This window comes from Aptenodytes patagonicus, chromosome 2 (assembly GCF_965638725.1).
Source record: "Aptenodytes patagonicus chromosome 2, bAptPat1.pri.cur, whole genome shotgun sequence".
Lineage (NCBI taxonomy): Eukaryota > Metazoa > Chordata > Aves > Sphenisciformes > Spheniscidae > Aptenodytes > Aptenodytes patagonicus.
Genome location: NC_134950.1, coordinates 165,978,114 through 166,050,202, shown reverse-complemented (window position 1 = coordinate 166,050,202; position 72,089 = coordinate 165,978,114). Strand labels below are relative to the sequence as shown.

The window sequence follows — 72,089 nt, the reverse complement described above, 5'->3', positions numbered from 1 at the left end:
TTTGTACGTTTGATTTAAAGTGGATTTTTTTTTAACAGAACCTTTTTTTTTACATTATGCAATTTAAAAATTGCTTTTCCTCTTTTTTTGTGCATCAAAGAACTTTTTGGGGATAGTTGCTGCTATTAATATATATAATACAGTGTTTCTTCAACCTTTCAGATCAACAATTCATTACTTGAAGGAGAAAAAAATTACAGTGATCCCTTCGTATCACGGAATCGTTGTGGTTGGAAGGGATCTCTGGAGATTGCCTAGGCCAACAAAGATCATATTTACTGAGGGCTGCTAAAAACATGAGTATTATAATAGTGATAATTTTCTGTTTTCTGTGTGTATGTTTATCAAGTCTGAACTAAAGACAATATTACGCAAAAACTATTGTAGGTAAGGTTTTCTTTGTTATGCAGTAAATCTTTCAGCCTTTCATCATGTTTGTGTTGTTTTAGGAAAGTGGTAAGATGATCTAGTTTACAATGTTAGTTGTTTGCTTTTGGTTTTGGAAGAGAAGGAACATGATGTATGTATGAGTCCGGGGATTATTTTTCAACTTCCATGAAAATCTGATCATCTTTGGCTAAACTGTGAATTTCTGAGAACACCAGAGTGAGCAAACAGCTGTTGAGCCAAAAAGGAAGTGGTGGAGAACTGAACAGGTCTCAGGAGTGAAGCCAGGATGTTGAGGTAAGGGGAGAAGTAAGGATGGAAATGCCTGGAATGTAAGTGTTTGATGGGTGAATAATCTTTGTAATAAGTAAGAGTATAAAGATGATATTTCCTTAATAGTAGTAGGTTCGAGAATGCTATAGAATTTCCCAGCTTCTTCTGTCTGCTGCTCCATTCCCTCTTTGTGAGGTTTGACAGTCACAGCATTCAAAGTAAATGTTAAAAGGATTTAGAAATACGCTGTAAGAATGATTTGGAGCCTGAGAAGTACGAATTATGATGTGAGGTTCAGATGGATTTTGTCTACAGAAGAGAAGATGGAAGGAAACGTGATAGCAGTTTTCAAATAATTAAGAAGAAATGTGGAATAAACTCATATTCATGTCCTTGATAAGTGAAACAAGAAGTAACAGGCTGAGAGTGCAGTTCAGGAAATTCAGATGAAGCACAAGAAAAACCTTTTTTGGCAGTGAGAATAGTGAAGCACTAGAATACGTTGCATCTGAAGGTTCTGGAGTCACCATCTGTTGTAATAAGAGACTAAACAAGTATCTCCAGGAATTACATCAGTAGAGTTGATGCTGTTTTGGGCTAAAGTGTGAACTAGTCGGCTTTAGGATATCACTTCCAATGCCATTTTTTAAAATATAATTATAGAACTACAAGTAGAAAATGTTTTTCATAAACAAAGACCTCTTTAATCCTCCAGGAAAAGCTGTAATAGGTTCTGTAGTTGGGATGAGAGCTACGTAAATTCAAGATATGAAGAAGACATGCATTTTAAGACCAGCTAATCACTGAAAAAAATCCCCAAAGGACATGGTAGATTCTACATAGCTTGAAACCAAAAGTGTTGTAGCCTATCTATAATTTATGGTCATGACTCAGATGTAACTGTTTGAAATTACTGTATTTAGTCTGTATTTTACGGGATGTGAAACTTGGTGATCTTAAATCCTATTTAATTTTATTGTGTGACAATTTTCCTGGAATATCATATTCTACGTGTCTGCATAAGCAAGACATTCAAGTAATACAGTCCACTGTTTTAGACTCCTTCATGTCCAAAACCTGCTGTAAAAGCCACAAAAATACATTCACAGAACAATGTACAATGAGCACAGTCTTTGCTGTGATTCTCTGGAAATGGTGTGCCTGTAGCTGCCTCGTGCTGCTGGATTAAGCCCTGAAAAGTTGCAGAATATCATCCGGAATAAAGCTGTGATTTTAGACGACAGTCAGGCGGATGCCCAGATCTGCTGGGTTGGCTTTTTTTTTTTTTTTGCACTGTTTACAATGAGGGAATATTTGTAGACATCTAATGAAAAATACTGCAAATGAGTTTACAGCCACTCTGGTTTTGACTGCTGGATGAGGCGTTAGTTTCTCCACTGGCGCAGAGGAGTGAGAGAGAGTTCCTTGAGTCACTAAGGCAGTTGGCATGTCTGAGCGTCTGTCACAACCGGGCCATGTATGAGCAAAGGGCTCTGCAGATAACGGTAGCAAAACAGTGACTACACATACATTCTTAATGACTGCCATTTCGTCTAAGTAGGAGATACAGAACCAGCGTGATGGCAACTGGAAGCAAAGAAAGAAACTAAATTTTCAAGCCATTTTGATAAATCGGATACCCCAGCTAGCTAGAGAGGAGGGACAGGCAGAGCTGAAATCCAGGAGGCTTTGGAGAAAGGAGATAAATCATTATTTCATCATTAACTTTGTTTTAAATTTGCTTCCTTGCATTAATCTAACTATTAAATACTGTATTCTAGTTCACTAGCATGTATGGTTGGTTGGTTTGGTTTTAGTTTGTAAAGCTGTTTGGTATTACATAATTTTTACGAGTTGCATTCTTGACATGTTGAAGTTTAGACTTTAATCTTACAGGGAGCTACAGTAAGAAATAGGTTTGAAACCAAATGGCTCAGTCTTTGCTAGTGCTCTTGCGTTTGTCATTTCATGGTTGTGTTTGGAGCCATGCAACAAAAGGTGAGACTTCAAGAATAAACTGTGTTAGCATGATTGCATCAGAAATGCTGGAAATCTTTCAGAGATTGTAGTAGCAATATTTTGCATGCTCTTAGCATCTTACTTTTGAGAAATATAAAATGCTTCAAAGATACTGTTTTTCAGAATACTAAGAAGAAACAGATGGAATAACTTGAACTTCAGGCACTGAGCTAATTTTCAGACTTACTCAGTGTACATTAGGTCATTAGGCAGAAAGCTGCTTTGTGTACCAATGCGTTTAATGTGTACTTCCCATAAAAGCTATTTCCTGTTATTCTGTAAAGCCAATTAGCTATTTACCAAATAGCAAATTTCACGTCTGTGTGATTTCTTACTTCATCGTGCAGCATGAAAAAAGGGAAATGGAAATCATATAAATTATTATCTCGATAAATACATCATGTACTTTATACTATTAGATTCTCTTCTAAGAGGGATTGGGCCACACCTTTAGCTTATCTCAGAGATACTTATTAGCCAGAACCCCTTGTTTTTTCTGTGACAGAGTCATGCCTTTAGATATTTTGTATAATATAGTAGTTTGTGTGTGTGTGTGTGTTGGTTTTGGTTTTATTATATATGTAATACTTAGTTATTCTGCATTCCAAGTAAAGCAAAGAAGATGTATTTCCCCACTACTTTTCTTTTTGCCTGCTGTCCCATATTACTCTTGTTCCGGGGATATAATATTTTGTAAGAGACATTCCTGGAATCTCATCTAGGTCTTGAAATTAAGGAGAGTCCCGAAGCTTCTGGCTAGCAGCTGAATTAATTCAGCCCGTGATGGATGCATTTGAGTTTGCATTGCAATAAATGTGTGTGCATTATTTAGAGATAGCTCTTAATGTGATATGTCAGAGGTTATAGTATTTCTCAAATTGTGGGCATGCCTCTTTCCCTGTCTGCCAGTTTAGGTTACAGGCAGGAGGGAGGATCGCAAATTCTCTGAAGTCGCAGCTGTAGTAAACAGAAATCTCTGCAAATAATTTTCATTGCAAGTGTATCCGATGAAATGCTTGAATTACCAAGGAGTATGAAATTTTATTGCTGAGCAATGAACTGCCTCCATTACATAAACTTGTAAGAAATATCATTTATGAGCTGTAAGCATCAGGGTTAATAACTGTTACACTGCTCCAAATATGTGTTATAAAGTAATATTGTCCTATGAAAATCTGCTATCAATTCTCAAACTGTGTACGTATGTATATAGAGCTAGGTGGGGATTAGAAAACGAAGGGCTGATGTAATCAAACACTAATGATTTTGAGTATTTGAGAAGGCCATAAGTGTTCACAAGTTGTTTTGGTACTTAATCGTCCCTCCTGTTAAATACGTGTGCCCCTTTTTTGGTCCACATTTGACTTTTGTTTGTTGGATTGAAGAGCCATCCACTATTAAAGCTCTCATTCGTCTGTAAGTCCTTATGATGTGATCAAGTCAGGTCTCCGCTTCTTATTTGGATGACCGAGTACTATGGGAACTATCGCTGAATTCGCTGACTGCTTTATTCTGTACCACATTTTTCAAAGATACTTACCTGAAGGACATAACCAAGATGGTTTTGATTAGCTTGTTTTCCTTTTAAACACACAAGCTTGTTTCCCCAAAAGACTCTAAAGATCTATACACGGAATGGGAAGTGTACTTAGTTTTTTGCTCTATTTGGCATCAGTGCCTTGTCATCAGTGCAGTCATCGGGGGGACCATATTCGTGCAGTTATATCTGTGTGTTCCGTGTTGCTGTCATGTGGCTGTCCTGCAAAAGGTCAGCTGAAGGGCCATTGCACCAAAAGCAGAACGACTTTCCCAGGCACTGATCAGTGATAATTCTGCTGCGAGCAGAGGCAAGGAAACCATGTAGTTCACGCTCTGAAAATTTGTGTATAGTGCTGTTGCAGATTTGAGGGCTTAAGAGAAAACCAGATTCTTAATGTAGAAAAACTAGGATTTTCTACTGAGAAATTCTGTCTGTCATGATATCACTCATGCAGGTTTACCAAATTTCAGAACGTTGCATTTATGAGGAGGAACTGTTTATTTTTAACTCTAAAGTTACTTGGAAAACTTTTTTCATTGCATGTGGTAGGGAGGCAAAAATAACAGCTGATTTCTGTTAATATCTGCTTTTTGCTATGATTGTGATTTGTGTTTATTTTTATTATGCCCAAGAGAGATGTACTCTATTCCTGTGGTGTTGCTGTCTTTAAAGAAACTAAAAATACACCATGCCTGTGCTCCATCTGACATGATTTCTATTCCTTGCTCTCCAGAGATGGAGATTTTGCCTTCAGGAGAGTATTTTGATGTCTGTGTTCATACCTATTTGCTGTTACGTGCACAGTTGAATTTTCTGTGTTTTGTGGGGGTTTCTGTGTGAAACAGTGGTTTGCATTTGCTGATGCTAATGGAGGATCATCGGCATCACTGTGTTTGTCTCAGAATCACTTGTGGTCAGTGTCAGCTAATGGGCACCAGAAGGTGCTAATAAGCTCCGCAATTAGCAGTTGTGATTTGTCTCTGTAAGAATCTTAACCTAAATTAAAACAATTAAAAGATACTTTATATCAAATTCAATAGCATTCTTCATCAGTGGTTGCCACGATCTAGTTACATATTGTATGACTTTGTTTTGCAGGATCCATTTCTTGAAAATATGGAATGTCTTTCTCAGGCTCGAGTAGTTTTCCTTCCAGCTATTATGGTTGAAGTTACTAGATGTTTTTAGCGTGTAAGTAAAGTAATGTTGATTTTTCCATTGAATTTTTGATAAATGTGTTTGTTTTCTCTCTGTAAAACACTTTTTTACTCCAACTTTCTGTCCATGAGTGTTGTATGACTAATAGCGAGGCTATTGAATAGGTCAGTGTACAAATTCCAGAGTTAGATTTACAGATACATCAGTTGACGATAGTGACTTACTTGAAAATTAAGTTCCATTCCCTCTTGTATCTGTCTGGTATCTTGTGTCCATCTTGTAATTCTAGCCATTTATAGACATAGTATCTTAAAGATACAGATGTATCTTAAAGGGAGATGTATTAGAAGGATTAGGTTTTCAATGATCTGAATTTCAGACTTCTCACGTATAGTAGGGGGTCCTTGGTCAGTGAGCTATTGAGGGAAGGTCCCAATCAGATAGGAAAAGGAGGGAAATCGTGCTGAATTTGTTAGGAACTTAAATAGCAGTCTCCTTCCTATAAATGGGAAAAACAGGAAGAGAAACCTTGTATGAACCCTTTTCCCTCTAAGACAGAGGCACATGTTGTGTGTCTATTATCCTGCTGAATATAGGAGGCACAGATTTCTAGGATTATACCACAGAGTATTTCTCAGTAGATAGAAGCTAGCAGACGAGGCAGCTGGATAGAATTTGAGGATAAGAGGGTCATGCAGTGTGCATGAACTGTCAGATGCCTTGATATCTTTAATGACCGTATTTATCTGATCGGTAATTTAAAGCAGCATCTAGTGTTTAGAGTTATGGCACAGTCACAAGGTACATTTAATTATGCAAAAATCTGTTTTTTCAGCTCTTGACATCTGCACACTCTTAGTCATTAGACTAATGGTGGTGTGCTAATGCTACCAAGAAAAAAATACTTTTCTTGTGCTCTGGCAATAAAAAGGAAAAAGAAGAGTGCTATACTTTGCAGTTAATGAAAGAGACAGGTCCATGTCAAGAACATAGTAACTAAATTAAGCAGAGTTAGTCATTTTTATAATGAACATTATCTTTTTGTTGTTAAACTTCAGCTTTTTTTTTCTTTTTTTCATTATACTGAGGAATAATGAATGAAACTGCGAAGAAAACAATGTTCTTACTATGAAGCTAGTTTTCTGCCTCCTCCCCCTCCCTTTAAGAAACTGCCTTCCTAATAGGAGAAAGTAAATTTCACATAGTAACACAAGCAAAGTTGCTTGTCTGAAAGTTTTGCTCTTAGCTGCAAGTCCTAAGGCTATGTTTTAACAGCTACAGATAAAAATCTTGTTGTTTTCCATGCCTTCCTCTTTTCTGATTGTCAATATTACAGCGTGCAAAAAGGGCAGAAGGAGTGCAACTCTTTTCGTTCCTTTGAGTTCCGTCTTTACTCCCTGTGCCCCATTTTTCACAGGGACAGATTGATGAAGAAGATACGGCAGAAAAAATACGTCCAGGTAAGGATCTTTTTTGTTTTTAGTGATAGTAGCTGGTACAGCATTATAAACATGGCCTCTTTCTGACTGTAACAGATATACTGCCATTATGGAATGATGCTTTACTGATCTTTAAAATTCTGCTCGCCTAATTGAACTTGTCTTGAGAACATGCTATTGCTTTCTGGAAAAATAACTTACACTGGAACATAAAATGGCTTATTGTTGTTTGCATCACAGAACACTTAGCGTCTTTATTTCTTTAAAACCATCTTTAGTTGTTTCCTTTGCTGATGATACCTATCAAGCAAAGTGTTTGTTTTTCTGTTTGCATGCATTAGGGCTGCCTGGCTTTTAAGGACAGAGTAGTTCCTTCAGTAGAATGCTTCCTGCAAAACCCATAGTAACTCTTATCGTCAGGAAAGATGACAGGAAAGATTTAGAAACAACCCAAGAAAGAGTAAAAAAATTTTTGGACAGTAATGGGTTCTGTTGATGTAACTGTAAGAGAAATAACTGTACTTAGCAATAGGGCTTACCATTAATTTATACCTGTTACTGTCCAATACCTGTTGCTAGGAGGCTTTATACATAACTTTTATTTAAATAAATATAAGTGATTTCAGATACGAGGATAAATGTTGTGGTTTTTATTTTGCTCAAACAAGGTTTGTATGTTTTAACAGAAGTTATGGCATAATGTGATACTGAATGTATTTTGGGCTCTGATCTTGTATGTATGAGATAGTATATTTTACTCTGAGATTTTATCTTTATAAGGCACAATGAACATACATCATAGCCTGGGAATAATAAAAAATAGAGATTAAGGAATGAAAAAACAGTAATATGTAACTCGAATTTCTAACCAAAAACTTTTAACAGAGGGCAAAATTTGTGCCAATATTTAACGTATGCTGGAAAATTCATCTGGTTAAAACCTGTCGTGGTTTAATCTCAGTCAGCAATTAAGCTGACTTAATTAAAGGAAATTAACTCTATCCCTGCCGAAACCAGGACAATACCTCAGAATGAAATGTGAAACAGGACAGCTTTTGCTTTTATAGGTTTTTACATATATATTTGATTGAACAAAAAAACCTCTTTGTTTTTAAAAAATGTAACTGATTTCAGCAGAAAGAAAAGAATTGATTAATATTTAGGTGATTATTCTTCAGAAGTATCACCCTCATACTTTTTCCTTTTTTACAGTGTTTCCAGTGAGATCACAAAATTTCATTTATTGCTGTTAGAAGAGCAACCAAGCTCCTCCCTCCGTTCCTCCCCCAGGCATCCCAATACAAAAGAAAACTTTCTGCATGGGAGCTAGCTAGGTACATAGGATGTTCTTTTGAACAGAATGGTGAAGGTGAGAAAATGCAGACTTTCTGCCTCTTTGAAGATACAAGCTAGCCGAAATTAGCTTAAGAAATCAGTGTGAAGGTTTTTTGTTTTGAAAGGGATGTTGTAAGTATTTTGGTTTTGCTAAATATTTGTATACTGTGAGAAATTTCAATTGCTGATTTTCTTAATTTAGATCTATGTATGTTTGATCAAAATATTCAAGAATATATGTTTACATATGTGTATATATATGTAAAAAATATGTGCACACATGCTTTTAGGTGTGGTTTTATTTTAGGTACAGGTAGCATGTACATAAGAAAATGTGCCTTTAATGTAGAATTACTATATTGCTGTAAACATGCAGCTCTTCCTTTAGTTTACATGTGGCAGTGTAACATTTTACTAAACATTAAAATATTTCTCATATTAATTACTGACTACTTTTTGTCTTGTTGGTTTGTTATATTGGCTTATGCACAGTAGTCCTCAAACTGGCTTCAGTACTACCTAATCTGAGCTGTACTTATCTTGAGATAGTGGAATTTCTTTACCTATGCAAATCTGGAATGTTTTTCTCACAAAACTGCTGGTGAGGGATTTTTTTCAGGATGTTTAAGTAACGCACAGTCTAGCCTATTGCATACATTTCTGATTTTGGAGGCAATGAGTGAATAGATTTTATTATATTATATTGATATTGTGAATAGCTTTTTATATTACATCTGGTTTAAGAAAAAAACACTGGCAGATATTTATCCAAACACAAAGTTTTTGTTGGCGGGGGCGGGAGGGAGTGGGGGACAAAGTGCTAGGTGGAAGAAATGGCCATGTATTTTAGAGACAGGAGTAGTCCGATAAAATGTCCAAGTTTGATTTTAGAAAGGACTAAAATAAATCTGTTAAATCTGTTAATATTGGTAGTTAAATAGAAGAAAATGGTGATCAGAGAGCAGAAGTGTTTTCTCTTTATTGGAACTGAGTAGGTGATAGCTTTTTACAAGGTGTCGTACAACACAGAAAAGAGAGAATTCCTAGCCTATTTCATAAGGTGAAGCTGTGAGCTGCTTTCTCATTTTTTTCTTTTTCCAGATGAACAGTGGTGCACCTGTTTCAAAAATATTTGAGCTACGTATAAAAAATAGTGTGTTTATTCCTTTTTTAATCATCTTTTTTGTGGAATATAAGTTATTTTTAATAATGGGGATTCATTACAGTATACATATCTAGTGCATCCGTGGTGATGATGAACTTGGAGATGCTTATAATATTCAGAGTTTTCAGATCAGTGTTTCCTGTTGTATATAGTGAACTGATTGAATGTAAAGTTTAAAATCTGAAATAGCTAATGCAGACCATTGTTTTTGCTCACATCTGGTTCTGCTCTTGTGGGTCATACAGGAACGTGACTCTAGAGTGTTAGAGGTCTCTGCTTAACAGCAAGGAAAGTTTTGGCAGCTATGGAATGATTCAGTGCAAGATCGATAGCTATATTTAGGTGTCTAAATGCAGCTCCCTGTCTGTGATCTAGATGTTTAAACTCCCATTACAGTCAGTGGAGATTTAGTTAATGTTGTCACTGGAGTTTTAGATGATTTTAAAGTATCTGTCTCCCTTTGGTCATTTGACTGTCTCTACAGCCTTGATTGACTATACATATCACTAGATACCCACTGACTGTAATGGGAGTTAGGATGACTTGTTCACATGCAGGACCTCAACAAAGATGTCTTTATCCACAGACTGCATCCATCCATAACATCTTTGTGTTTCTGTATATCTGGCCTATGTGTTAATACAAATTTGTATATTTTTAAGATACTAAAAAGGCTACTAATTTTGCTGATAGAGCTGAAAAGGCCACTTGGTTCCATGAACCAAAATTGAATGTGATGGATGCACTTAAGTGTAGTTAAGTACTCCTTCATGAACTACTTGGAAATACCTGGTTCTGGATGTCTTGTTATTATCATTGTCTGAACTGTGTATAAGATGTATTAAAATTTGATTTTGCAACTGCCTGCTTAAAATGAGTTTTCACAAATACACAGATAGGTCAAAACAAGCTTTTTGGAAATACTGTGGATAAGCACTGAAAAAGGAACAGGGCTCTGACTAGAGGGACATGGTTTAGTGGGCATGGTGGTGTTGGGTTGACGGTTGGACTTGATGATCTTAGAGGTCTTTTCCAACTTTAATGATTCTGTGATTCTAGAGCATAGATTTTAATAACTCCAGTCCTACGGTGGTGAATCTCATGGTAAGTATTGCTACATGTTTTATTCTTTTTTTTTTTTTACTTATTCATTTTAAGATACTTCTTGACCTATGTTAAGCATATAGTTATTTGATTTTGTGCTTTCAAACAAAATCCTACCGTGGGGACACATTTTTATTCTTTATTCCCATGTGAAAGAGTCTATTAAATACATACTAAAACCAAGCTAAACGGATAGTTTACCCTTTATTTTTTCAGATCCAGGTGCACACAGGAAATATTCAGTGGGTGGCTATTGACAAGGGATCGGATAGAAATAATTTGAGACTCAGAATTGGTTATTATACATGCTAGAACTAGATTGAAACACAAATAAGGACATCTTTCTATATATGTTCCTACTAGTTTTCCTATCTTATATTTGGGAAACTCCTCCTCAAAAAATGCCCCTTCCTGACTTTGATAGTGTTTTGCTGAGCAGTTCTATTAGTTTAAATTCCTCTCTTATGGACTGCTGAATATCTTACGGTCAATAGTTTGATTGTTGTTACCTTGCTGCATATAAAAGGAACTCTACATGCTTACATAGCCTGTATTGGAAATTAACAGATCTGGACTCTAGCCTTGTATTTGCCTTCAGCAGCATGCTTTAGGTAGTGTATTGTCAGAATTTTCCCAGACTAACTTGTATTTACACACCCAAGTTTGTTTTCCCAGGTTCTAGAAGAAATCCCATTCAGGGATTAAGTGCTTTAGCTTACTTCTGGGAACACTTGTTCTGTAGCTTCCCTCCCAGAGTCATTTACTAGGGAGACTTTTCTATCCAATGCGAAGACTGAAATTATTTCTAAGGGTAACACTTTACTTTAGTGTCTTGACTTAAAAAATCAGCTAGTTCAGCAGCATATGATGAGGTGGCTGAGTTTAGCTGAGCTTCAGGAATTTCAAGTAGTTACTGTCTTTTCAAAATTTTTTAGTCATCTGTATCACAAGGATTTTTTTCAGTCACATCTTCTTAGCTTCCTTTTTCCTAACCTAAGTCACAATCTATAAATGCTTGGCAGTTGATGAAAGGCCAAAAAGCCTGTTGTTCCATGTGAGCCCAAGCACACTGCTGGTACAGGTCTTCCGAGGCAATCCTCTCACGTTGTCCATGAATGTTTGTTCAATTATGACTTCTAGTCACTGCTGCTGAAGGGAATATGTAGGGTTTTTTTGCTCTTGACCACTGCTTTTGACAGATTCAGCCTTCATTTTTTTTAAAATTCCGAAATCCTTAATACTAAAACAATGTTTGTATTAACTAAAACCATTTTCTTTGCTTCATTTATTACAGTCAATGTAGTTACCTAAAAGCTCGGTCTCTCTGTTGTCCTTAAAACTGCTTTGAAGATAAAATTAATCTTCTTAGAATTATCAAAAATAGAAAAAAAAGAGCATGTTGATTTTCACTTTATCTTTTGAGCTTTCCATTGGAAGTGGGTCTGTGTGGTTTTGCAAAGTAACAGTTCTTTGATTATATTCTTTCAGTTTGTTACCATGGTAAATTTTGATCTCTGAGTTGTGGTCCCTGATCAGATCTGAACTTGCTTGTAAAGTCCCAGAGGAGGAAAAAAAAAAAAACAACCCAAATCCCCTAAACCAAAACAAAATCGTTGCACAATCATTCTGGCTACAGGCAGTTGCATATTCTTTTTAAAGAAATATATCTATGCATTTAAAGAAGAGAGCTGTAATTAGAAGAGAATATTGATTCTCTGTCATGGGCCACATGTGAGCTCACAAAACTGAAGCGGCACAGCTGGACCTCAGGCAATCAAAAATGCAGAGTGTTTTAAAGACTAGTTGGTGACCAAAAGTGTTTATTAGATGGGAGCAATTGGTTTTGACATGAGTCACAAAGGGCGAGTCATCCTGTAATGGGTCAAAATTTTCTTTATCTTTTGTGGATGAGAACTGCAGTCATGTAAATTGCTGTCATCTACAAGTAATGTGGTAAATTCGGGCCAGAAGTCATTAGTAACTGATTACTTACAGTGATTTGCCTTAAGTCACTTCAGTGCTGCTCACTACCTTTCCACCCTTCCCCTTTGTCAGTGATTTAAGCTCAAGCAGAATAATTGAAAATAAATTCTTGAAGGTACTCTGCTAATCCCCAGAAGAATTGCAATATTTGTGACTATGTCAGAAGGTGAATTTGCTTCCTCGTATTTACCTTTCCCCAGGCTGGTATGGGAGGCAGAATTGACCCATACCTGTCAGCATGAATAAACAAGGCAATGACTCGGATCAAAATCCGAGTAGTTAATAGTAATTAAATTTGTTTCCTCTGATGTGTATGAAAGAGTAGTTATTAAACAAATAGACATAACCAAGATCTCCAGAAACAGCAGGCACTCTAGTGCAGAGCTACAAAGCATTAAGGCACCTGTAAAATTCTAGGAGAGTCTAATCTTCCTATTGACATGCAGTTGTGAGGAGGGCAATACCAGATTTACTTGATTATTTGGTTGGTAGTAGTCCTTGATGGTGTCTTTAGGTTGTTTTAAATGCTGCATAACAGTCAGTGGGTATGGAGCTTCACGAGCGTTGATCAGTGGTCAAATCACCTCCTAGTGAAGTTTGTTTGGAGGAAGTGCAGGTCCCTGGCTTTTCTAAGCACATAGAACAGGGGTGGTCACAAGCAGAATTAAGCATGGCAGCTATCCCAATTCTGTCACTGGTGTTACTGCAATTTTTTGAGAACTGCTTACTAAATGATTCTTAATTACCAAGTCTTGGTGTGAAAGTATGCAGGAGTCATTGTCAGCAAAGTTAGTGAAATAATACCAAGCAGCACACTATGCTTTGTAGTGTGATGCATCATACCTTTTGTACGCTTGTGGTAAGTCATGTCAAGCTAAATTAATTTCAACAGGTATCTTATAAAAACTTCAGGAAATCTGGAGGCATATTTGAAACTCAGATGTTTCCCAGATACTGCATCTTGGTTTTAGCCTAGGTTTATAAAAGTTTGTAATACAGTTTGTTATTTAATGTCAATGCAAATATTCTTTCATCAAACCACATATGGTGAAGCCTTAGTTGTGGCCACATTCTTAGTTTGCTACTCAACAAAATTAGAAAAAAAGCCTCACGAGCAGAGCTTCTCAGCCATAAATAAATGGCATGAGGGAAAGAGTTCAGAGTCTGAAGAACAGGAAGAGCAAAGCACAAACGTGACTAACAAATCAGCAGAATCAGAGGAGAGCAAAGCTCAAGACCAGTAAGGTAAAACCTGCCATTTCTTGTGTTGTGTTTACTATAAGCCATAAATATCCCCTTGGATGTACTCAAAACTCAACTGGACAAAACCTTGAGCCATATTCAGTGTTGGTCTTGCTTTGAGCAGGGGATGGATTTGATGAGCCTCAGGGTCCTTTCCAATTAGACCATTTTGTGATCCCATGTAAGCAGCAGGGGTGGTAGGGATGGAACTGACTTCTGTTTGCAAGAAGTACAGAGGTACAGTAACTAAGGTGCAAAGCTGCTACAGAGATAAACAATTAGGTGATTGTCAGAGTTCTGACAGAGATGTGATTTTGTCACTTCCTAGCTGGAAAGACAAAGGAAAAAATTCTCTCTTCTGCAAACTGAATTATACAGGGTGGATCCAGAATCAGTTGTTGATCTTTGTTGGTTTTGTTTTACAGTACCCTTTCTTCTAAATGAACGTGCTTCTACTTGGTTTGCTTTATATCCTGGGGTGCATCAAACACCATGTAACCAGCCGGTCAAAAGAGGTGATTATCCTGCTGTATTCAGCATTGGTGTGGCCTCACCTGGAGTACTGTGTGCAGCTCTGGGCCCCATAATTTAAGAAGGATGTGAAGGTCCTTGAATGCGTCCAGAGGAGGGCAACAAAGCTGGTGAAAGGGCTGGAAGGCATGTCCTATGAGGAGCAGCTAAGGACTTTGGGCTTGTCTAGTTTGGAGAAGAGGAGGCTGAGGGGAGACCTCGTTGCTCTCCACAGCTTCCTGAGGAGGGGACACGGAGAGGGAGGTGCTGATCTCTTCTCCCTGCTATCCAGTGACAGGACGCGTGCGAATGGTTCAGAGCTGTGCCAGGGGGAGTTTAGACTGGACATTAGGAAGCATTTCTTTACCGAGAGGGTGGTCAAACACTGGAACAGTCTTCCTAGAGAGGTGGTCGATGCCCCAAGCCTGTCAGTGTTTAAGAGGCATTTGGACAGTGCCTTAATAACATGCTTTAACTTTTGGTCAGCCCTGAATTGGTCAGGCAGTTGGACTAGATGATCGTTGTAGGTCCCTTCCAACTGAAATAGTCCTACACTATTCTATGCTACGCTATTCTATTCTATTCTAGTTTCATACGGGGCTTCACAGAAGGAAGAAATAATTTGTCTAATGGGTATTAGTTTTAAGTTGTGTATTATTTCTGTTATTTTCTAATTGTCAATAGCTTTCTCTTTTAAGTTACTTCTAGCACTGGAAACAAACATATAGAAGGAAAAATGGATCCCTTTTGGCCATCAGAAACTAACAGCTTTCGACGTTTCACCCCTGAGTCCTTGGCAGCAATTGAGGAAAGAATTGCTAAGAAAAAAAAGCAGCAAGCCAAAGTTAACCGGGAGAATAAGGACAAAGGAGTTGAAGAACATAAACTTACTCCTCAGCTTGATCTGAAAGTCTGCAAAAAACTGCCGTCTCTGTATGGGGATCTTCCTGTGGAGCTCATTGGGGAACCCCTAGAAGATATTGATCCGTACTACAGTGATCACAAGGTTAAAACTTTCAAAAGCATTTTTTTATTTAATTTTGTCTGCTGAACTCTTAAGAGATAGTAAAAGCTCTATTCAGGAGGTGCTGGGTTTTGATTGTTCTGTAGACAGATCTTCAAACATTACTAGCATTTTTTGGGGCAGGAGTGCTAAGGTATGCTCCACATTATGTAATGAAAAGGTATTTTAAGTTCCAGTCAGCAATCAATTAATTATGAAAACATGATACACTTGATAGATAAACTTTGGTAGGAAATACATTCTGGGATAATTGATGCTTTGTTTTCCAGAGCAGTTTCTATGATGTCTGTGGGGCTGAACTCACTGTTGTATAAACAGTGCCTGTCAAATAGTAGATCATGCTGGATCATGTTGACTTACTGAGGATGTTTTTGCTGAATTACAAATACTATACAAATTAGGGGAGACATATTTGAGAGGTTTCCAGTGCTCTGTGTAGCAAACCCATATATTTTCGTTATAGCAAATTAATCTTCTGTTGTTTTAGGTCTCATCAGCTTTATTGTACCATATTTAAATTGCATATGCTCCATGCTATTGCAAAGTGGTTTGTGTTGTTGCCGATAGGAGTGTGTAAAGTAGATGCTCTAGGAATCCCTTCCAAATGAAATGTTTATTGTATGATTGCTTACTGTTGAGGGGGACTTGACCTGAAGAGCAGAAGGTTCCATCCAGTCCTATGTGGCTGTCTTTTATGTATACCAGCAAGTCACTGGAATATAATAATTTAATCAGAGAACATGCAGAAAGCTTTGTTCCTCTAGAGATTTTTCTTCTCAAAGTAATCAAAGTGATATTCTTGATGAAGAGAAACTAAGGCTGATTCAGTCGAAGAAATTTAGATAAAAGTTAATGAACTGTGGTTTTGATTTAAGAGATTTCATTTTTACTTCATGTGGCAAAAGTACTGAGCTGCACCGACCTAAGGTAGCTTAGAGGGAATTTACAGTGTTACTTGATAATTTAGCGACATTTCAAAATTAAAATTTTTGCTTTGACTGGACTGGATTCTGGCAGTCCTACACAGTATGTGTTTTGTAAATAATCTTTTGTAGCCTATAAAACTATCCAAGAGAAAGGTACTTTTGAGTATGATTAACACCATTGTTGCAGTCCCAGAATAGTATCCTTTAATTACTTTGACCAAGTGAATATGATCACTTGCTCTTCAAATTCATTCTCCTTACTATTTCTTCCTCACAGGCAATAATGAACTTTTATATAGCTGGTGTCTTTCTTTCAAAATGTAGTATCATCAGGTCACAGCTCCAAGTAAGAATACAGGAAAGCTTTACTCATAATTGCAGTTAGATACAGTTCTAGATGCAAAATTGAAAACCTAAATGTTTAATTTTGGGGGAAAATTTTGTTTCATTAAAACAATTCATATACTATGAATCTTTTTTTTTGTAGACTTTTATGGTGATAAATAACAGGAAGACTATTTTCCGGTTTACTGCCATGCCTGCCTTGTTTATAGTTGGTCCTTTTAATCCAGTCAGAAAAGCAGCAATTAAAATTCTGATCCATTCATATCCTTTTATTGGTTTCCCTTATTTCCGTTTTAAAATATACTGTACCATTTTCTGTTGTTCTGTTCCTCTGTTCATATTAATGTAAACGTAAGCTCATGTGGCTGCGATAGAGATTTTTTAAAAAGTTATACTGAATGTTGTTTTACAACAGCTAAGATATTTACATGGTGTTGGTACGAGTAAAAATGTCAGAAAGCTCGTATTTCAAGTCAGATTTGCAGATACTGTTATGAAACAACATTTAGAGGCTACTGTATGATATTTTAGCCCTTTTCCAGAACTACTTCTAACTCTCTATTGTGGTCACAAGCTTAAATTTAAAAAAGAAACCAAAACAGTGACTCTCTAGTTATTGAAACATGAAGGATGTGATTTACAGCAATGCTTTGCTGAAAGAGTCTGATGTTATCCTAAGAAATGTATTTCACACTCAAGTTTAGAAAGTTCTGAAGAGCGACCATTTTTTATATTTTTGCAAAAATATAAACATAGTTTGTAAAAATGTGAAGGATCGCAGGTGCAAAACCATAGGTTGAGTAGTTTCTGCTTTTTCTGCCAAACATCTGTTTTCATTTGGAATTACTAATTTGTAAAAATAGGTCCTGTTATGGGAACTTATGGCTGACTTTGAATGTGTATTCATGCTATTAGAAATTACTAAATTTGCTGTTCAGTTTCAAATAAACCCTAAATTTAAGGCCAATGTTTGTTTTTAAACCCTCCCCCGCTTTTATTAGGTGACAAGTGAACTTTCATGAAAGGATTTTTTTCTTCTGTATGTTTTCATTGCCTGCCACATAAAATGAGAAAGTTTCCTGAACTCGTGGCAGAGCATAGGTGTCTCTTGTAAGAATGTATATATGAACTCCCAGTTTCAAAGAACACTGGTTATTGATAATTAAGCTTTTTCATCTGTTTTCCCTAGGCTTAAAACCCCTAATTATTATGGGATTGTGGCCCATTTCGCTTTATTCCATGCTCCTGCTGGGAAGAAATGCAGGTTTCTAAAGTTTTACATGCATTTTTTAAAGCATTTAAACATAAACATTTACATGTTTATCTCCCACATGCAGATAATTCATTGTTATTTTTAAATCATGAAGTTTAACCAGCTGAGCGGAAGTTTGATCTGACATCAGTTTCTTTGGAAAACAGATGAAAAGTCCTAAGCATATTCAAAACCAAAGTAATTATTTGAATATCTGTATGGTTTTTTTGTGTGTAAATCAGCAACTTTTCTGAACTTCATTGTTTTATAATATAGCACTTTTTCCTTAATTTATTATTCACATTATTTGTTGGCTTTATTACATGTACTGTGGCACTCAATTGTGCTTCCATGGCTTTAACTAAGCCTTCAGAAGCACCCAACTGGACTGAGTAAGTATCTCAGTTGCCATTTGTTCACTCTTTTTCTAAGGATACTGATACTAATTCTGGGGCTTGAAAATTCTTAGTCAGACCTCTGAGGAAGATTTAGGATTATTATTATTATATCACACAGTCTTCTGTGGAGCTTCAGTGCCTTTTCTTAGGGGCTTACACCATATGCCCTTTTCTCTACATTGGTTAATTTTGCCATCTGGTGTAACATAGAAGGTTGCCCCATTTTTCCTTTTAAGGATTAAGCCTTTTAGAGAGACTGTGCAGCAGGATTCTAACTTAATAGCTGTCATTCTAAGGCAATAACCTGAATGTCTGTTATGGCCGTCTCATGCAAAAAGTATAAAGGGATAAATATTCATTCCATTCTTTCTTGCTGTTTCCTGGGGACAGCCCTAGTTCCGTTGTTCACATTAGGAAGCCATCTATTTATAATGTCTTGTTACCTTTTGTAATTGTGGACTGTATCCAGTGTAACTTGAGTTAATGTTCTGGAATTAAATCTTGAAAATGTGCCTGGGGCCTCAGAGGTTCTACAATTTTAATTCCTCTTATTTTGGGGTAAGCATGGTGATAATGATAGCTTAATTTTATGTAGGATTTCTTTCAATTATAGAGTATTTGTCAGAATAAATGTATAAAATGTGCAAACTTCACAGGCTAAAATAAGTCTTTGCTGTTATTGTTCTGCCAAAATGTTCAGGCTTTGAAATTTTCCAGCCTGCTTTAGAACATAAACACATTCTTAAAAATTTTTTGTAAGGAAATGTGAACTATCCTTCATCCAGAAATAGTATGGTACGCTTATGTGAACATTTGTGATTATAGATCTACGTAGAAATCTTACTAAAATTCAGGAAGGCATCTTCTTATACCCATGACTAAATGTAAAAGTCATAAAGTTACATTAGTCTGAAACTAATGTAACCGGTCTTATTTTACTTCACATTTTCTACCTTAATCTCCATCCAGTGACTAAATCATAAAAAGGTAGAAATGTGCCTGAATGTATCTCAATCTCATTAATATTTTTACTTCTATAACTTTAATATACACTTTCCTTCTCAGATATCTTTTTACTGTCATATATACTGGTGAAATACTGATAAAAATATTAGCAAGAGGATTTGTTTGGGATGAATTTACCTTTCTTCGAGATCCGTGGAACTGTTTGGATCTTGTTGTTATTATTGTAATGTAAGTAAAACTCAGTTGTTCTTTTACACTCAAGGGACAAACACAGAGATAAAATGCTATTTGATATGGCTGAAGTTCTTTAGAGTGGTTGGCATCCAACCTGCTTGAGTTAACTGTGGTTGAATCACCCTTTGCATATCTGCAAAAAGAAAAATAGTTATAGACCTTAAAGCAAGACCTAAATGCAAAGCTCATCTTAGAAGTGTTTGATTGTTCTCAATTTAGTACGTATTTAAATTTTGTTAAGAGGCGATTGCATACACAGCCAAAACCAAGCATGCCTCTTTATATTGTCTTAGTTGTACTCTGGATCAGATGAAACTCATTTGAGAAGGGTCCAAAGTGGATCACAAGGTGTTGAATGACATGGTGATAAGTAGCAGATGAAATCCCAAGAATGTAAAGTGATGCTCAAGGAAAAACAGACCTAGCTTTACATACACAGTTATGGGCTCTGAAATAGCTTTCACTTGTTGGGAAGACGATGTTGGAGTTAAAATAGACAGTCTTGTGAAAACACCACTCCAGTGTGCAATCATGGTCAGAGAAGGAAATAGAAAACGAGGACATTACGGGTAAGAAATAAAGAAAGAAGCAGAACACATAGTTATTTCACTGTGCGGCCTGTATTTTTCTTCAGGACTATATGTAGTTTTGCTCCTGACATCTCAAAAGATGACAGAATTAAAAAAAGATACAGAGAAGATGTATATCTTGTATTCCACATAATAAGAAACTACATAGAGTAGAACTCTCATGAAAAAAATACAGAGCAGGAACATGGTTGAAGTCTGTGGCACAGAGCCAAAAAGAGAATACATAATTTATTTTTTTTCTCCTACGATGAGAGCTAAAGGCACCAAATGAAGTTGTCAGATGGCAGAATAAAAAAAGAAGGGAGTAGTTTTTCACGCTGCCTGTAGGCATATTCCCATAGGAGGTTGTGGATGCAAAAAACTTAGTTGCATTCAGAAGACTTCTGGACAAAATCCTGGATGAAAACACATTAAGGGTTATTTTTAGCACAAAGATACTATGTCTTGTTCAGGAAGTCCCTGAGCTATAAATTTGCTGGAAGAATTAAATCTGGGAAGCATCACTGCCTTGATTCTAAACTGCCCTGTAAGCATCTGTTGTGGGTCATTCAAGGGTAATAGGCAAGATGGATCACTGCTGTGGTCAATTTTAAATTCATATCAAAACCAACTAGCTAGGTGGACAAGAAATGAGGAAGAAACCAAGTCAGAATTTGCATCTCAGATACAGAATGTTTACCTCAAAAGCAGAATAGTCTTTCTTGCAGCAGTGAACAGATTCGCTCATGCCCAGTCTCAGAGCTTTCAAAGCAAATTTCTGTCATTTAGCATTTCTGAATAGCTTTCAGTTGTCTTGTTCTAATTTATTAGAGATGTAGAGTAATTTAGATTGGAAGGGACCTCTGGAGATCATGTGGTCCAGCTCCATGCTAAAAGCAGGACTAATTTAGATTAGGTTGCTTAGGACCTCGTCCAGTCAAGTTCTGAGTTTCTCTAGGCATGGAGATTCAACAACCTCTCTGAGCAACCCCTTCCAACCACATTGCGGGCTTTTTTCTCCCAAAGTTCTAATTGAAATGTCTTGTGTAGCAACTTACATCTGCTGCCTCTCATCCTTTCATGGTGAGCTTCCAAGACCAGCCTGGCTCCATCTTCTCTAAGCCTCACGCTGGGCAGCTGAAGACAGCAATAAGATTCCTGCTCCGTCACCCCATTAGCCTGTTCTTCAGACTCAACAAATCCAATCCAGCCTAACAATTTAACTAATTGTCTTACTGCCCCCCTTAGAGCCCTGGTTGGACCTGCTCCAGTATGTAAAATGTCTTTCTTGCTCTGGAGAGCCCAAAGCTGGACACAGTACTCCAGATTCAGTCTCAGAAATCACTTCCTTCAATGTATGAGCTAGACTCCTCAACATATGAGCTAGACTCATGCTAATCTAGCCCAATATGTGATAGGCGTTCCGTATCACAAGGGTGCTTTACTCATTCATGTTCAATCTGTCTGCCCTGACCCCAGGTCCTTTTCTGCAAAGCTGCTCATTATCCAGTCTGCCCTCAGCTCTTGCTTGTGGTCACGCTGACTCAGGTGCAAGGCTTTGCCTTTGCTTTTGCTGAACTTCATGAGGTGTATACAGCCCATAACTCCAGTCTGTCAAGTTCATTCTGCAGAGCAGCCTTGTCACCCAGTGCGTTGACTGCTCTCCCCCCAGTTTAGTATTTGTGAACTTGCTGAAGGCAAGCTCTATTCCATTCTTCAGGATGTTAATGAAATTGTTAAACAATATTGGCCCCGGGACTGACCCATGAGGGCTGCCACTAGTAACCAGCTGCCAGCTGAACTTTGTCCCTTTGATCACAGCACATAGATATTTCACTTCCACAGATTTTGACACTAGACTCAGGGACCTGGGAGGCCTGAGAGCAGACCTCGCTGGTAAAGACCAAATCAAGGCAGTATGGAGTAGTTTCAGCTTTTGCATGTCCTTTGTCATTAGGTTCCCTGCCTCCTTGAACAACAGGCTCACAGTTTCCTTAGTCATCTTTTCACTGCTGATGTACTTAGAGCAGCCCTTCTTGTTGCCCTTCACATCCCTTGTTAACTTCAACTTCAGCTGAACTTTGTCTTTCCTTGCTTCATCCCTGCATGCTTGGCAATGTCCTAGTGTCCCTCCCCAGAGATCTCTCTGCTTCAACCTTCTGCACACTTCCTTTTTGAATATGAGATTAGTCAGGAGCTCCTTGTTCAGACGAGCTGGTTTTCTGCCACATCCGCTTGGCTTTCTACAGGGTAGAGTGCATCGTTCCTGTGCTTTGAAGAAAATACCCTTGAAGATCAACCAGCTGTTCTGGGGGTCACTTTTCCCTTTGGGGCAGTTTCAGATCCCTGAACATGCTGAAATCTGCTGTCCTAAAGTCCGAGATTTTTATTCTGCTGTTCATCTTGCTTGCTTCTCTCAGGGTCTTAAACTCCACCATCTCATGGGCTCCGTAGCAAAGGCTGCCATCAACTCTCATATCCCTGACTGGTTTTTCCTTATTTGTAAATAATAGGTTATGTACTCAGATGTCATCACACACATATATATATATATGTACGTGAACAAAGTATTCTGATGGGTAATCTGTAAACCACTAAGGAGCTTACACATTGTTAATCATCAGTAACTATCAGGTAGTCCAACAGCTGTATGAACAATTTCATTTTATGGTCCTACTTCCCTACCCATACTCCTAATTCATTTGCGTTCAAGCAGATATATAGTATCTCCTGTTTTTTTGGGTCTTATCATGCAACAAATAAAAGTATTTGGAAATTAACTCAACAGTTAACTCAAGTGCAGTTATTACTTAAGGTACTTGAGAATTATTTAATCTTACAGGCTAGGCAAAGCCATAGTGTTCTGATCTATTGCTGACAAAAGTCGTGCTTTGAGTGGGAGGTTGCCTAGATCACCTCCAGAGGTCCTTTCCAACCGATGTTTCTCAGATTCTGTTATTGAGACTTTTTATTTTAAGGAATTCTGTTACCAGTTATGACCTTGTCATAAGATGAGTCACAATTCATGTCCATTCTGACATGAAAGAAGTCTTATAAAATATGGGGTAACCTGATAAAGTGCTGTATAGAATATGCAACTCTTAAAATCCTCATTTTCTGAAATTTTTAATTTGTTGAAATGATTAAATTTAAACTAGTTTCAATGCTCAGGTTTTTAGCTGACTGTTAAATAAAAGTCAGAAGGACAGCCATGTGGTACAGAATTAACATATTGTAAACCTAGTTTTGCTCAGCTCCCTTCTCCTAAAGTATATGTTGTGTAGTTTTGAGACAGCTGCAACATACACTTTCAGTGAGCTAAATCAGATTAGCCTCAGTATGAGAGGGTTTTGTATTTATTTGACATTTTGATGAATAAACACTTCAAAAGTTAAGCATCCAAATCCACACTAAGTAGAAACTTGCTGTGTTTCTTTTCAGAGGCACTATTCAAAAGTCTCGTTATTTTATATCAATACCTAGAAATGGATTTAGATTTCTAATTTAGACATCTACCTTAGGACATATTTGACCTATTTATTTTCTATAACTTATTACTGTGTGCTCAATATGCATATGCTCTGAAAAGCTAGGTCTTTGTCATTCAGTTACATGGTGGTTTAATTTTATAGGTATATTAGTATACGGAAAAGTATGGGCAAGGTTTCAGCTCTTCGAACTTTCAGAGTACTGAGGACTTTGAAAGCTATTTCAGTAATACCAGGTAAGGAACAACATAACATGTCTTACTGATTTTCTCTCCGCTTCAGCAGTGTGCTATTTCTAATTCCTCTCCTCTTCTTGTCTTCAGTTTTCTGGTCACTTTTTGTGACGGTTAACGAGATCCCAAGGTGTGACTGTTTTGCAGTCTGCAGTAACTCTCAGCAGCATCCTGACAGAATATTTTTTATCATCTTTCCTCAAAATGATTTTGACGCAGGCAAACTTTTGTATTTTCTGCTTTTTCTATCCCATCACTAATGTTCAATTTTACTTAGCCCAGTGCCTTTGTCTTTTTACTTTTGTCTTTCCTGAGCAGCACACACCTATTCAATAGCCTATGATGGCTATACCACCATATTTCTGGTTTCATGTTATACTTGATTAGCTTGATCTTCTATGGTTTATTTCCCAGAATGCTGACTTCACAATATTTCAGAGTTTTTAATTTGTTTGTTTACTGAACACAGCCACTATCTGGATTGAGCATAATCGTTTCATTAACAGTATTTTGCATATGCTGTCCAGATATTCAATATTTTTGTAAGTTGTGCTACACATTAGGATACCAAAATATGGATTTTGGAATCTAACTGCAAAAACTCATTTGAAAATCTATAAATGACTACATATCCCATTGTCATAATATTTATTAACTTTACCATTTCTATGTAATTACAAATATATTTTTGATTTTGCTATGGAATTTTAACAGGAATTAAACATAGGGTGTGTTTAATTTTTAATGTCAAAACCACCCATCAATACTTTTCCTTTCATATCCACCATGGAGAACAGAGATTAAATGTAATTTTACTTTTTTCTTATGGAAGACTTCTAGAAAAATCCTGGATATCACTCTCTGCCTATGTCATATTTCAAATTCAGTTATTCTGCCAGAATATTGGTCTTCAGTTTATATATAACCCATTTTCAAAGAATCACAAAATCATTGAGGTTGGCTGGGACCTCTGGAGATCATCTGGTCCAGCCCCGCTGCTCAAGCGGAGCTCCTTAGAGCTGGTTGCCCAGGACCATGTCCAGACGGCTTTTGAATATCTCCAAGGATGGAGACTTCACAACCTCCCTGGGCAACCTCTGCCCGTGCTCAGTCGCCCTCACAGGAGAAAAGTGTTTCCTGATGCTCAGAGGGAACCTCCTGTGTTTCAGTTTGTGCCCATGGCCTCTGGTCCTGTCGCTGGGCACCACTGATAAGAGCCTGGCTCCATCCTCTTTGCACCCTCCCTTCAGGTATTTCTATACATTGATGAGATCCCCCCTGAGCCTTCTCCAGGCTGAACGGTCCCAGCTCTCTCAGCCTTTCCTCATGGGCGAGGTTCTCCAGTCCCTTTGTCATCTTTGTGGCCCTTTGCTGGACTCTCTCCAGTATGTCCATGTCTCTCTTGTACTGGGGAGCCCAGACCTGGACACAGTACTCCAGATGTGGCCCCACCAGTGCTGAGTAGCGGGGTATGATCACCTCCCTCGACCTGCTGATAATAGCTTGCCTAATTGCAGCCCAGGATACCATTCACCTTATTTGCGGTGAGGGCACGCTGCTGGCTCATGTTCAACTTGGTGTCCACCAGAACCCCCAGGTCCTTTTCTGCTAAGCTGCTTTCCAGCTGGGTGGTCCCCAACATATATTTGTTCCCTTCCGAGTGTCATAAATGTTCTTTTGCTTTTAAACTGGTGACATCTGTAAGACATTATCTTCTAAGACAGAATTCCCTGAGGTCAGCAGAAGCTACCCTTTATTGTAGTGTGTATATGGCACAATGTGAAGTACTTGGTTAACGTTAATCAAGCACAGAAATCTGTCCATATTCATTAAAGCTCCTAAGAGTTTGCTTAGATGCCATCTTAATTTAGAATTTTCAAGTTAGCAAAATTAGTGTTAGAAGGAAGTAAAAGCCAAAGAAGTTATGATTTGGAAATTTAAGTAAAAATACTTTACTCATTCTATACCTTATTTTACCTCTTTTAATACTCTGAAGTTATAAAACCATTTATACTGATTGTTTTTAACATACTTGCAACTGTTTTATATTGTCATATGGGAACGCTACCGCATTCCTCTTCTCATTTTGCATATTATTAAATCTTATTTTTCTAGGTCTGAAAGTCATCGTAAATTCACTTATTGACTCTGTTAAGAAACTTACTGATGTGTTGATCTTGACTGTTTTTTGCTTGAGTATATTTGCTCTAATAGGCCTCCAGCTTTTTATGGGCAATTTAACATCCAAATGTGTCCTCAGTAATACTACATATAATGACACATTATGTAAGGATGCCAAGATATATGTACCAAATGATGAAGGTAAATTTTATTCTTTTCTCCCTTTACATAATCTGTGTATCTTCCTGTGTATGTCTTGTTTTTTCACAGAGATGTTAAAAAATAGTTGCATGTATTTTTCGCAAGAAGGTATGTCCTTCCATTTGCACAAGTAGTAATGTGAAGTCTCTGGGACAGCTGAATGTGAGATTAGCGAATGTGGGATTTGGAGAAAGATTAGCAAGCTGTGGGACAGAAGGGACTGAGTTTTCTACAAGCGTTTGCTTCTTTACCTGTGCACATTGCACCGGGATCCTAATTTTAGGGATACTGCACAGAGAATGATTTTTTCCATTACTAAAGCTATATCATTCAGGGATTTTGCCTACTTCTCGCAGAGATTCTTATTTTTACCAGAGATCAAACAAAATCTTACATTGTAAGTTATGCAGGTTTTTTTTTTTTTTTTTTTTAAATGGCCATAGGGACAGATCTGCTGAGAAACAGCCCTATCTGCCCTTTGTTGTGAAAGGAGTCTTTCACAGAGATGTGGTCCATCAGGCTGGTTTTTTTAAAGTGCAGCAATGTATGGTTTACTGTCAGAGTGCTGTAGGAACTGACAACTTCTGATTTTATGATTCCTTGATATTTTTTTTTATTAGATATCTGCTACAGAATGAATAAATCTTCTGAAATACTGCTCTGTGGGTTCAGTTCAGATCCTGAGTAAGTGAACAAAACAGTTTTAGTACTTTCTTATTTTTTCCTCCAGATGTGCTGTGGTTTTATTTTTGGCCTAAAGGAATGGTGATGATTTTTCAGGAGGGTGGAATGTGTGTGTGTGGGGTTATTAAATTAAAAATCAGATATTTCACATCAGAAAAAGAATGAAGTAAAGTACTAGGATGCAAGCAATTGTATATGTGCTTTGTTGCTAACCACTGGTAATATAATGGTAATGTAGAATGATATAAAGGAGGAGGGGAACAGATCAGTAAAGAGTTGTGAGATATTAATAAACTCTCCTCATCTTGATGAATTATTTAAAAGTAAATATATTTTCATTTTTTTCCCCTCTCTGTGTATTTGTTTGAATTCATCCTACATCAGTGGAGAGTTTCTGTCTACTCGGAAACTAGACAGAACTAGAGTTTCTGTCTAGTTTCTTTGACTAGACAAAAGGCTTTCTAGGATTGTCTCATATAAATCAGCCCTTCTGGCAGAATTATACTGGGAAATAATGAAATGGACTTAAAGATAAACTGAACAAAATATTTGATGTTGTGTACTGGGTGCTTTCAGGTACAATCTAATACTGCAAGTAAGTATTGTTTAACTTTTCTTTTGTGGCTAGCAAAGAGTGCCCAGAAAACTATAGCTGCGAGAGGATTGGGAAGAATCCTGACTTTGGTTATACAAGTTTTGATCATTTTGGCTGGGCCTTCCTTTCTTTATTTCGTCTGATGACACAGGATTGCTGGGAGCGTCTCTACAGACAAGTAGGTACTTTTATTACCTGCTAGAATGACTTTAGACATGCAGTTTAGAGCTTTATGTCCACTAGAAAAATCTGCACCTGTTTTAACATTACTGATACCAAATTTGTTTTAAAATCAACATAAATATTAAGGAAGTAGCTTCAAGTGACTAAGGTGTAGCACCTTCTGCAAGTGACATTGGATGGGAGCAATCCTGCTGTGAATGCTCATAGTTTTGTTGGAGAACACAACTATGGAGCACTTGGGTCAGTGATTAATAGTTAAATGTTAATATATAACTACCAAAGGATTGGGGATCCGGCTAGTGAGCTCACTGCTGCTGCAGGGGATATGAGGACTTGTTACATACTCTGTTTCTCTTCCTTTTAAGTCCTGACTCCTCACCAAAACTTTTGGTTCAACATATAACATACACTTTCATTTCAGATAATTTTTGACAACTGGTACTAAAAAAAATTGGAGCCTTTATGTTTTGATTCAGAGAGTTGAATGTAACTTTTAAATTCTGGTTTTTGACAAAAATGATACAAAAATTGCATGTAGAGAACTCACTGGATCCCATACATCTATGCCGTGCCTTTGCTAGAAGGGAATTATCCTCTGCCTTGTTCTACAACTTTCATATAGTCCACTTTAACTTTTTTCCAGCAACCTTTATTAACTGAGATTTTTTTTAAATGGATACATCTTCTTGCCATTTGGAGGTCACGTGGTTTTTAGGTTTTAATGTCTCAGAGCTTAATTTTGAGCCATCTCCTCTCCTGCCATTTAAAAAAATGTAAGAATAAGCAATCAGTCTAAATATTGCCTCTGATTCACTAATTATAGCATCTTTCATGATTGTTTAGATAATCCTAGCTTTCATCCTTATTACTGGGGTTTATTAATTTCTTCTGTAGTCACCTGTATATCTCTTTACAGCTGAAGTTGTCTTCTCATAACTTAAACTCTGATGATCATTTGCCCAATTTGCTGGGAGATAATTCATTTAATTTTAAGAATGGATTTTGTTAATTCTTCTCTGCAGTACATGGCATCATTTTGAATGTTTGATGGTCTGTTACATAAAGAGAAAACGTTGTATGATCACAGAGAAGTTTTTAAGAGCTGAAATTTATTTACTTGAAGGCCAGGGGAACTCCTGACTAGATATATTTCTAGATCCTACTGTTGTTTAAAGAAAACAGTGCAGTATGTTGACCTTTTGTATTGTATAGGAAAATAAATTGTTTCAAATTAGTTTGAAATTCTATTGTAAATGTTAGTTTGTTAATAATTTATTACAACCTTTACCTTTTCCTCACAGACTATCCGTACATGTGGAAAGAACTATGTTTTCTTTTTTCTGGGGGTCATCTTTTTATGCTCATTTTATCTCTTCAATCTGATCTTGGCTGTGGTAACTATGGCATATGAAGAGCAAAACAGAGCTACTCGTTCTGAAACAGAGGCAAAGGAAAAATTACTTCAGGAAGCCCAACAAATTCTAGAGAAAGAACAGGTTTGTAAATTATTATATATAATATGTGGTTCCTTTTGTTTTCTTCTGTTTGTGAATTAGGGAAATAAGGTTTTTAAATAAACGTGCTTTTTACAGTACTTTCTCACAATTAATTTCTCTGTCTCTTTATAAATACATGTATGTATATATATTTAAATATATATAAACATTTCTGTGATACAAACAAACAGCATGAGTCCAAGTTAAATCATATTAAGTTTTAGGATTTGCAGACCTGACATTTTATAGGAGTGGCTTGCTGGCAAGTGTGTAGCTTTTATAGTCTTGCATAGGTGCCTGCGCTCTCTGGTTTGCCCCATTCTTGTACACTACCACTACTGCTGTGTACAAAAATTCCTTTCTCTGGATATTCCTTCTTGCTGTTACTGTGTAGTCTGATGAAGGAAGTATGAGTGGATAAATTTGCATCCATAAGAAAAGTTGTCATTTCTACAGTTCCCTGAGATTGGAAGTTCTGATGCTGATAGATTTCAGGATTGATTAAAAATGCAAGCTTCCTGAGAGCCACTGTGCTCAGCTCTTTAAGGGGTGTCATGCCTCTTTTTGAGTGATTGCATGCAGAAGGTCTACCAGTTGACAAGAGCGGGAATAGTCTTTGGCCAGGCTAATGCCATTAGTTCCATATTAATGTAGAAGGACATCCAGAGACTGCATTAGTTTCTTTGCTGTTGGTTTGAAGAGCTAATAGACACACATCAGACTTCTACAGTGTTTCCTCTTGGCAAAGTATTGCCTAGATTCATTCATTCCTTGGCCTGTAGGGGACCAGGGATCACCTTTTTTTTTATTTTATTCCTGAGAAGTGAAGCTCTGAGCTGAGGCAACAAGATAGATTGAAAATTATTGTAAGACATATCTTATTTCCTAACTTTTTATAAAAAAATACCTCTGATTTACTGCTAATAATCAGAAAAGTCAGACTTGTAAGAGGACATGCAAATATCCTCTAGCAACTATACAATTTCATTGTTAAATGAAAGGCATCACTGGTTTACCAAATTCCTCCTCTACAGCTGTCGACAGGCCTGTGAAGTTCCTCCGTCCAAAATTCCAGCTTGCCAAGCTTTACTTCGGCTTTTCTTCCTTCCATTTTTCTTTCAACAGGATTAGTAGTTAAGAAAGGTTTAACATTTTAGGATTTAGTTTGAGCCCTTAGTCGTCTGTTGTCTTTGGGCTCAAGGTCCTTTCCAAAGCAAGAAAAGGAGAGTAAAAGCATACACCTTAATATTCTGTAATTCAGATACAAAATACAATATCTAAAGTGGCAAGGACAAACTTTAATTATAGTAGCTGACAAGTAACCATGCTTTATCTTTCAGTATTGTGAATAGCATTTTGTACTCCTATCTTTTTATAGTAATTTAATATTTGAGAGGTAAGAATTATTAGTGCAAAGCATTCGGATAGCATAATTAAACTGTATATGATCGTAGTCCATTTGCCTTGTATTAATAGACCGACTTTTTGCTGTTTCTTTTACAGGTGTTGGCTGCTGGAGAGAGTAAGGCGGCCTTACATGTCAGATCTGAAATGTCAGTTGCTGACTTGAAAAATTCAAAAGAAAAAGAGATGAAGAAAGAAAAACCTATTTTAAGACAAAGCTTAATTTTAGGTGATCATGGCAAAGAGGAGCATATATTTCATTCACAGCCTGGTCGCTGCCACAAGAAGCTTGTAAGTAGTTGAAATAGAAGATACATTCTTTAGACTTGCATGTGATAGAACAATTTGATGAGCAGAAAAGCTTTCTTTATTTGCAATTTGTTCCCCCCCCTTCTTGCATGCATTGGATTAACTTGTTTTTTAAAGCAATCTGAAAGTTAGATTTTGGGACCAGAAGGAGATGGCACTATATGGACTTGAAAGGAAAGTTCGAAGTGGCCGTCAGTAGCATACTTACGACACATTAAAACCCTCCGCACTTACAACTGTGGTAAAGATCTGTTGGCATCTCTATTGTGCTGCATAAAAAACCCATACAAAACCCTGTAAATTTTAGAATTTCCCTAATGACCTAACCTTCCTTTTTTTGTACACACAGCTAATTCTCTGGCCTAAATATTTAGGGTTGGATTTAGTTCAGTATGAAGACTTCTAACATTAGTGATTCACTTGTCTAACTATAAGCATCTAGTGCCATTTTAGATGTTCTTTAACAGGTTGGATATCCTGGATATCTTTGGCATCTGTGACACATCTTCCAGCACTGTGTGGATATCTCAAATACATTATGGCATCTCAAACGTTACTAAATTCCTAGATTTAGGCAACTGGATTATGCTCCAGGTTTTTGTTTGCAGGTGTCTACATGTGATTTAGGTTCTAAACTCCTGGAGTTGAATGGAAATTTAATTTTTTGAGTCACAAATTGATGCCTAGTGACGTTAGAGGATTTCAAGAGTGTTACTTGGCCTCCACCTACTTTACAGAAGGGTACAGACATGATGTGTCAAGTCTGCTTAGTCTGAGACTGTGGATGTCTCAGATACGAAATGTTTCAATAGACCTTCTCAAATGGCTTCAGACACTTATGTTTAAGTGAATCAAACTTATCGAAAAAATATGCATCAATTATAATGGGATTTTAGATGCATTGTGCACATGGACAAATTAAATGTCTGAATATTAGACTGAATCCCACATGTGCTATTTCACATCCTGATTACAGTAGTGACTTCTGGCTTTGGAAAAGATCCCCCTGCTCATGACTCCTTTCTAAATCCATTAAGAAACTGCTATTAAGACTTGTAATTCTTACTTTGCTTAATCTTGGGTTTTTTGCCAGTACCTTTGACACTGGCAAAATACCAGTCATAGACAGTCCTTACTATCATGTTACCTATGGTCCAGCATCCATGTAGAGTATAGATTTGTTGCCTTTTCAATGCTTAGTCCATGGGTGTATCTTCACTTGGCATGACCACTGCGTGTGTGACTGCACCTGGGGTATTGTGTCGAGTTTTAAGCTCTCCAGTAGAAAGATTACATTGAGCTATCACGCAAAGCCAGAGGAGGCTGCCAAGATGATTAAGGGACTGTAGCACATGATCTGTGGGGAGGGGTGGAGAGGTTGGGTTTGTACAGCCTGAAGGAGAAAAGGGAAAGGGAAGAATCTGATTATTGCTGTCTACTAATATCTAATGGGAGTGTATAAAGAGGAAGGACCCAAGATCATCTTACAGGTGCACAATGGAAAGTCAAGGGGAACAAGTTGCAACAAGGGGAATTCCAATTAGTTATTAAGGGAAAAAAAAAAAATCACTGTGACAGATGATAAACAGGTCATCCAGAGAAATTTTTGGGTCTTCATTTTTGGACATATTCAGAATGTAGCTGGAAAAGGCCCTACAGTTGAAGTTTGCCCTGCTTTGAGCGATGGAGTGGGAGGACTCCAGAGGACCTTCCCAACTTTAGTTTTTCTCTGGGTCTATGTAGACATCTACATTTAGATGCCTATATTTAGGTATTTTAATCTTGAGCTGAATCTTCTGAAATAATTCTCAGGCAATTATCCATATTACTGAGTTATTTTCAACAATATCTAAAAAGAAAGCTTTTAATGCCCATATACTGGTTCAGCAACAGCCATTCTCCAGTACAGGGTTGTGACTAAGACCAAACAGGGTCCACTGGAAAAACAGATGGTACAAAAGTAGATGTTTGTGTCCAAACAACACCTTGACTGAAACCCTGGTTCCCAGCCACACCTTTGATACTGCCGGCTGGAATTTCAAACCAGTCTTCGTTCACCTTCTCAGATGTGTTTCTTCCTTCCATTTCTTTGCTGACCATTTACCATGACTGAGCAGGGTCTCTAGATGTGGAGAGCTGGAAATCATCACCAAAACGTAAACTGTTCATTTGATATTATCCCTCACCCCTCTGTCTCCCAACATATTTTCTGTGATCTGCCCCCCCCCTCCCCCCCGGCTCTGCCCCCATGATAGTCTGTTCCATCTCTTGGCAGATTCTCTCTTGCTTCTGGGAGAACATCAGAATTGTTCCCACCCATCTCATAGAAAATGGAAACTTTCCAGTAGCAGAGCTAAAGGAATAACGGCCCAACTTCTTTCCTTCCGAAAAGTGTCCTTGTAGGGGAGTTTTTATTAGACACGTCATCCTAGCTAAAATGGATTAGGTTTTCATTCTGGCAGTCAGCATGGTCAGAATTTCTTCTAAATTCTGTCATCCTAGCTATATTAAATTCTGTGTCTGAGCTGAAGGACTCAAAATCATCCACTTGGTAGCAGCTGCCATCTGTCATCTCCTTTAGTATAGTATTTGCTTCTTATAGAGTGTCATTAACGTTTCCCCTGCTGTGTTAAGAATATTATGCCATTTTGTGACCTAATTTGGTTCTGCTGTACTTAAAGGGAACACTTTGTCACAGTCCATGCTAGTGTATTATTATACCTACTGAGGAGAAAAAAACCCAAGTCTTTCCATAGCAGGTGTCATATCTTCTATAAGTGTAAAAAACACCTCTTATGGCTGATTATCCCTATTTAATTTTTTTCTTCTAAGCCTGTGACTGTGTTGCAGGAGATGACTGAGCCAGGACATAAATTTGGTTTAGTTCCTAGACTTTACTTCTCCAAGGCTGCAAAATCTGCACAGGTTGGATGCCAAAAGCAATCTGTATTTTTACATTTCAGAAATAACATTTTCAGACCCTTCCCCAGGTCCCTTCCCCTCTCTATGTGCAGAGAATGGCAAAGTTATGAATATCTCTGTATAGGAACTTTTGGAAACAGATAGTAGATTGCATTAGAACCTGGTACGAGAAATGTTAAGTGGAACCCACTTTTCGAGAGTATATTCTGCAGAGTTTAAACTACATTGCTGTGCTTGCTAACGGATGCCTCTACACTATCTACGTGAAGAATTCCAAGACCCAGCTCCAGGTAATTGTGACTGTGTGAGAACCTGGTTGTAGTCTTATGCTGTCTTACACATACTTACAGATGATCATTTGACAGCAGGAGAAGCTATTTGTCAATCACGGTGGTTCTTCAAGATGCATAGTCGACCTGTACATTCCCTTCCTCTCACTCCCCTACATCACAGTTCTCACTTTGTCCAACAAATGTTGTTATTTCATAGTTAAAAAAAAAAAAAAAGGAGGGCCTAGAGCATGATCCAAGCAGTGTGAGCTGCTCCAATGTAGAGTTCTACCTTAGTCAAATAAATATCATCTGCAACAAACATAGCAGTTTGTTTCATGTTATGGCAACTACTGGTAGTACTAGCTCTGCTGCAACTGAGGACTCTTCAAACAATGTACTGTCTACTTTAATCACAAAAAGAGGCTAAAGATGCTAAGTCAAAGAGAAAAAAGCGTGTGAGAGAGACACTTTTTGGTAGGACATAATCAGTTCTATAAAACCTTGAATTGGACTATTTCTCTAGTGTGTATCCCTATTTTAAATCTCAGTTTGTCAGAGGACTTCTCATCACCAGTTATTTACTTCAGCTAAAGATAGATGAGCAGCAGTAACTGGTTCAGTGTTGATGAATACTCTTAACCTTTCTAAAAACACTAACTCTGAATGCTTCTGAACAGACGTGAATTTCAACAAGAAGACTGAGGACTTTAGTCAGGCTGGCACACAAATTTTTCTAGGTTTCTTTCCTCTGAGACACCAAACATAGAAAGGACTGAAAGGGCAAGTTGCACTGGTAACTGGGATGTGATTAGAATAGTCTAATTGAGTCTTTTATATTCTGAAAAAATACAGATAGAAAAATGAACACTTTAGCACTGTATTATAAATTAATTTTGTATGTCTATTCTGTGAAATGTCCTTTGCCTTCAAAGGTAAACACATGATACTGTTGTATGGTTTTGGTTTACATTCTTTCAGCAAGGTAAGGCTTCATTACAATGTGTATTTAAAAAGGCATATTTATCTTAAGCTGGACATAGTTTTTGTATTGCCATTTCTTCATATTCCCTTGTTATATTATCTTCTGTTGTCTTTCTAACCAAAGAGGCAGGTACTGCTGTCCTATGAATTGTCAGTGGACTCTATTAATGATCCTTTTCGAAGACAGAGGTTAATGAGTGCGGCCACTGTTATTACAGATAATTTGCGTAAGTCATTCTTTAGTGTTTTTCCTATGGTGATTGTGTAACTTGACCTAAGAGATCAAAATGTCACAAACAGTCAGCATTATTTTAAAAGTCACTAGGGGAAACTATGCAGCAATCATATGTAAATTTCAGTAAAATAAGTGTTCTCATATCTCACGTAACTGCAACTGTAACTTGCAATAACCAAGGGTAAATCATACCTGACCAGCTTGATTGCCCTGTACAATAAAATGACTGGGGTTTGTGGATTGGGGGGATAGCAATGTTTTAATTTACTTTGACTTTAGCAAGGCTTTCAACACTGTCTCCCACGGTATTTTTTCATCCAAGTTAGGGTGTTGGGTCTGCAAGGGTGGACAACCAGCTGGACAAAAAAAATGGTTGGGTGTTTGGGCTTCAAGTGTCTGGTGAACAGGTCGTAATCTACCTGGAGGCAGGAAACAAGTGGAGTACCACAGGGTGTATCCTAGGACATGTCTTGTCCTAAGTGACCTGGAGGATGCAACAGAGGCCTTGCTCTTAAATTTTGCAGATGACACAGAATTGGGGGGGAGCCACTTGATACACTGGAGGTGAGAGCTGCCAGCTAGAGGGACTTAGGCTGGAGGAATGGGCCAACAGGAACCTCATGAAAATTCAACCAGAACAAATGTAAACTTCTGCATATCTGGAAGAACCTCTTGCAGCAATACAGGCTGGGAACTGGCTGGCTGGCTGGGAAGCAGCTCTGCAGGAAAGGCCCTGTGGGTCCTTGTGGGCAGTGAGCTGAGCGTGAGCCGGCAACAGGCCCCTGCAGCAGCGATGGCTAACAGTATCCTGGACTATATTAAAGGAGCATAGCCAGGAGAAAAGTGGTTAACCCCCTTTGTTAAGCACTTGATAGACCACATACTATGCCCAGTTTGCCCCCCAAGCTCCCCAGTACAAGAAACACATTGAGTTCAGCAGAGGGCCACCAAGTCAGGGGCAGGAGCACTTGCCCACTGCTGGGCTGGTTCAGCCTGGAGAGAAGGTTTTGGGGGGAAGTTAATATCAGCCTTCCAGTGTGTAGGAAGACCTTATCAAGAAGATGGAGCCAGGCCCTTCACAGTGGTGCACTGTGGGAAGATGAGACAACAGACATAAACTGAAAGAAGAGAGCTTCAAACTGTGTGTAAGGAGAAGTTTTTACCATGAGGACAGTCAGACAGAGGAACAGGTTATGCAGTCTCTGACTTCATGGCTGACCCTGCTTTGAGAAGGGGGTTGCACTAGAGATCTCCTGAGGTCCCTTCCAAGTTGACTTATCTCATAACCCTACCCTCAACTATGGACACCGAGATATGGGGCACACCCTTCTTCATTTTATCCTGGACTTTTTTTCAACCCATGCTGCATCTGTGTCTGCGCAGATGCAACTCAGAGAAAACAAGTTGTCAGTTTTTCCAGAGACAGTGAGGTTATTTCTCCTTGATGTAGATCCTTTATCATCCTTCAGTAGTGTAATAAACATATGAAGAGGTGGATGATATCACCTGTTTCTATAATTATGAGATTTGTTGATGGTGACCTTTAAATAGCTTGTGATTAGTTTTTGTAGAATGAGTGAAACAATATTTTTCAATTATGCCATTCTGCTCACGAGATTGATTTTTCTTTTCAGTCCTTTCTATGACTGATAGTCTTTTTCTTCATACTGCGAAATTCCACATAAGATTATTTGTATGTTTCTTTCCCTTTTTGTCATTTAGAACTGCAAGAGTCAAAACTGAAATGCTCTTTAATATTGAAACATTTTGCTCAAAAGTATCTAATTTGGAATTGTTGTCCATTCTGGAGAGGAGTCAAAGAGAAGGTGAAATTGGTAATTTTGGATCCATTTGTTGATCTCTTAATCATGGTTTGCATTATCGTGAATACCTTATTCATGGCTCTGGAGCACCCTGACATGCCATACAATTACCAACAAATGATTTTTATAAGTGACAAGGTAAGTTAGGTCTATGTTAGAGTGAATATGGAGTTATAACCCCATATTTATACCGGGACAGTCCCATAAGGAGACATACTTTTTCAGTGACTTTTTGCTGAAGTTCTTTTTCCTCTTTCCAGATCTTCACCCTGATTTTTACAGCAGAAATGATCTTAAAAATCATCGCTCTAGATCCTTACAACTATTTTCAGCAAAAATGGAATATTTTTGATAGCATAGTTGTTATGATTGGCCTAATAAGCTTTAAAGAAAATCTGTCATCATTCAGGCTGGTAATTATTTTCTTTACTGTTTTTTAAAAGTACATGTGTTGTATAGATTTGTAAAATATTACAGTGAAATACCCTCAAATTATATTACTGATGAATCTGTTAAATCAGTTCTCTTTGTTAGTACATCGTAAGCCAACATGAATGTTTAATTAGAGCAAATATTAAATGAATGTTAAAGAATACATTCAACATGTTTATTATACTGTGTATATTGGATACTACAAATCCTCTGGCACAGTGTGCCCCCTTGGAGATTTGACCTAGCAGAGAGTTCACTGGTTCCCTGTTAGGTCTGTACAGTGGCACTGCTTAACTACGTTTCAGATCTTCAATTAGGAAAAGATATTATCTGAGTGTTTTCATGAGCTTAAGGATAGCAAAGGTTCCTTCACAGCTTTTCCTTTTGAGTTGAGATTTGTAAAATAACATAGCTTTCCTCAAGGCTTAGACTTGGCCTTGAGGTCTCCTCAAGGCCTTCCTCCATCTTAGGGAAAAGGAGGAGTAGCAGCTCTGAGATGTCTATGTATAATGTTACTTTTTTGCTTACATCCTTACTGTGTATTTAGAATGCTAAATTTACTAATTACTTCTAAAATTCTTCGTAGCTTTTCAGAGTCATCGCACCTAGAAATTCAGTTGAATTCTGTTTCATCTTGTGTATCATGACTGAGAGATTTTAACAGCCCTGAATGCTAATTTGACTAAAAATGTCCTTTTTACTCATGAGGGTGTATAGAATAGATCCCATCTGGCTTTTCAGATCTTTTAAGACTGTTGGGCGAGAGGTAGAAAAAATTCTTTTTTCAGTTTTTGTCTGATAACATTTGATTTAGTCCAAAATGCAGTCATTTCATAAGCCTCGTCCAAGTACCTATAAGCCACTTGATTATTACTACTGTTATTGTTATTGCTATTAATACTAATAGACTTACACATGCTCGTATCTAACAGCACAAACAATTTGCAGCTTCCTTTGGCAGTTGTCTGTTCTTAGTAACATTAACCATCTGAGCTTAAGCACAGCGCTTTTGGATTGGAACCATTAAAAACCTTTCTTTGGGGGAAAAATTATGATGGTGTTACTGAAGTAAAGACAGCATGATAAATTCAGGGTCTGTTTTTTATGTGTGCTGTGCTATCTCTGCAGTGTTTGCCACTCACATTCTTCTCTTGTGTTTTACTTACAGCTCAGGATCTTCAAATTGGCAAAGTCCTGGCCAGCCTTAAATACTCTTATGAAAATAATTCTGAACTCAGTTGGTGCTCTGGGTAACCTCACTCTGGTTTTGATTATCACTGTATTTATTTTTGCTGTAGTAGGAAGGCAGGTTTTGGGCAATTATTATGAGAAAAATTACTCTAAAATAAACATCGATGAGAATTTGCGCTGGCATATGAAGGATTTTTGTCATTCATTCCTGATTATATTCCGAATATTATGTGGAGAATGGATTGAAACCATGTGGGAATGTATGGAAGTGGCTGGAAAAGGGCTATGTCTTCCCATTTTCTTGCTAGTCCTGGTGATAGGAAACCTGGTGGTGAGTTTCAAGCTATTTTTCAGTCCCTACTGAATGCATCCAGTTACACTGGCATTTTCTTTTCTGAGGCAAACTTTATAATTTAAAGAGTATTCACATTATTCTCTTTTCTGGATGTTACTTAATATATGTATTTTCTTCTGTCTTTTTTTCCTTTTCCCCTGTCTTTCTCTTTCTCACACAAGAGGTAGCTGCTAAGCAAAATACACAAAATTATTCCTTCTACCCAGAGTATAGAAGTGCAGTGCTTTTGATAATTTGGTGTCTAATTTCTTCATTTTTTGCGTTGCTAGGATCAAATAACTAAACTGTTTAGTGCTTTTAATGCTTACCAACTTATCCTTGTGTTATCAAAAGTTTACAGTGCCCAGATTTTTTTTGTTTGTGTGACTTATACTAGATCTAATATATATATACTGGAAGACAAAATCTTTTTCATCTGCTTAGTTTATTGGTCTATACCAGATCCTTTTTGACGGCGGTGGTATTAAAATTTATCTTTGCCAGCTGTTTTTCAACATCTCTACCTCTTCATACATTATGAACATCAAAGCATGTGAAAATATATGATACACCCAAACTCTCACTTCCTTTCTTTTTCTCCTGCCTTTCTTTCCAGAAGGAGCCATATCATACTATATTAATATTCCAGTTTAATAGTAAATAATTTCATTGCAGTGGTTGATGAAAGCGAGATTGAGATTTTTTTTATCTAAGGAGGGTTTTCTGAAATGTCTTTTCTGTTAGCAGTAGTGTCTCCAACTTACTTTAACTATTTTAAGGTGCTCAACCTATTCATTGCCTTGCTGCTGAGTTCATTCAATACTGACTCCTCAATGGGACAAGAGGAAACTGGACAAATTACTAAATGTCAGATTGCCATTGCACGGATTCACAAGGGCCTGCAGTCTGTGAAAAAACGAATTTTGGATCATTGTGGCAAAATAATGAAACGAAGCCTCAAAACAACAGCCAAAAAGAAGACGTTGTTGACAATTTCTGCCAAAGACATAGAGGAAAATAACTATGCCATGACAGATGTCAGAAAGGATATACACAACAGTTGCTTTGACATTGGGTATTACAATACTGAAGAGAGTTCCTCAATAACAAGGAAATACGAAGAATTTTTAACCAGTCATAGTACCTGTGTTCCCATTGCAGTAGCAGAGACTTACAGCGATGAAGGTGATGATGACCACAGTGTATGCACAGGAATAGAATACAGAAAACAGGTAAGGAATATGAATATTGGAAAAATTATTGTAACTCACATCTGTAAATATAATCTCGAAGACTCAACAGTAAGTGTTATCGCTTCTGTCATTTCTGCCATTTTACTTTCTTTGTTCTTCTAGTAGCTTCAAAATGCAAGAGCTGCCAAATAGTCTTAGATATTCAGTAAGACATTGAATATCCACTTTTTCATCATTCTCCTCATTGATAGCCGTAACTCTGCTTCTGTCTGTTTTGTTTCCATTTATTGCTGTCAGTTACTTAAATGAAGTTTGATCAAGACAGGCATTCTTTCTTTTTGTATCCTTTGCCTTACAGATGGCACCTGGAATTTTTGGAAGGCAGGCCTCTTGTGTTGCTTATATGTTGCTTCTCAGTGCATGGAATCCAAAGGGAATGCAAATAAAAGCTTCACCTAAAAAAAATAATTTCTTAATGTTTTTTTAATCCCCTATTCACCTCTGTGATACTTTGGACTCCCCTTTATATCTCCTGATTTTGTTGTGTTGGGCAGGATTAAGCTCAAGTCTTAGGCACTTAAATACAGATACCTAAATACAGATTTCTGCATGTGAGTGAGGCATTTATGCTGCCATGATAGTCAATAACGGTGCAATTCATTTGCCTGTACATAGGTATTTAGGGATATTTGAGATACTTCAGGTGTCTGTCACGTCCACATGGGACTGACAAATAAGATGGAGGAGCTATAGGAACTCTTTTTGGCACCTGGAAGCCAGGGGTATGTAGAAACACCTCAGATGACATTAGGTATCAGCCACAATTAGATTACTCCATTTAGATATCTGAGTCTCAAGATTCCACATACTACTTACCTCATAGATGTCAAGTGCCATTTGAGGTGCTGGATTATCTCATACGGCTTCTAAATGCACCTCCAAAAAGGCGTCTGTCAGTTCCTGTGGATCCTGTGCTGTATTTAACTATGCCATGTGTATGTCTTAGGTACCCCTGGGTATCTTAAAAGACACTAACCAGTTTAGGGCAAGCAATGGAATTAAACCCTTTGTGTCCTCACTGCATTACGTAGTGTCCCTTGCTGCATGTCTGTATCGCTTGTATGTTGCCCACTTTTGCACTTCATGTTTTCTCCCATTTTGCTTTCTTGATTTTTTTTTTCCTTTTTTTGCTTTCTTTTCTTCTCTCAAATGATGTGTTTATACTTTTAATAAAATGGAATTTTACCCGATTACTTTCCTTTGAGGAGGGTGATGTGTCTTAACGAAATTCTGTTTGTGACAGCATCGTTACTTTTATTATACGTGATGTGATTGCTTAGAAGGATATGAATGCTGGGTTTGAGTATGATGATCTATCTGCATGAATGCATTTTAGTTCAGAATCATTGGGTCATCCTCTGAAATTCTTATTCCTGTATAATTATTTTTGCCTATAGAAGGTAAGGGTGATACCTTTTAGCCCATTGACAGTACCGCAGCTGTGTACGAAACATCCAGTAGTAGTTTCAGCTCAGCTCAGCACACAAGGCCCTCAAGTGAATTTCTTTTAGAAACCTGCCCTATTCACAGGCAGTAGTAATAAGAAGCAGCAGACTCCGATATACCTTCCCTGCAATCTTTTGTCAGAAGGTGAACAAAAAAAATATTAACCCTTCTCAGACCCATAGTAAAGGAAGTACCAATAGAAGCTGGCTCATACAACAGCAGAATGAGCTGTTTTTCAGGTTCTTCGCATAAAGCAAGATAGAAAGCCTCTTACAGAAAGTAGCTTAGGATTTTCATTTAAGTCTTTTTATTAATTTCTGCTTATTTCTCCAGCTACCACATTCAAGTAGGAATGAGCTTTTCTAAGATGTTGCAACTGTGCTTTTTTCTTCATAGGTAAAAGTGATGGTGTAAACGTGTGGTAATATGGGGTTTAGCTCATCTGAAAAACACATCTAAATGTGTGAACAGCAAGCTCAGGTGGAACACCAGGTTTTGCTGACTATACTGTACCTAGATTAGCTTGGTAAAGATTGTATTTTATGAGTGTCAGTTGTGTTGTTATTGTGATATCACCATATTTGAAATCAATCAGAACAGGTATTTGGGCTCAAAGTGCAGTTACTTAGTATTATGCCACAGCAGAAATGTCAAAAGCAGGTGCTATTTTTGGATGGATTATCACATGGTCAGTGTCTAGGTGGACTGGTAGGATCCATTTTCTATGTTTTTGGTCATAAGAGGAGGCATCGTCAGTGGAATATCTTTGGACAAGTTCTCAAAGAAGCAGAAATTGCTGATCACTTTAGAATCATCTGTGGCTATTTGAAATACGTTGTCCATAAGCATTTGATGGCAGAAATTCTTTTCCCTCTGCAGTGGAATCTGGTATTGCTTGGAATTTGTAGTGGCAAAAGGACCGAGAGCTGGTTGGGATCACTTAGCTCTTCTGCCTGGAACTAGAAACATGAGACTGTTGGGGTCCAGCTGCAAAGGTTGCTGCTGAGCCAGTTCATTAGAACTTAGTGAATTGGATGCAGGAATCCATCAGTGGGCTAAATGTAGATCTTGAGGAATGATACATTTCCACAGTATAGCCACTGGACCACAGTATTTGAAATTGAAGAAGAAACCATTCTTTTACATGCCTTTTAGGGATATCATTTAATTATCTGTAAAAAGACAAACATGCTAAATTTTGTGGATGCTTTAGATTCTGTTAAAGAATTTTTACTTTTAAGAATGACTGTCAGGAAGAAACATGTGGAAAATCAACTGTTTTGCATTATTTCATGCAGGGAGACAGATTAAGACATAGAGAGCGGCGCCAGAGTTCAAGCAGCTTCAGTCAGATTTCTGGGACTTCTGAAACTATAAGTGGTTTTTCAGAAACACACCAAAAAAAAGAGCAAAAAGAGGTAATTATAACTTCTGTCATCTTGTGGAATATGCTAGACATAAAAATTTTCACAGCGGTTCTCTCATTCAGCAATGACAGGACAAGCTGCAGTTTTCCAAAGAGTAGCAAGTATAATCCCTGTGAAGATGGTATATCTCTCTAGAGGTAATAATAGTTTAAAGCATGGAGGTTTGTCTCTCATAAACAGCCATGGCTAACAGTGTAACAATATATTATTTTGTACAAAATAAGTAAACAGAAATTAATCAAGAAACACACTTACTTTAAACATATCTGATACATACTATTCATTTTTACAGATAATTCTGTTTGCTGTCATCCTTGGATGCAAAAATGTATTCTCTAGAAACGGTTCCCAAAACAACTGTACTTTTTCTGGTCTAGAAACTTAGCTTATTCTAATACAGTACAGTTCCACATCAAAAAAGGTAAAGAATCATGGCTTGCCTCCAATGACCCAGAAAATTAAATGGAAGTTCAGCAACTTTCTGGATTACTCCCTCCAAAAGTCAAACCACTTTAGCATTTTCTGGTTTTAGATAAAGTTGCCAGAAGTTTTGTCTGTTATACATTATTTAATTATATTTATATAAAAAAATAATATTAAAACTATTACATTTCCCATGAATTTAAATAATTGCATTTTTGTCTATGTTGAAGATTCCCTAGGACCTTCAGTTGGTGTAGAGCAGCATGGCTGTCAACGGACACAGTTTTCCCTTCTGGCTTCTCATTCTTATCCCTATCCTCGTGTCTTCCCTTTCCATGTCATACAGGGCACTTACACTTTATGGCTGATAGATTGCTTTATGCCTTTTTCTTTATACTTGTTTTCCTTATTGTCTTTAGTTTTGTAGGTGTGTAGGTTACCTACCAGTAACTACAATTCTTTGAGATGCGTAGACCATATGTACATTTCTTTCCTGCTAGGCCTTCCTGTTTTCAAGCCTTTTGAGACATGGTTTGTATCTCTGAAAATGAGAAAAGAATTGGATAGGCACGAAGAAATCAGAGTTTTCTCTAAAGTAAAGTTGTAGCATAATTTAATCTCTTCTAAACATTTTCCTTCCTGCAAGTCCAATGTAGATGACTAGAAGAAACCAAGAAACTTATTAAATTAAAGCCATGGAAGCAAAGAGTAGGGATTAGTCTTTTCTGTCCTATTATTTGTAATTTTATTTTGGTAGCTCAGCAACATTAAGATAATTTATACGCTGCAGATTTTTTTTTGGGGGGGGGGGGGGGTTGATAAGTTTAATTTATTTTAAATCTGGTAACCTTATTAATGAAAAGCAAATAAATTCTCTTTCCCCTTCTCCCGTGCAGAAATGTGATGCTGGTAGCTATTCTGAAGCCAGCACTGTGGACCCAGTTATTCTTCTGGAGATGTTTTCCCAGCCTAAAACGTCGCACCTACCTAAGGACTGTTTTGCAGAAAGTAAGAATCTTTTATGTATTGCGGTGATACCAAATGAACTGGTATTCAAAGATATCAGTTTGGAACATTTCCAAATTGGCAGAAACTGTTTGCCCGAGACACTTGTTTATAAACATAAAAACTCAAATAAATACACCTGAAGGCAGCACAGAACTGGAGTAGGGTTGGGATGCCTGAACACAGGCATTTAGTACCGTATGAGATGCCTGAGAGTGTGCAAGACAACTGCATGAAGCTGACAGAACTGTCACAGAAGCTGTAGAATATCCAGAGAGGCCTGAAATGGTTCTAAACACCTGTGTTTAGGTAGCAAAATGCCATCTTTGGGGTGTGATTCATTCTTATATTGAGGCACCAGACTGTAGGTATCTGTATATAAGCAAAGGCACTCAAAGCACTTCTGAAGGGACAGCTGGAGGTCAGTTAGGATAGGTATGTTGGTACCTGGTATCTTAAATGGCACTTCAGCTGAATTTGTCTGAGCTCCCAATACAGTGAATGAATATCCGGTCAATACAGCTAATGGAATTCAGAGGACTGTACAGCTCATCCCAATGTGGACACCTATGTGATTGCCTGAACGGCTCCTTGACTCTCATGGTTCAGTCCTACTGCCTTTACAGATTAATGACAAAGTGTGTTTCTGGTGCAAAACAGTGAACAGAGAATCTAGTTGTAATGTCTCTGCAGTGCAATCAAGTGAAAAAATCAGTAGAAATAATAATTTACTAAACCACTGGTAAGGTAATATCTCTGTTCAAAACAAAAAGAATAAATGCAGAAAATAAAATAAGCAAGTTTTTTAGATGGAAGTAATGGCTTTTTTTCTGCAGAAGGGCTTGTGGGCACAAAAGCTTCTTTGCTTTTTCCATGTATGCGTTGCTCTATTAAAAGAGATTATTTTGTCTTTTCTTTAGCTTTAGATCATTTCAGCCACAGCATCACCCCATAGGTAAAACAGCACATTCTTTGTATAGTCTGTAGAAGCTCATTTTAAGATGTCTTACACTTTTTAGATTCCATGTCTCCACATTTTCCATGGAACCAATATGCTGTTCTTTCTCTTTTCAGGTTGTGTTGAATGTTTCCCGTGTTGTGTAGTGGATATCACTAAGTTTCCAGGCAGAACTTGGTGGAAATTTAGAAAAACCTGCTACAGAATAGTTAAACATAGCTGGTTTGAAAATTTTATAATTTTTATGATAATATTGAGCAGCGCAGCACTGGTAAATTTAATTTAATTTCTCAAATTTTGAATTGATGGTTGTCAGTAAAGGAAAAGAATTATATTATTATATTTAATTTATTTCTTCGACTCTCACATTCCTTCCCCCAGGGAGAGACAGGAATATAATAAATGTATCCCTTAGAAGTTATAAGGCCCTCCCCAGCTTGGATAAGATATTTAAATATATGGAATCGTAGTCTTCTTCATAGTTCTTCATGGAACATAATTCTTCACACACTTGTGTGCTTAATTAGGGGGCTAAACCAGGGTCTGAAATGACTTAGGAAAACTGAAAAAAATAAAAGTACTTCTAAATTTGCAAAGCAGACTAATTGCTCAGTAAAAACTTAGATTTAAAATCATCCAAACGTTAAGATGATCAGAATCTAAAAGTGGCTGTAAACTGGTAGGTGACTTAATGTTTCATTGCTACTCTGATTATATCCATTTCTACTGAAAAATAAGGGAAGTTTTATTTGATTTGAAAACATATTCACTAAGTCTACTGAAAGTAATTTGTTAAATAAAACATTACATAGTGCAGAAGGAACATAACCAACTAGTGTGAAAGTGATCTATATTGTACATGTCAGAATTTTCCAAATAAAATCTGTTCCGTGTGCATTAAGTTTAGGTTGTCCACTGAACCATAGATTTGAACTGTCTGCTTTAAAATTTCCGTGGCAAAATCTCCAAGGAATTCCCTGGGATTCCCATGAGGGCTCCTCTGTACTCATGGGGAACCAAACTGAAGTAAGGAAGGAAACTGAGTTATTATTTAATGTACTGTAGGATCTGGCTAAGTTGAACACAAAACTAGTTGGTATCCAGATGCAAAATAACAAAACAATAACGATTTCTTTTCATCAAAGATGTATTGTGGTGTTGAGAACTTTCACATTTCTAAGATACTGTTGTCCTCTTGCAAAAAGGGACTTGTCTGTTTTCTGTTTGTTTATAAAGATGTTTGCTGATATGGAATTTCCTGAACCAGCTAGAATGAAGGGATACCATACCGTCAGGCATGTTCATGGCTTTGAAAGTAAATTAAATGAGATGGTGATCATAGAAAGAATGCATAGAAAAGCACGTGGTGAGTGCTCAGAGCAAAGGAAGAGTTAGTAGTTAGAAGTTTGAATGGTAGAGAACAGGTGATTTGACTAGTAGATGGAAATCAAGGTAGCCAAGGTTAAACAGTGAAAAAGACGATGCTAATTATCAAACTTGCTCAGAAAAAAGGTAGGAAATGGTAAATAGATTTATGTACATGAATGCCGGGAGTTCTCAATTACCCACAGTCAAATTGCTAGTCCTGTGGACACAGGGACAGCTCTGCTCTGTAGACATTTCTCCTACTTGTAGCACAACTGAATGACCATTGCTTCAAAGACCACTTAGCTCCAGAAGCAGTGTTACTGTTTTCTTACACTGCAGAGCAGGAGTGCATAAGTTTTACCAGATTGTTGGTAACTATACATAGGAGCATCTCTGCCCCATGTTTTTTTCAGTGGGAATATAAAACGGAAACACAGCAATGATTTTACATGAGTTTCAGGTCTCACTTGATCTAAACACCTGGTTATGCTCCTGCTCCCTCTTATCAGTGGCCTTTTAGAGCGGGTTTAGCATGTCATAAATAGAGGGGAGCAAATCAGGTCTGCTATAATACCTAAATAATCATCATCTCCCAGAGTACTGGAGACACATAGCAGAGGCACGCAGGTGTTTCTGCAAGAAACATTTAATGGTTTAATGTGACTGGTGATAACTTATAACTGTTAAGGCCCGCTGTAGCTGAGCTAATTCTTGCAAAACCCATTGAGGTGTCTTTGCTACCATGCTCCCCTGAACCAAAGGCCTGTGGACCATCTGGGTCAGTCTCCCATGGGACACAGCCTGCTATTTCCTTAGAGGGTGTTGACTGTTAATGAACTTATTAAAAAATAATAACAGAATAAGAGATTTCACAGTCAGGTAAGGAGCTGTTAAGTGAAGAGCTGATGTAGATTGACACTGGATATGGATTAAAGTTTTGACACCCTCTGTTTGGTTCCTGACCTTTGTCACAGACTATAGCCATGTGACTTTGGGCAAATGAATTGATCTCTCTATGCTTCATTTGCTCTTTCATAGAGTAAAGATACTGTGTGCCGACATCCCAAGGATGTGAGATGGTGTATTCCTCTTGAGAGGAGAGACTCTCAAACTTCTCATTTCAACTTTTTTACTCATGTCATGGCAAGAAAGAAAACAGAAAGTCAGCAACTGCAGAGGCAATGTCAGAGAAGGGGACACAGATTTGAATGAGGATAAGAGAAAGGGAAGTTGTTAAATGCCTGATGTGCTCTAGAGACATGTTGAGTTCTTAAGACAGAGTGTGAAAGAGAAAGAGACAAGAAAAGATTGAGTAATTTATATCTAGGAATCGTAGGGTGTGGGAAAGCGTATGCCACAAGGGTGGCTTGTGATATATCTACATAAGTAAGAAAAATTTTAAGTAAAAGTAATGACAGACATGGATTTGTAAGGGGAAAATAGTGGTGGTGAAAATGGATGGATAGATCATTAGAAATGTTGGCAGCAAGAGAGAAATGAAGTGGAGATGGAGCTATAAGGTCAGGGAGAAATGGATGAAAGGAAGAATAAAGACATTGCCAGAGGCTTGGTGAGGAAATAATGCAAGGTGTTAAAAGGAATTGGGAATAGATTGGCAATATCAAAAACTTAAATTAGCAAGGCAGCAAATATATTAAACACGAGCGAACAATGACATAAACTACAGCAATCAAGAAAACATTTTCCTAAACCCTTACTGACATCAACATAATGTCAAGGTTTAGGTGAAAAAATGTGAATCTCCAGGAATGAACAGTTCCAGATAAGGCGTTTGTCATATTTTTTCATATCTGTATTACAACTCTGCAGGCTGACTAAAGATGACTCCTTTGGAAGGTCTACGTCTGAAAGACAGTGGTTAATGTGTTTAATTCAAGCTTTATTATGAAGAATTTTAGACCAACAGCTTCAAAATTATCCACTAACTTGGGAAGCCAAGATTTTTGTAGCCACAATTGACCCTCATCAGATATTTTTTGAAGAAGTGTTGAGTGTAAACAACTGAAAGTATGTGGGTTTTCAACCAACCTGAAAATGAGATTATGCTTATTTTACAATTTAGGCTTTTACTTCTAAGTATAAAACTAAGTGGTCATTGCCCATAATTTAATATGAAAAGGTTATAATAAGCCAAACTGTGTATTATTGTGCAGTTTTAAAATAATTTTCCATAAAACTACTGAACTGTTTTAAAACTGAATTCTGAAATTCCAGGCATTTGAAGATATTCACCTGCAGGAGAGAAAAACAGTGAAAATCCTCCTAGAGTATGCTGATAAAATATTTACCTACATCTTTTTTATGGAGATGCTTCTGAAATGGGTAGCTTATGGTTTGCACAGTTATTTCACAAATGCCTGGTGTTGGCTTGACTTCATTATTGTATGTGTAAGTATTATATTTAGCTTGTCTTACATTTTGAATTTTGATATTTTCTATATAGAGAACTACATGTAAAATGTGGTTATGAATAAACAGAAGCGTAAAAGACAGTTTCCAAAGGTGAAAAAAATTACAATCAAAAGAGACTTGAGGACAAATTTAAATGGAAATTGTAAGTAATAATCAGAAGTTGCTTAAGAACATTTTATTAGGCATCACTGTCATTGAGGACCATGTTGGTTATAAAAACCATTTCGAGCGTAGAGGCAGAGTGCAATTAGCAAACAGAAATAAAACTAAAGTAAATTAATTAAGATGATAGAAAAATGTGAAGCTGCTGGCAGCTCCGGCATTTAGAAACAGAAAAAAGTAGAGTTGCTTCCTTAAAGGAGAAGAAATTTAGATGGTAAAGGGAGTTGAAAAGTATTGTTGGAAAAATCATTTACCAGAGAGTTAAAGATGTAGGAAAGTATGTTTTGCTTTGCAACCAAAGAAATCCTAGCAATCCTTTATAGAGCTATAAAGAGAAATGCTGAAGTCATCAATAGTGAGATGGAGGAAGTGCAGTGTTCAATGTATAAATATTTATTCTGAATGCAGACAAAGTTAAATAATACAATCTTGCCATATAAAAATGAAATATTTTTGCTTGTCAACAATACACTGGGAAGATACTGAAGTTAAATATTTTAAAATAAGAACATCTAAACAGCTGACTTCCAGTAACATCAAAGTAGTTGTTTGGTAGCCTCTGAATAGTTAGCATTGAAAGTTATGAAGTACTAGAAAATTTCAACAGAAAAATCTAATATTATGACTATTTACAAGGAATATATAGTATGACTTTAGCGATTACAGTTCTGTAAAATTAGTAGCAGTGCTACCCAAAACAGAGGAAAAGCCTGAAAATATCCAAAAGCTAGACAATGAGACAACAAATTCAAATAAGAAGGAAGAGGCAAATCATGAACAGTGGGAAAAAAACCCTAATTATTGAAACAATTTTCTAATGTTTTCTGTTCATTTTCTCTCTTACAAAAAATTAAAATTAAGGCTGGAAATCTTTTTAAAAATAATTTTTGTTTCCACATCACCACCTTAAGTTATGGTAAGGAATTACTGTATACAGTTCTGAGAATAACTGTGCAGAAAATGGGAATATTTTATTTGAATTATCCTTTCTGGTCTTGTAGTGTATGAAACTACCATAGTTACCAATTCCGTTGTTATACTAGTATTTAAAAAAAATTATATGAACTGTTTTGGGGGAAAAAAAAAAAGGGAAAAAAATGTGTTTCAAATTAGAATGAAAGAATTGCATTATTTTAAAAATATTAGGAAAGAATGAAGTAAAATTATATTACGATAACTTTGAATGTGTATTTTCTTCATTTGACTTACTGGTCAAAGATACTGTAACATTCAGCCTATGATTGTCTACTGACACAAATAAAATAAATGTTTGTATACCATTTAATAACCTCAGCTTCAATTCAATGAACACAGCTGTCGTTTGTTTCCTGGGGACTAAATGCTGTTTCCAAAGACACATCACCTTGTTCCTCTGGGAGTGCCCTGAAATCTCTCAGGACTCTTAGAGCATTGAGGCCTCTACGAGCTTTGTCAAGATTTGAAGGGATAAAGGTAAGGATACTGGGGTGCGTGTGCATATTTCATAATAGCTGCATTTGAAGTTTTTGTGAAAATTACAGCTTGAATCTCTATTTTGGGACTTGATGGCATTAAGATGGTTCAGATTGCCTACTTACATCTTATGGTTGTTATTTTGAAACAATACCCAACACTTTCACAAAAATGTATAAATACAAATTAAATAAGGAGATTAAATTATAATGTGCTACCACAAGGAATTATTACGTATAGTAATTTAAACACTGGACTATTTTTCCATGTTTCCAGTTTCAGCGCAATTTGCAGAACAAACTAAACAGGAATTTTTAGACTTGCACTTTTCTGAAACTCATTCTTTGGTTTATCTTAGACATGGAAAAATTTCATCCAGTGTATTTGGCAAATTCTTCTGAAAAAAATGAATATGCTTGAAAAAATAGGAACCATTTTTAATTACTTGTTAATAGAAAAGAAGCTCTATATATAGTTATTACAGAAAACACACTGTAATGTGAGGAAGAAAGCTGTACTGTGAAAATTGTAGTTTATCAATCTTCATAGCATAAGAAATGTAGAGACCACAGTCCTTTCTTAATTGCCTGAGGCAAGAAATTTGGACCTGAAAAAATGGATTCATTAATTCATTGCTTCACTGGAAACTATCCACTTTTTATAACTCCTTTTCATAATTCCCCTTCTTTAGACTGCTGTGTTTATATCAGCTCATCTTGACAGTTATCTAGACAGGCTCACATGCCACATTTCAGATTCTCCAGGGTGGATCTGAAAGATAACAATCCTTTCAAACTTAAATAGGGTGGGATTTTCTTAATAGGAGAGGGGATTCTTCTAACTCAATTTTAAAAGCTGCGCTGAGTGAACTATCTGGAATCTTTAAAGCCAATGGGGAGAAGTAAAAACTTGTATAATGCAAATCGTCTGACCTGTGTTAGATCACGGAATGTGATGAGACACTAACTTCAGGGCCTGGGATGGATGTGGAGCAAATCCTCCTGGAAGCTGTGGAGGACAAGAAGTTAGAAACAGCCAGCGTGAATTTAGGAAGGGCAATTTTTGCCTCTTAAACCTGATTGTCTTCTATGATGAGATGGCTGAGGGAGGGAAGAACCATCCGTGGTCTCAGATATTGGTCATATCTGGTCTGGATAGGTGATCTGTAAGCTAGGCAGAAAATTGGTTGAACTGCCAGGTTCAATGTGCAGAGATCATCAGGATGAAGTTCAACTGGCAGCTGGTACTAGTGGCTCAGAGGTCAGTCCTGGGACCAATACTGCTTAATGACTTAATTAACAACCTGAAGAATGTGGTAGAAATTGTCCTCAGCAAGTTCACAGGTGATACCAAATTGGGGGTGAGCAGTTAATACACTGGGGGCAAGGCTGCTCTGCAATGAGAGCTTGACAGACTGGAGATAAGGGCTGCAGAAACCTCAGGAAGTTCAGCAAAAGCAAATGCAAAGTCTTGCACCTGAGCCAGAATAACCACACGTAACTGTGGCATGCTGAGAAATGAGCAGCTTTGCAGAAAAGGACCTGGGGTGGGCATCATGTTAAACATGAGTCAGCAGAGCACAAAGATGATCTGCCACATATTGGGCTGTTTTAGCACGAGTCTGGCCAGCACATTGAGGCAATTCACTCTTCTGTTTTTGGTACCTGTGAGACTGAATCAGGAGTATTGTGTCTAGTTTGGGGCTTCCCAGTATCAGAAAGATATTAACATACTGGAGAGTGTCCAGCAAAGTGCCACCAAGATGGTCAGGGGACTGGAGAGGAGAGGCTGAGAGAATAGAGCTTGTTCTGACTGGAGAAGAGAAGGTTAAAGGGAGGGTCTGATTAGGATCTAATTAGATAAGAGATCTAATTGTTGTCTTTAACTACTTAATGGGAGGTTATGTGAGAAATGGAACTAATGTTTTCTGGTAGGCCCACGGTGAGAAAATGAGAGAGAACGAGTTGGCTGTGAGGGATATTCCAATTAGCTACCTTGGAAAAAAGATGACAGTGTGGGTGTATAGCATTGCAATAGATTGTCTAGAAAGGTTGTTGAATTGCCACCCTTGGAAAAATTCAGTACTTGACTGGACAAGACGCCAAGCAACTTGGTCTGTGTTGGAACAGCTGATCTTCAAGAGGTCCCTTCCAACGTGCTTCATTCTGTGTGTTTCTAGTATACGGATGTTATCCAAGGCCAGGATAAAAGGCTCAGAATTTTCTCATAATGATAGCAATGAAACATTTCCAGAAAGATTTTCACTATGCCCCACGACAGAGTGGTGAAAAATGGTGAAAAGAAATAGATAATAGTCCTCAAATTCCCACTGGCAACAAGCGTGGTCCTGCCTGTCAGCATCAATGTGCTGGATTCGCAAATACAAGTTCTTACCACTGCTTGTGTCAGGTCCCTTGACGTCACCAGCACAGACACCAAAAGCTGGAATCCCATTTTCGCTAGTACCATATCTGGAAGAGGCTTACTGCTCATCATGGGTTTGCATTCACCTTGTCCTCAAGCAAGCCTAAATGAAGGAAGAGTGCTGACCAAAACAACCCAGTCTTCTGGAGGCCAAACTTCTCTACTTTACGTACTGTGTGCAGTCAGTTGCCAGTGGTAATTAGGTGAGGTTCATTTTGTTATGGAGAGCAAGCTGTTGTTCTTACAAAACCCCTCCAAGATAAAAGAGAGGGTTATTTATGATATTGTAGTAAATGCAGATCATACAACCCATTCCCCTATACCTGATTTTTCGATCCCATAGCTACTACAGACTCATAATCTTATTTTATGTATTTCTTTTACCCAAGGATAATTCTGGTTGCCATCTGTTTTACTTCCTTCCTCAAAAAGGCAAGATAGATACCACAGAATTACATGTTAAGACAAGCTTGAAGTTGGGCTGAAGGCCTGCTTTAAATTTGTCACCTACGAGTTTTTTGTATGGGTGACAATCTGCAATAGATACAGAAGAATAAAAAATAAGTGGTTTTCTGGGAAGGTGTTCTATTGAATGTGAATAATGCGTTCTTTTCATTCATTTTATTTATTCAAGGTTGTTGTGAATGCACTCTTGGGAGCTATCCCCTCAATCCTGAACGTTTTGCTCGTCTGTATTGTCTTCTGGCTCCTATTTGACTTTGTAGGAGTAAAATTCCTTGGAAAAAAATTTTGGAAATGCACACTCAAGAAAGGAAATATCAGTCTAATTGATAACAAATATAATTGTACTTTCTATAACGGAACATGGACAAATAATGATGTAAACTTTGATAATGTTGGGATGGGATACTTGGCTCTTCTCCAAGTGGTAAGTTCTATGAAAACATGCTCAGTTTTGTTTTCTTCACGGAAATGCGTTGAGCAGCCCAACCATGGGACACCACTACGCTTCTGTTTATCTCACTGAAATGGGGGATTTTTTTAGCTTCCATAAATATTTTTCTTATCTCTAAGATGCTCAGTTCCTACTAAAGAATACTTTAGCATATGCAACCTTGTGTTAAAATCAAGCACTGTGCTTCATGGCTTTTCAACATACTAAGCCTGAAATAGTCTGCATGTTACCGGATTTAAAGTTATTCTCATTTTCTTTAGTAAAAGTTAGTTCAGAATGGATGAGAAAGAAAAAGTGCGATGCAGTTTATTTATATTTCTATATTTTTTTAAAATTATATAAGTCATAAAGTATTGGGATGCTAATTTATTGATCTCCCTAATACCAGAACAAAGGAGAGAAAGGCATTTTTAGAAGTGGCTGTTATCCCTGTATCTTTTATAGATGAAGTTCTTTGCCCTGTATCCTCCAAAGTGTTCTATGATTCAGCAGAGTTGCTAAAAATTGCAGGAAGGAATCATCTGCTGTTTTCTTAGGAATTGTTTTTATCCTTTTAGGATATATTTGCTAGTTAAGCTGAAACTTTTACTGCTTTTTCAAAAAGAAGAAAATTTACAAAAAATTTAATTTAACAAGAGTTAACATTAAAACACATTTCACAGGATTCATGGCAATTTTTTTTCTTTTCAGGAAATAATATTTCTTTCTCTCTTTACTGAACTCCAGTGAATCATACTTCCAAGCAGTTCTTTGGAAGTGATGCACCTTTTTTATAGCACACTGCTCACTTTTCCACAACTCTTAACACATTAGGTAGAGCTAATATAAATTTTAATTTATTTTTACTTTAGTGATAATAACCTTAATATTGTGGTTTTTTCAGGCAACTTTTAAAGGTTGGATGGATATTATGTATGCAGCAGTGGATTCACGTGAGGTACGTCACTAAAATGAAATATCAGTTCTTTTCCCTTTCCTTCTTTCCTTTTCTATCCATACAATTAATTTTTCAGCTTTGTTTGCAATATCAAGTCAGAAATATAAGCGGATGAATGCTTCAAACTACGCCGTGAAACAATAATCCTTGGAGTACCAAATATCTGGAACTTAGACAAAAGAAAACTGGTCAAAATAGAGTGACACCACACAAAAACCTACTGTATCGAGAATGCAGAGGGCAAAATGTTGCAAGTTTTGGACAAGTCTGTTTTGGGAACAGAGATCAGAAGGTCTTGGAGGGACTGTGCCTCTGAAGCAAATTTCCTTCTTTTTTAAATGTGTACAGTAGCATTTAAACGACATGCATGTTTAGCAGTTATTTCTGGAGGTTTTCTTCCCCATATTTGACATCCTTACTATTTCTTCCCCATTTCCATGTGTTGTTTTTCACTCTCTCACTAATACAATGTGTTTTAACTTTTCTATGTTTAATTTAATTTGCATTTTCCTTATTCATTCAAGCACTGTACTCTTGAATGTAGTGAAATAGCTGCTAATTAAAAAGATAATTCCTTGTAGGGCTGATCACAGTGAGCTGGCTTTTTAAAACTGCTTCTTGTCTGGGATAGCATTCAAGGGGATGGCGGTTCACCATTATGTTTAGTCTGAGCTGTTTTTCTAATCTAGGCATTCACAGTATCACTTCTGATTGGAACTGTTTATCTATTACTTAAGAATTTGCTAGAGCTGGATTTGGCTGTGTATCTTTGTTTGTAATTATCTTTACAAACAGTAACAAGACAGAACAAGACAGTTGTTCGACTTGTATATCATCTAAATAAAAGTTTAAATGTGTAGAAATAATTTATTCCTCATGACAATAAAAAGATTTTTTATTATAAATTGGAAACGATAAGGCTGTGATTATCTGGTTTTTACCAATATTATTTTTCTGGTTTGATTTTTTTTAACAGATAGATGAACAGCCAAAGTTTGAAGCATTCTTAGCTATGTATATGTATTTTGTGATTTTCATTATTTTTGGATCTTTCTTCATGCTGAACCTTTTCATTGGAGTGGTTATCAGCAATTTTAACCAACAAAGGAAAAAGATAAGTACTGCATGAGCTAATCCGGGGTCTCTTGTAATCCCAATTTGATTAAGTGAATGCTAGTTTGACATCTAGATGTCTGACATTTTCAGATAACTATTTGACTGGGGAAATTTAAAATCATGTTTAGATACCAAGTTTTGAAAATAGGAGTCCCCTTCTCCTCAGAGCTTTTAGAATCATAATTAGTAATTTACCTGTAATTAGTAATTTACCTGTAAATTCTATTTTCATGCCAAGTCCTTAATTTGTTCTAAGCAGGACGAGGAGGAAGGAGTGGGTAGTTCTAGAAAAGAGAAGCCAAAAATGTTATATAGACTTTGCTACAGGAGAGTGGAATTCATATCTTCTGCTTTGAAGATTTACTTTGGAGAGCAGAATAACCCTTTTTGCTGAGAGTAAGCACCTAACAAATGTGATAAGGATAATCAAGAAACACTACTGCTCATGGGAGAAGTAACCACTGCTTTCCTGGTAAAGAAACTTGAAAAGATCTTGTTAATCAGAACTTCTAAAACTAGCTACATTTACAAAATCCTGTCATCAATAAAGTAACCCTACAGATTAATTTACTGGGTTTTTAAAAAATTTCTGCATTGAGATCCAAGCCATGGCCCCAGGAGGAGGCCGTCTAGAAATTTAAAGGCTTCTTAAAGCCCACGAAGCACTGACTGCTTCCACTTTTCTCCTCATAGTTGTTAGATTCCCTGCTCTTTCTATTCATTAAGAAGTGGAAGGCAAAATCTTAGAATGGAAAACGCAACAACCAAAGAAAAGCAATAGTCAGCCTTTCCGGGTATACTTCAGCTTCTTTGTGCCAAGCTTATTTGTCAATTGAGTTCCCTCCCTGATTCATTTAGAGCCTTAAAGTATCCAGAATATCAAGGGAAATTGAGTCAATTAATCCACTTGGAAGTCTTAAAACAAATAAGCACCTTGTTCATTAGAAAAATACCACAAAAGCAGACCCCAACGGGAGGTTTACAATTTCAAGGTTCACATTTGGAAGACAGAATCTCTACAGGAGCCATTTATTATTTCCATAAGCTGACTTATACGCCAAGTGTCAAAGAATTACTGCCCTTGGTAAAGGTAGATAGCAATAAGGCCCACAAGAAATTCTGCTCTCTGCATTTGAACAGAGGAAGGATGTGTAGGGGTTGAGGAACAACAGTCCAACTTCACTATAATAATTTCCTTTTACTACAAAGTCCCAATTATAACAGTCCCCACAGACAGAAACAACACTGGTTAAGTAGCTTATGAGCCTGAACACTTACTAGAAGTTGATCTGGACGTAACACTTTTTTTCTTTTCTCAGTACATGCTGTAAGTGGGCATTTTTTTCACTTCTTTGCTGCTTCTTGGGGATTTTCATTGAGATTCCATATAATGAAGTTGAACTGAATTTTCAGAGGTCTTGCCAGAGTGATTCCAGGTGCAGATGCCCTACTGAACATTTGTTATGTTTGTTTTACAAAATGCTAATCATTCAATGCTTTTATGACAAGTGGCTTCTCCTGAATACTCAGTTCAAAGTGACTGCTAAGTAATACAAGGGGCGTAGATGGTAGTAAGATCAGCACCAGAAATTCGTTATCAGGAACCCCCCGTAGAACTTGGGCCCAAAGTGCTTATTCATAATCCTCCATTTACTTGGTAGCCCAGCAATATACTTCCGTTCCTACCTTTCCCAAAAATATAAGTGGAAAGTATTTTACTTGTTGATGAGACTTATGTCATTTTTAAAACGTGAAATAGATGTGTAAAAGTTCAGAAAGGCTCTCACAGTTGAGGAACCTGGCTCGGGAACACTGCCTAGACTAGACTTTCACGATCAAACCCTGATGAGCTTTTTGCAGTACATCTTTTCAAAGAACAAGGGGAAAAGAAGAAATGGTGAAGACACGTTTTGTCTCTGTGCTCTCTTAGATCCCACTCGCGACAGCTGTAACTTACTTTTTTTTACATAAACTTGCTGGTGTTTAGTTGACTGCTTAAACTTCAGCTGAACAACAGTATTCTTTCCCTTTACTTAGGTGAAAAAGATCTATTTTTGACTGAGGAACAGAAAAAGTACTATAATGCCCTAAAAAAACTTGGATCGAAGAAACCTCAAAAACCCATCCCAAGACCACTGGTGAGACCATCTTAAGTAGAATATGATAGAAGATATAAAGAGCGTGACCATATTTAAACTCAGTAGCCGGGCATCTGGAAATAAACTTCACGTTAGAGCCCATCATCTTCCTTATTCAATATAGTATTTACATTTTACTCTCTTTTTCTTAATTCCATCTAATGCAGTCTTTCTTTGTGGGTGTTAATTAAGGAAATTTACAGCCTATTTGTCACCTATTCAACTGCACAACCTATTTATAAAGGTTCATATTAAGTATTTGATACTCATAACATGATCTTGGTTACTTAAGTTGCATGATACTCCTTCTGCAACTAGATTGGATTATTGCAGGTGAGAATGAATAGTGAGTAGTACGTGCCCCATGGCTGTTATTTACTTTTAAATAATCTTATGCTTTATTTCTTATAGTTTCTTTAATTTAATTCAATGCCTGGCTTCACATAGTAACTATTCAGAGATTTTCTTGCTTATGACATTTTAATTAGAATTGCTTATCCTAAAATGTCTGCTTCAATAAATATTTCTACTAAAAGAGCAATCACAAGGTACTCTGAATATTTTCCTGCTGTATATTTTTTTTCTAAGGAAATGTGGTTGCATGACACCTGAAAATACTTAGCCAAGTACTGAGTGTTTTCTTTGAAGGTGTAAAGAAATCACCTAAAAATGCTTCTAGTAGCTTATTGTTAAATTTATATTCTCTTAAATTCTCTTTCTAAGCACAAATTACTGATTAATATTTGAATGTAACCTGGGTCTTAGAAGTAGCATTAAGCAGTTCTTCTTATTCTCTCCACAGAATGTGTTCCAAGGATTACTCTTTGATATAGTATCGCATAAAGCATTTGACATTACCGTTGTGACTTTCATCTGTCTAAATATGGTCATTATGATGGCAGAAAATAGCCAGAACGGCATCAAGGATGTTCTTAATAAAATCAACTACTTTTTTGTGGCTGTATTTACTGGGGAATGTGTCATAAAAATACTAGCCTTAAGACATTACTTCTTCACCAGTGGCTGGAACATATTTGATTTCGCTGTTGTGGTCCTTTCACTAGTTAGTAAGTATCAATTGTTATTAGATCAGGTAATGTGTCTTACCAATACTAAGCCAAATTTCAGTATGAAGTAACCACTTACACCTCTCTGATAAACAAATTCCAGATCCATTGTACTTTTTCAAACCATGTGCTAAGTGATGCCTTCTAAAAGGATATATTTTTGTTTTGCCTTATATTTTTACAGAGTACTAAAAGGTAAATGGATATTTTTCAAATTTTCAATTTTTTTTTAAAGTATGAGTTTCTTTGAGTAATTAACAGAATAGGAATTTAATGTAGTATCTTTTGGATATTAATGTAACATCTTTTCTAAGTTATTGTACTTAAACTGTTGCCTTAATGTTTTTATGCTTTCGATTTACATGTAAATCACATTAATTGTTGTTTTCACAGTAAAAGTAAATTCGGGTTAAAAATTCATTTGTATGAAAAATGGGAAAGATTTATTTGCCAGGACTTTCTTTTAAGAAGGCGGATCCTGAGGGCTGATTTAGAAAGCCCAGGAAAATTTAACTGCTCAGCACCATTCTAAACCTGGGCCACTATTTGTGACTGTGAAAAGTCTTATTAAAATTGGCTTCGGTTTGTTTTGCTTTTCAAAGAAGACTAGGTGCTTATCATTTTCTCTACAAAGGGTCATATATAGTTTTTGTTTCTTGTACAGTTTATTTGGTCTGTGCTTCCTACTCAGGCTCAGGTTATATCATAGAATAAAGGATGGGAAAGCAAAACTGATCTGAGTTCTCTGCTTCATCCCTAAGCACAGTTAGCCCTTTACTATCCCATGCAACCCAGAAAAATGCTAACTTCTTAAGTCTTCCGTTTGTAATCATTTACATTACTACTGTATTGCTGAAGGTACTCATTACTCTGGTAGTAGGATCATAGAATGAGGTGTGAGGGAGGACAAATACTGAAAGATGGTTTTCCTTTATTTTCTTCTTGCTCTTCTCTGATCTCATTCACGTACCAAGCATTAATGAAAGTCTCATGTTTAGCATGTGGCTTAGGCCTGGAGAAGAAGCAGCAATCAGACAGGAGCTAGGAGACAAGCCCCATAGCTTCCAGCACAGGAGCTGAATGGATTTAAAAGGATTTTTTAAGAACTGGAGCAATGCGTAATTTCATCCCCTGAATTAATTAGAGAAATCTGGGAGAATGCAGTTTCCAAACTATACATTATCTTGATAACTCTTTAATATTTAAAGGTATTACAATTTGTCTTTCTTTTCCTAAGCTCTTTTGTACGTAATTGTAGTATTGATGATAATGTGTTTGTGGAAAGTGATGTAATATGATCAATGTCACTTTCAACATCTGAAGCATAGAATATAACAAAATGGACATAAATAGGGAATTTGGCTTGACAACATTTTGTTTTCTTTTTCATTTCAAAGGTGTTGGACTTTCTGAAGGCTTTCAAACTTTGTTCTCTCCTGCACTTTTGAGAATTTTTCGTTTGGCACGAATTGGCCGGATCCTGAGGTTAATTCGAAAAGCTAGAGGAATTCGAACTCTTCTTTTTGCATTACTGATGTCTCTTCCTGCACTGTTCAACATTGGTCTTTTGCTTTTTCTGGTTATGTTCATTTATGCCATTGTGGGCATGACAAACTTTGCCTGTCTTGGTTGGGAAGGTGGGATTGATAACCTTTTCAACTTTCAAACCTTTGAGGGCAGCATTCTCTGTCTCTTCCAAATTACAACATCAGCTGGCTGGGATGGTCTTTTGGTCCCTCTGTTAAAAGGACCTGATTCATGTGCTCCTAACTTAAATTTAACAGATGAGCAGAAAAAAAATTGCGCAAATAAGGATGTTGGTATTTTATTTTTTGTAAGCTATATCATTATATCATTTCTCATTGTTGTAAATATGTACATAGCTGTCATTTTAGAGAACTTCAGTGTTGCCACTGAAGAGAGCACAGATCCTCTTTGTGACGATGACTTTGATATGTTTTATGAGACCTGGGGAAAGTTTGATCCTCAGGCAACACAGTTTATTAGCTCTTCTGCTCTTTCAGACTTTGCAGATGCTCTGGCAGAACCCTTACGCATTCCAAAGCCTAATAAAATTCAGCTCATATCCATGGACCTCCCTATAGTTAGCGGAGATAAGATCCACTGCTTGGATATCTTGCTTGCCCTCACTAAAAGGGTCTTGGGAGAATCTAGGGGTTTGGATGGTCTTGAATTACACATGGAAGAAAAATTTATGGCTGCCAATCCATCTAAAGTTTCTTACAAGCCAATTACGACTACCCTTAAAAGAAAACAAGAGGAGGTATCGGCTCTTATTATTCAAAGGGCCTTCAGGAGGTATTTGATGCAGCGTTCTTTTAAAAATAAATCTTTCTCATACCATCATAAACGTTATAACAGTGCTGTCTTTGAAGAAGAAACACATGAGAAGGAAAGACTTATTGCATCAATGCTTAATGAAGATAATGGTAGGAAGCTAGATAAATCACGGACTACATCTTCCATATCTCTCCCTTTATTTTATGATGGGATTGCTGAAACAGCTAGCGATAAAGTGGACACATAAAGTTGCCCCAGGCTGCAGCAGTTTTTGATTAAACTGATATCAGTTATTTTCAGATGGAGAAAATATTTTGATCCCAGAGCATAATACTCTAAATTTAGAATAATGATGGCAGCCTTTAAGTATTGTGATTGTTCAATTTTGCAAATGCTCCTTAAAACAATTAAGATTTGAACAACTATGTCACAAATATTAGAGGAAAATCAAACCATGGAATTTTTTTCCTCAGCTACTGGAGTAGGTGGGTTCATTTTTTACACCTGTCATTTTTTGTATTACTTCATATTTCTGTGTTTACAGAAGAAATCTGTAAAAGATCAGTTGTAACTGTAATATGATTTATAAGCACACAAGGCTGTAGAACAATGTATATCTCTTTAGAGATAAAGCCTGGTTTGAAAAATTGGTTATTGTAGCAAAATTAAATAATTACTGCATTTTCTGTAAAAGAGCTCACTCAAAACACTTGAGTATAATCAGCCACTGATTTCTATGTTGTTTGGGACCATCTTCCTCCTAGTGCCTTTGGATGGATTTGTTTATGCTTAAGAATTTTTGAGGTGTCTTTACACGTGCACCTAAATGGATTTAACATACCATCCTCAGGTGTCTGTGCTTGAAAGTTGTATATAATTTGTTCTTTGTATCATTCAGTGTATCAAAATTGTGATTTTGTTACCAAAATCAAAGGATGTTATGCAAGAGGTATTGTTTCCAGAAAATCTTAAGAATTATTGTACATAAAAATTCATCATTGTACTTCATCCAAATGTCATAGAAAGCATTACTTAGTAATCTGAAAAGGAGTTCATGGTATATCTTACGAGACAACATTTATTAAAGTTAGAGGAAGTACTTATTTCATTGGTTCTGAAAAAAACCCATGTATGAATAATGTGCATTAATAGTACTTTTACTGGTGTTTTGCAGTTTAGGTTGGTCAGATGAAGTGTCATGGTGGCCTCAGAACTACTAATGAAATAAGACTATTTTAGATTCTTCAATAAAGAGTTCAGATGCTTAACGCATTTTTGTCTGTTTTGTAAGAGGTATCTTCAGTTTCGGTTTATTACAAGACATAATCTGTTATTAGAGGGGTAGAACCACAGTAATATAATTTTCCAAAAATAGCTACCTATTAACACAAGAAACCTGAAAATGTTTTACTTTTTACAGGGAATCAGAAAAGATTTAGCATTTTTCAGGCCAAGAATAGCAGGAGCAATAAGGTAGTTCCTCAATTTTTACTGTCATTTGCCTTGTTAAATACAATTAAAATATGGCAGATACAGCCAAATCTAAGCCATCTGTAGGACAAATAAAGGCACATGAAAGCTGAGAGTTAAAGAGTTCAGCTACGGTACGGTTTGAACTGGCTTTATGACTTCCAGAACCAGCTTCTCTTCAGAGAAAGGTTGACAAAGGAGGTCTGCAGACCTCTTCGGGTAGCTCAGAAATCGGCGCTTGGTGTCGGCAGCGCTGGGCAGCAGGACGCAGAGAGACTTGATGGGTCTGCTTGAGACCTGCTCCTCTCCAGCTCGGGTTGCTTTTGTGCCTTGCGGTGCACAGTGGTGCTTTTGAGGTGAAACTACTCATTCTGTTCGGTGTGAGCTGGAATGAGCCGACAGCTTTTGTTCAGCGATCGGATGCCATTAGATGGCAGCATTTACTACCTTTTAGAATATAGCCAGTCTTAAGTGAAACAGCTGTCGAGCTCCTACGCTTCAACATGGAGGTATTAAATTAGTTGTAAATAAATATAGAAAATAATGTCATAACTCTTTTTTCTGTCCCGGGCTCTCAAGCTCGCCACGGTTCTCAGTAGGTGCTTGTTCGCTGGCTGTTCTGGTTTTTACATATGACAGGCTGGCAGACCTTAATGATTGTGAGGTACTGCCTCCTGAAAAAAAAAAAACCCACCCAACATTCTCCTCTGTGCTTGGATCTTCCAGGAGGGTAGTTTCAAGCACAACTCTGTAACACCGTAGCAAGAAATGTTTGTTAGGAAAGAGGTAAGAGTGCTTTGTTCTCATGTATTGGAAAAGAAGGAAAAACTGCAAAAGCCATATGAGAGAATTTTAAATACTAATAATATGTAACAAATTGCCAATTTTTTTTTAAATTAATCTGATCTTTACAACTTAAAATTATGTTGTTTGAGTGCAACAGCAGGTGCTGTGCCCTGGCCCAGAATTAGAAATACTTCAAAGGCGACCACTTTTATTTCCGTTGTAGGGGCAGCAATTTTGGACAGAATCACACCTGGCACAAACACATCCATAGTGATTATTTTACCTCAGAAACATACAAAAGCACCTGAATTCACCACAGTGCAAATTTAAAAGTCTGACCAATTTTTTAGTATTGCTTAAGCATTGAAGTAGCCTCAGCACACTATTGCAGGGTTGAAAAGAGAATGGTGATATCCAGCTGTTGTAGCTTCTTCGTGCTGGAATTGCCCAAAAGCCAGTTCAGCCGCTGAAGCAAAGTAGAGTTTCGCTAAAATTGCCTGGACGTACGTGAACTTCATGAGAGGTGGTCAGGCATGCTTGGAACACAGTGAAAGAATATTCCTTTCTGTTTATGAAGTTTGATGCTTAAATCAGAGAACAGCAAAAACAAAGGAATATTGGATCCCTCCGGTCAGGAAACACCGTGCATGTAAAGCTACCAGTGAATTCCTGAGGACCAGCTATATAATACGCAGCAACGTTGCCTCCTTAGTGGTGGTGCAGAACTCCATTATTCCATTTCCATTTATCACTTTCCTGCGTAGAAATAGTTAGCGACTGACCACCGGTAATTAAGAGTTTTCTCCTACTTTTGTGATAGCCCTGTATCCTGGAGAACAGGCTCCATAAAGGTTTTGTGGAAACCGTTCTTTTACTTTCTGGAGCTCTTCAGTTACTGCTAACCTTGCAATGTTTGCACTATCCATAGTGTTCCTTCAGGACTCAAAGAGGCCCCGTATGTAGTTAAGTTATTTGAAATGTACCAGAAAGAGCATCCCATCCTGGCATCTTTTCCCTGAACGTACCAGAGGTTATTGCGCTTGACAAGCGTGTCCTCTGCAATGTCACTTTCCAAAGCCATCAGTGAGGTAAACGTTCTGTCTCAACTTGAGAGATCCCTGCAACTTACGTTACGCAAGAAGGCATGCCAAAATATGCTTTTCTAACTCAGAGTGAATGTTCCTGTAAGAATAGCACGCTCGATGACTGTAGCAGCTTTAGGCAGAGGTCAGGTTTATTACTAGAAATGATGAAGAAGAGGTCTATCATATTATGCTGAAACCGAGTAGAACAAATTTTTCAATATTTAGGAAAAAAGTTACAAAGATGGAGGAATTGTTTTTAAATACCATTGATAATTACCGCCAGCTAACAGCAAGTCTGACTTAGACTTGCTTCAGCAGGCTCCACAGACGTACTTTCTGAAGTCTGTCTGTCTCACCTGCCAAGGAAAGGTTCTGCCAATTGCTTCAGAGAGATGAACAATAAAACGGGCCTGGCACATGCAGAGCTGCCCATTTTGCTCCTCAGAACACGGACCGCCTTCAGCATGAACACCCTACACCCTACCGCAGAGTATCTGCTGATGGGTAACATCCATTCCAGCTACTGGTCCCCTTCCGCCTTGGAGATACCTTGGAGAACTGAGCAGATATATTGTAGTTACTGAGACCTAATTCAGCAAGCATGTTGCTGCCTGGCAGGTGGGATCGCCGTGTTTTGGGCAGGTCTCACTCCAGTGAGCCTTCTCTCTGGTTTCCCAGCCTTCTTCCTTTTTACTGTTTAACATCAGCTTAATGTACTCTCTGCTAAGCCTGTGTGGTGGAAGCCCATGCAAAGACTGCCTGTGCAGGCCGAAACTTACGGGCATGTTAACTAACTTGGCTTTTACATGTAGATAATGGCGTGGAAGGAAGAACTATTTGACTTTCTGCCATCTCTCCCTTCTCCTTTCTTCTCATATCTGAACGAATTGGATGGTTTCTTCAGTTATTCCTAGGTCTGGATAACTCTTTTCAGTTTTAGTAGCTTAACAGTTGCTGAATTCACGAATTCATGGTTATTGATATTTTTTAGTAGCGTTATAAAAAAGTTATTGCCCGGCTTGCATTTCATCAACGCCAAGAACGATACAGAAACGTAACAGGAAATTAAGAATGTAGTATCGGTAATCCCATTAGCCAAGTCACTTATCACAGTATCTCATCACAGATGCAAGACAAAGGTAAGAAAACGTCACGGATTGTGATGACTAACCGAACAACAGCATAACAATCCTTCCCCTTTGGTATCCCTAAGTGTCACCAATTTCTAGCAAGAGGAGGATAGCCTGAAATGAGAGATTAGAAGAACAAGAAATGGAACAACAACAAAGTCAGATGGATCGTTTGGAAGCAGCCGGTACAAAAGAAACCTTGAACAGGGAATAGTAGTTCAGGAAAAGAGAATGGAAATGGATGGGTAGCAGAGATGAACTTTGGATGAGAAGGGACTATCTGTTGTGTTGGATACACACTTCAGGAATCACTGGCAATCACATATTGCCTGCTAAATCTAGGGAGGTTGAAAAGAGCATCCATTATGCTTTCCCTGCCCACATAACAAACAAAAGATTTTAGTTCCAGAAGTGAAAACTATATCGTAAAAAAAGACTCCACCAGTATCTCAGACATCTATATTCCTAAGAAATACATAAGCAGTTCCCAGCAAATTGTTTTATTAGATCTACACTGGAAGGCAAAATGTCCAATATTTCTGATACTTTGTACAGAAGGAAAATTCCTCCTTCATCCTCCATCTGGCAGCAAAATAGTCTAAGTTTTGCTTTAAATGGGCACATACTGTCCCAGTTTATCTCAGGTTTTACTAATTCAACCACGGTTTCCAGTGCTCTACTACCAAGTTGTAGTCATAAATGATTAAGAATCAAATTCCACATCTGTTGCAAATCAATGCAACTGGAGTACTGTCTGGTTTGGGGCTCCTCAAAACAAGAGACATACTGGAGCAAGTCCAGTGGAGGGCCGTCAAGATGTTGGAGCACGTGACGTACGAGGAAAAGGTGAAAGATTGGTTTGTTCAGTCTTAAGAAGAAAAGGTGAAAGTGTGGATCTTTTGACTTCAACTACCCAATGGGTGGTTGTAGAGAAGTGAGAGCCAAACTTAGATGTACACAATGATACAGACAGGAGCCAACAGGCACAAGTTCCAGCAAGGGAAATTCTGATTAGACATTAGGGAAAAAATCCACAGTGAGGGTGGATTGGAACAAATTGCCAAGAGATGTTGTGGCATCTCTGTCTTTGTAGAAATTCAGAACTTGACTGGACAAGACACTGACCAGCCTGATCTAGCTCCAAACTTGAATCTTGAGTTGGCTTAGTTGAACTTCAGAGGTCCATTCCAATCTAAATTACTCTATGATTCCTTGACAGTAGCCACATGCTTTTCAACCTTGAATATTATGGCTAAACAGGACTTAGCCACATCAGTCAACAACCATTTGTATTATCTGGGAGTCTGAGTCTATACCAATCTATTATTTTGGGTATGCAGTTCTAGTCTCTCTGTACGATAGGGTGACAATTTAGCGCAAACTAAAAAGAGATTTCTTATCTGTCCACCCCTGGGAACCAAATGATGAGTCCTCTGTAACTTCTACAACATCATGTCAGATTTCTTTCTGAGATTTTCTTCAGTACCCCCATCCATTATAAATATTTGGATAAAGGTATTGAGTGGTTTCAGAGCTGAATGTGGTGGCACAAGTTTAGGCTCTTTGCTCTGCCAATTCCAGAGAAAATATGTGAAGGCATCATCTTAGTAAGTGGTTTTATTGATCTACAGAGACTTTTGAAAGAGCAGTAGAGATGTTTTGGCAACCCTTCAGGAAAATATAGCTGTTTGGGCAAACCCGTTGCAGTTATCTGCTTCATAGTTCCATGGAGCTAAGGCAAGACAGGCCAAGCTGATTTTGGTAATAGTCATTACCTTAATGCAGAGCTGCTAGAGTTCTGGGCAGATTGAGGGCAATGCAGTTTCCTCTTCTCTCCAGGTTCCAGGGAAGATGGGCTTACACAGGAGCATTCAAAGGTTAGAGATTCATAGGTTAGACTTAAGAAAACAGCCACCCTACCTTGCTGCCCAAACACTGGGTAGAATTTGTCCCCAAAGATAAATTAAAGCAGTCACTGGAAAGATAAATTCTTATGTAAATTTTCCTTTGTATATTCGTACCCTTCTTGAAATGAAGAGAGTAGAACTGGAGATAGTATTTTAATAGTAGTCCTACTATGCTACTGGTCTTAGCATTCTCTGCAGAATTTAGCAGCAAAGATTTCATGCCACTACTTCAATTACCTCTTTTTTTTGTGTGGCTATGGCTGGAGTAATAACACCAACATAAGGAGGCAAATAGAAAGCCATCCTTTGGTTCTTCACTTGGTTTGCTGCTGCAACTCATGAAGCTTGTAACTGCTGCAGCCAGAAATCCATGTTTGTGTAAGAAGACAGATTCTTCGATATCTATACACAGAAATTCACCAAAATACTTCCAGCTGCTGCTTCCCCCCCCCGCCATTCTGAACAGCATCTATAGAAAATTTCTCCCCCTTTTCAATAAAACAACAGTAAGTTTTAATCCAAATAGCAGCAACAAGACCCCACCACAGCACCTTCGGAGAATGGCATTCAGTTCCTCCCTACACACATGTAGTGCCCATCACTCATTTCTCAGGCCCTCCGACATCCTATTCAGTATAAAACTTGTGCTTATGTCCATTACATTCACCCTACTTATCCTCAGCTTCCTCCTATAAATTGTTTTATCTGCCAGCTGTGCAAAAGGCAGAATATCCGACAGCTGCGAGAACATCAGATATAATGGGTAACAGCTAAGGTCTCCTACTTTCCCCTGAGTAGGGGGCTCATCCCTTAACAAACAGCCAATAATCCAGATGGCAAACACCCAAAAAATCCATATAGGAAAGAGAAAGTATTAATGTACAAGCATGGATAAAGTCAGCGCAAGCCGCACTTTCTCATACACCTGGGAATCCACCGACAAAATACAAAGTCATAGGAAAAACGAGGGTTTTGTTAATTCTGCTGCTCATGTGACTAGTTGGTATTTATTTCAGAATGCTGTATCTAAAAGTATGTTTGCACTGTATGTTGTGATCAGTTTACAGCCTGGAGTTTCAGCCTGAAACATGCTTAAACTGATAAATGCTTAAAATGTTTAAACTGATATTCTACTTCAGCTGTACCATCTCAAATAAAATAGAAGTTGTTTTTTAAAACCAAAACATATCTCAGTGTTATTTTGTTTCGTTATATCATATTGTTTCGTTATGTGCATGGTGACACGCATGGATATACCTGGCTGCCAAAGAAGAATCTTGTTGCTTCTTAAACGGATATCTCCCAACTCAATTTTCTACATTTACTCCATTTTCAGTCGAGGGCAAAGGCATTTTCTTCCTGTATGACTGCCCAATAAAGCCCTACAACAGAGGAGGGCTCAGAGGAGACGGGCAAGGGCGATGTGCCCAAGAAGCTCAGGGAATAATGTAGGGTGTGACTGACCACAAACTGTTGCAAGGAAAGCCAACTTGTCTCGACACTAGGGGGACTGGAGGGTGGCCTTTGTTTTAGATAAACAGCTATCAACAGTTGAGTGGATCAATGGACCATAACAGTTGAGTGGATCAGCTGGTGGTGTAAATGTTTCTCCCTGAGTTCATTAAAAGGGAATGTCTCCTTGAGTTAGGGAGAACAGCATGGGGGGAGTGTATACATGGCTCAGCCCAACATGGAGTAGGAAAACTGAACAACCAACAAAAGAATTTCAAAGAGAGCAATGGACCTGAGCTGCTTCAACCCCCCTACTTCTTCCCAGTGACTGGGGACACCCAGCATTGTGATGGTGAACATATTATAGAGAGGGTAATGGAGATCACGTTGGTATTGTGATTGAACTGTATATTGCAATTGCTATATTTTGCTAAGTGTAACCTAACATTTGTATTGTGATTTCAGCATACTGCCTGTCACTCTGCTAAATCAAAAATCCCATGTAACATCAAATAACCTCAAATAAGTACATTTGATATTAAACATCGCACCCTTCACGCATGGAATATCTAAAAGAATCTGGTCAGAGAGTATTGGACTCTGCCAACCGGGCACGGCTGTTCTTACTGCAATTCTCCAGAGTCAAGAATATAAATGAGCAAGTATTTAGAGAAAGGCTTTTCTATTTGTTAAAGATAGGGCAACAGTAAAAGAAAAAATTATGATTTTAGAACCTATTCACTCACCTTAATGATTATAGAGACAGTGACAACAGCCACCTTCATTTAAGGTTATAAATTTTGTATGTTTATCTATGTCTACAGAAGCAGGTATTTTAATTGCAGTGCAATTAAATTAACTTCATAATGTTTCATAGCCTGCCATGAATAATATATAAGAAGTAAAGTGAAGTCTATCTCCATATTTCCTGGTTTGGTGATGCTTGAATACTACATCCAGCTGTAGTAAAGGAGAAAACAATGGGCTTGATTGGCAGAGGCTTTCATTTCCAAGTGCCACATCATTGCCCCACTCATGTTATAACAGCGCACACTGTCCAACGAGCCATTTCTCACTGGAAAATGCAATGGTTCAAATCCGGCTTTGTGGCCACTGCTTAAACAATGCCCGCATTTCATAGGTTTAAGCAAAGAGGATCACTGTAAATGGCTGTGGAGCAATAAGCCATTTCCTCACAAGACGCCTGCTGGCTTTCTGAAGGTGATTTAGTAAACCTGCTTCTCTACATAACCAAATGTCATTCCATCCTCCTTGTAAGGCTTTTGTCTTACTCCATCTTTCTATGGTGTTGAAGAGCATAACGATATTTACTGGGTTTATAACGCTGCTGGCCTTTTGCTGGTGCCAGTCCTACTAAATGTAAAGTTGAATTCCCAAGTCCTTTACCACAGTAAGAGAGAAAAGTCTCTGGTTGGCCTCAGGCACCAGGAAGAGAAGTAAATCCCCAGAAATCTTATAAGAAGGTCTGCCCTTCCCAAACACTTAGCAATTGGATGATATGTGGTATATGTACCACAATTAATAAATAAAGACAGTCCTACGGTTGCCCAGTGTTGTAAGTGACGAGTGGAAGCATGTTCCCATAAATCCCAATGGTTTTAAGATTTTTGGATGTAATCAAACCCAGCTATTAACACTATTCCTTTAGCTCTTTCTTGAATTTTAAGCCAAAGAGAGTTTATGGGCCAAACACCTCACAAATAAAAGCTTTTAACGTACCAAGGTAATGGTTGCTATAAAGCCTTTTTTTGTGTGTGAAAAATGTCGGATTTTGCTACCTTAAAAAGTAATCTCTACCCAATGCACCAGTTCTGGTATTATGAACTAATGATTCTGTTTGCAAAGGAAAAGATCCTTTATGTCAGAAGTCAGGCTTCCTCACTGAAAAAAAGAAATTGAATCCAGTTTCAGTAACTGAATAAGATTCTGTATGAAACTTGTAGGTAAATACAAGCAATTCCTTCCTTTTCCCTCTCACCTTTTCTCTTCCCACCTTTTTTCCTTTTCAACTTTAATTTCTTTGTATTTTATGTGTTGCAAGAAACTGCATGATAAAAATGTTATGGTTAAGATCTGAGAATTAAACCAGCCTCTAAATATCTTGTGCTGTGTGTGTTTTATGTCTGGTACCTAGAAAATGTTTGTATTCTTGTAAGTAAGTAAAGAATGAAAGTGCTTATAAAATAGGATAAAAGTGTGGCCCCAGTTACAGGATATTTGATTTACAGGAAAAAAAACCCCAAATTTATGCCTTTATATGTGCAAATATGCTTGTGTGTTTATGATATGTTACAAGTGCCAGCTGCAACAGAGAGAGTGCTTGAATTTTCTCTTTTGAAGGATAATGAAGCTCACGTGTTGCAAGAAATATTGCATAACACAGGTGAGACACTGATGTTATTTCAGATTATTCCTTTCTCTGGCCTTTATATTATTTTGACACAAAAATACTTGTGGCTGACAAAGCGCAGATGCTTAGAGCATAACACATTTCAATAGCAGGGGAAGATCCCTTTGACCTTCCAATCACGTGTTCCTATTTCCACAAATTCAAAGCTCTAGTTTTAGCTTTAAAAGATGAGGGTGAGATGAGTGATGAAACAAATCCTAGATTTTTTCCATTCCGTTTGTTGAATTTG

At 37.4% G+C, this 72,089-nt stretch overlaps 1 protein-coding gene and 1 long non-coding RNA gene across 2 annotated transcripts; both read left to right on the top strand.

Annotated features, from left to right (window-relative positions):
* The first annotated feature begins 5,321 nt into the window (after positions 1-5,321).
* LOC143157548 (uncharacterized) lies at positions 5,322-8,585 on the top strand. The gene is made up of 3 exons (XR_012994820.1): positions 5,322-5,410; positions 6,714-6,837; positions 8,029-8,585. It is a non-coding gene; the product is annotated as an uncharacterized LOC143157548 (long non-coding RNA).
* Positions 8,586-14,891: 6,306 nt separating this feature from the next.
* On the top strand, positions 14,892-61,846 carry LOC143157547 (sodium channel protein type 5 subunit alpha-like). The gene is made up of 25 exons (XM_076332373.1): positions 14,892-15,161; positions 16,593-16,711; positions 18,005-18,094; positions 19,166-19,294; positions 23,502-23,593; positions 25,706-25,948; positions 26,533-26,596; positions 27,225-27,369; positions 28,676-28,870; positions 30,374-30,565; positions 34,883-34,985; positions 36,716-36,954; positions 37,077-37,229; positions 38,417-38,770; positions 39,553-40,005; positions 44,219-44,330; positions 45,402-45,556; positions 48,889-49,096; positions 50,612-50,700; positions 53,759-54,013; positions 54,924-54,977; positions 55,954-56,095; positions 58,131-58,231; positions 59,034-59,298; positions 60,696-61,846. Exons 1-25 carry the CDS (start codon positions 14,892-14,894, stop codon positions 61,844-61,846), a joined length of 5,373 nt encoding a protein of 1,790 aa, XP_076188488.1.
* The last annotated feature ends 10,243 nt before the right edge of the window (positions 61,847-72,089 follow it).

Coding starts and splice junctions, on each gene's coding strand:
- LOC143157547 (XM_076332373.1), top strand. CDS start 14,892: ATGGATCCCTTTTGGCCATCAGAAACTAACAGCTTTCGACGTTTCACC. Junction 40,006..44,218: donor GAATAGAATACAGAAAACAG/GTAAGGAATATG, acceptor TCTCCCGTGCAG/AAATGTGATGCTGGTAGCTA. Junction 49,097..50,611: donor TAGCTTGTCTTACATTTTGA/ATTTTGATATTT, acceptor AAGACACATCAC/CTTGTTCCTCTGGGAGTGCC.